The 57,489-nt window shown below is 42.9% G+C and overlaps 1 long non-coding RNA gene across 1 annotated transcript; it reads left to right on the forward strand.

Moving 5' to 3' along the window:
• Positions 1–39,135: 39,135 nt before the first annotated feature.
• Positions 39,136–40,865, forward strand: LOC140694826 (uncharacterized). The gene is made up of 3 exons (XR_012070468.1): positions 39,136–39,398; positions 39,886–40,040; positions 40,677–40,865. It is a non-coding gene; the product is annotated as an uncharacterized lncRNA (long non-coding RNA).
• Positions 40,866–57,489: the final 16,624 nt, after the last annotated feature.

A 57,489-nucleotide genomic window follows, 5' to 3' on the forward strand; every position in this document is an offset into this window, starting at 1 on the left:
ATGTCACTTTTTTAATAGAGAGAATAAAGCTCATGCTGTTTTAATATGTAAATAAATGTTTTTGTATTTCAATACCCTTCTATGATTTCCTGGCTCTTTGAGAAGTATTTTGCAAGATACTTAGATTACCTACTGTTGGAAAAATACAGACGTGACTTTTATGAATATAGGCGTAGTACAGTTCTGTTGGTTTTTACTACAGTGCAAGACATGAGACCTAGGAGAGCTTTGCTGCTGATTGCCAGGAGGACAGATCTCAGGTCTCAGTCTCCCCTCGTGTAAAATGAAGTGGCTGGACTGGATTCTTTCCTCTTCTAAGATGAGCTTCCATGAGCCTATGTCTTTTGTTTATATTTAGGAGTATTAGCAATATCAGATTAAATACTGAATACCCCTCCATCCCCACGAAGCAAAGTGCAGTATATGCTACATAAGCTTCTAGTTATCTGATTCTCGTTTCTCATCTTACAGTCAATTTTTGTGTTGCATGTTTCCCGGCAACCTGGAAGGTCTTTTTAGCCATAGGTGGCGCTGTTGCAACTTTTTACAGTCTTAATTTTTCTGTTTGTAAAATAAGGCTTAAACAATGTGATTTTATTTTGATTCCTTTGCTTAATGCTTCAGAATAGCACAACGTCCATTATGTCTTTCTACCTGGAAAATTTTTTCTGCTTATATCATAGTTTTATTCTTTTATCTCGCTGTGAACATTTCAGACTTGCTGTGCAAACAATGGCAAAATCGGGCTTTTCTTCTAGTGTTAGAAACCAGTGAGCCGGGATATTATAAAACAGCTAGAAGCTGCCTCTGGAGCACCATAAAGCTGAAAGGTGTGTTGAGTTCCCTGAGTATTGACCCCGCCGCTGTGTGTTAATTGGTGGGAGTTGATTTGGTACATATATGATGGGGTGTAGTTTCTTGACTTGGGTTTGCCTGCACGTGCTGACACTGAACCATGTGATCCTGAGTCAGCTCGTTCTGAGTTTTCCCCTCGTCTGTGAGAAGGGGACACTCATATCTGCTTTGTAGAATTGTGAGAATTAGTAATTATGTAACATGTTTACCACAGTGGGTATGTCAAGAGAGCTCATAAACTTTAGCTGCTGTTTTGTGTGCAGCCATCATTTTATAGTCTTTGGTAATTACAAAGAAACAAGAAAATAAGAAAAGCTGATTTTATGATGAAAGATATTTGAGGACGTTCCATAATTCCTACACCCATAATTTAGCATCAGCAGAGTCAGAACTGTTACACAGTCGCCCTGGACCAACGTTAAGCCACAGAAATTTTTGTTACTTCATATATGTTGGGGCCTAAGGGGAACCAATACTTATACACATGTTGTCTCCAGCAGCCAACTGAGAGATGACACAAAAGAGTAGGCAGGCGATAAATGTCTTCTTTGTTACTGATGAAGCCACGTTCTCCATGAACTTCAGGGCTGTGGATAAATGAGTGTCATGATACTGTGTCCCAGAAGTAGAGACTCACCCTGTCCCAGGTATCTCTGGGCCACAGCAAGCCTTCCCTTGAGAGAATGAGCCCCATCATGCACAGGGCTGTTCTGCAATGGAGCTGAGCATCCAGGGTGCTTCCCTAGGGTAGTCAACACTGGAGGGAAAGGAAGGGTTTCACATGCCCTGCTTGTCTCCCCGGAATCACAACTCAATCTGTTAATGTGAGGAGGGCTAGCTGTGGGCCAGGGGTCAGGGCTGTGAAGGGAGTAGCACTCTGCATGGCCCAGAGGAGTGGGGAGGAGGTATCCCTTCCATCAGTTTAAACAGGTGGTGGGATGGAACAGAAGGGTTCATCCCATGAGTTTATAAAAGGAGAAATAAGAATTTCCTTTGGGTATTAGTCTAGCCAGGAAACACAGAAGATGATTAGGAAGGAGACTTGTAAACCACTGTAATATTAATTTGACATTTGTTGAGCACCCAAAATGTGCTACATTCTTTTCTGAGCGTTTTACAGAAATGAATCCTTCAATCTTCTCAACAAGCGAGTAAGGAAGGTTTGATTGTTATCCCAGTTTCACAGTGTGGAAATTGAGGCACACAGAGGGTAAGTTGACCAAGGTCACAGAACTAGTAAGTGGCAGAGCAAGTATTTTAACCCTGGCTGTATGGTATTGTGGCTCCCAGAATGGGCTTTGGGTGTTTAGATGTATCTGCATCCCTCGATTTCTGTACGTCTGTGCATCAATTAGCCCAGAAAGGACAGGGAAAGGAGAGTTACACAGGTGCTCACAGTCGTGTCTCGGCAACTGTCCACGAAGAGTGCACCGTGATTAGAATTAATTGTTTTCCAGGCAGCAGATCTGTTGGTATAACAGAAATTTAGTCCATTGAATTCATCTAGAAATCCTTCCTGCTCTGCTTCTGTCCACACTTGCCATGTGACTGCCTGCCCGTGTTTGGGCCGTGGAGGAGAACATATACTCATGGTTGAACTCTGATATTGCAGTCTGGTTCATAGTTTCACATCTTCTGTTACATTAATAAGTTAAATTTCTGGTTTTCTTGCATCAGTGTCTCATGAGTTTGGTTAATGTGAAACCAGTCCATGGGAGCCCAGGGGTTATGATGGTATAAATTTTTAGCACGTTGTGGCACTTCTAGCCATGCAGACATGACTGGGGGATGTACGCCTTTCTCACTGATTTCTCCCAACAGCAGGGTCCTCTCACGGATGTGAGGCTGGGAGCTCTCTGAGTAGCTCAGTCAGAGGCCAAGTCCACCAATCCGAAAATGATGAAGTACCTGGAAGTGGGTTTAATAAAAGTAAAGGGCTTCCAGGTAGTCCGATGGGCTGTTCAAGAAATTTGGTGAAAAGCTGTCCACTGTCTGTGGTTTAGCTGCTTCTTTGCTATTGAAAAGTCTGGAGTAGATGAAGGGATTTTAAAAAGCAGAAAGGAGTGATTTCAGGTGGTACATCCACACCGGTGAGAAGTGATGGATGACCGCCTGTGTGAGGCACAGACAGAGTCTTACAAACTTCATAAAACAGCTTCAAATGCTCTGCCATCTGAGTGCGCTTCATATGGGGTCCAGTTCATCACTGGTCACGCTGTGAGGGCAAGTAACTGACGATGGCAGAAAGGACACGGAGGCATCAAAAAGGTCTCACTCATGTTCCCTGTTTAAAGAATGTGGCACAGTGTATTATATTTGAGCTGGTTTTTCACTGAACAGTTTTTAGTGTTTTCTGGGACTCCCCAGTGCCCCAAGGTTCCATGCAGCTGGGTGTCCCCTCATTGCAGCTCCGTCAGCGCTTGCCCTGGGCTGATGTGGTGTCACGGGAAGCAGGACGGTCAGCGTCCCCGGCTCCTCTGAGCTCCGTCTCCTCATCTGCAGAGCCTGGTTTCCCATCCGTGTCTACTTAGTAGGGTTGCTGAGAATCACACGTGATGGTTATCAGGTGTGATTTCTGGTTGTCTCTGCGATTGGCAAATAGCCAATAATTGATAGAAACTCTTGTTTTTTTTTATTGTAATTGTGTCTCCTAGATTGCAGTGGTTTTTAGTCTGCATTTTTTTATAACTTTACTCATTTTTAAATATGCCCTTATTTTATTTATTTTTTTTTTGAGGTACTGGGGACTGAAGCCAGGACATTGTGCATGCTATGCAGGTGCTCTACAACTGAGTAATACCCACCCTCCTTTTCTGCACTTAAAAATAAATATTGCAATACACAAAATAGCTCTTAAACTCCATCATGGGACCTGGTCTCTGTATAGGCAAATGAACACGTATACTATTTCAATAAGAATAAATGCTGTTGAGACATAAGTTTCTGAATCTGTTAATGTGCTTAAAAACGATCATAGCTAGTGATAAACACGAGACTTAGATCCAGGACTTTTTAGGGTATGTTTTGCCATCATGGGAAATTACATTCTACCGAGAAGGCTAATTGGGTCTCTTTGATATTTGGATGGTTTAGCAGGTGATCAAGGCTTTCCAAAGCTGACAGTTTTGTATTTTAAACTAACTACAAAGTTATCTTCTAGAAGATGGAAATCCTAAGTTTGTGAATTTCCCAGTAATCCAGGGGGTATGTGTCTGTGTCTGTGTCTGTGTGAACGTTTGTGTGTGTGATTTCAGGAATGTAGAAATAAGTTCCATATAGACTTCTGATACCTTTCTCTTCCAGTTCAAGGTTTAAGCATATACTTACACAAATAAATTGATTTTCTTTTGTCATTTGGCATATTGGCGGGAATAAGAGGTTCTCATACTTGTTTCAGAAGGGTTGGGAAGCATGAGCTTAGAAAACGGGAGGAGAAAGAGGCAGGGAGACACTTCACACTTTGTGCAGTATATGAGAAACGGTAGCTTTTCTTTTCTCTTTTCTTCTAAAGCAAACTGGCTCTGAATTGTAACACACTATTACTCAGAATTGCTTTTCTAATCAGATACAAGTGCCTCAGATTTTTCAAGGCAACATGAATGATGAAATGTGTTTTAGCATTTATCTTTAAAAGTAGTTTTATTTCTCAAGTAAAAGACTATAGCCTGTTTCTTCCAGCGTCTCAAGAAATTCTCATTGATCTATGTACATGTTCTATGTGCTTATTTTCTTTTCTTTTTTTTTAAGTGCTTGTTTCATTGTGGTGTGAATCAATGTTTAAAATTTCTGGATTTTGATCTTTAGAAAATGCTGATATATCAGAACTGTTAAAAACCTGATTGTTCTTTGGTCCTTGTTTGGTGGGGCACCCTATTGATTACTCTTGTCTGTTAAAGAGAGAAATTCTTCCTCTAGCCTGCAGATCATTAAGTGTATGGTTTGCAGTATGCCTTTAAATTTCATTGAATGCATTGAACATGATTGTCCAGTGAATTTTGAGTTGACTCATAGTAATGACTTTGCTTTGATTCTGTGGCTTTTGCTCCTCTCCACAAGAGCTTGAATTCTCTGTTGCATTTTGTATACGTGTTCTTCACAGTGGAAGAAATTTTGCATTTTTTACAGAGGTGGTTTTTCCTAACACCTCTGAATGCCTTCTGTAATTGATACAACAAAAATCTGTTATTTCAATGCTTAATTATTTCATAAACTAGTTTTTGGCTTAATCAGAAACAATGACAGAGTGATAATAAAAAATAGGAAAACTTTCCTTCCTTTGAAGAATAGAAATCAGGTGGTCAGGCTCACCCATGCTTTGGGCCTGACACACTTAATCTCATGTCATTGTGTATCATGATTCGGAGATGGAGTTGCTTCAGGTTTATTGATTTTTGTTTTAACATTTGTGTTGAATTCTTTCTCCAGGCTTATGTATCCTGTTGGGTTTGTTGAAACTGTAGAAGGGAAACAAAAGCTTTTTTTGGTTTCCGGAGGCCTGAGTTGCTGATGATAAGGGTTGAGGGTGGGCTGAGGAACAGAGTGACACTCCCTCTGCTCCCAGCTGAAATTGATGAACAATGAAATCAATTAAGTGTATCGGTATTTGACCAATAGAAGTTAGCGAGCCCAAACTGGCTAGTTATGCCCAAAGAAAGTACTGAATTCACCTGCAGAATTAGGTGCTTTACCAAGAAGAAGCAGCTTAGAGCAATCAGAAAAATCAGTCCTATGATGAGATATAAAGTAAATATAATATCTTTTATTTCTGAAACTTTTCTACGTTAAGTTGTGTAGAGCTAAAATTAAGTTTCAAGCACCAGGAGTTAACAGTGTGGGTGGTTCTGTATGATCATTATTCAGGAATGTGCCTAGACTCTGCTAGAGTGGCTGAAGCTGGCAGGAAAAGACCCAGAGCCAGGATTTGTCACCTTAGGGTGTCCTCCATAATGGTTCCATGTGGGAGCCCATGATTGGGTTAACAAATTGTAACAGACCCCAGCCGCCTGTCAAATTTAAGAAGAAAACGTATGCTTAGTAACTGCTTTGCAAGCAAGTGCCTGTGCATCCTCACTCCTGTCTCCTTGCCTTAAAAAGCAGAGATAATGCTTTGCTTGCGTAGATGATGTTTTAGATAGCACTCTGCTCATCGCAAAGCAATGACCCAGGCCCACAGCTATAAAGGCTGGGCTTGTGTGCAGTTAGATACTCTATTATCCCCCAAGCAAGGACCTAGCTGGTCTGGTGGTCTGCTTTGTAATTCACATGTCTAAAGAATGTATCTTATTCCCCTCACCCCATGACTTACCTAAAGATACACTAAGCCTTTGTACTCATGGTGGATTCTACAATCTCTGTCTCATCCTTCTTTCCCCAAGTTCCTGCTTACTATCACACAACTGTTAATGACGTTTTCCTTTGATTATACACAATAAATATGGGATCATTTGAGAGGCTCGTGGAGTTGGGTCCCTACGCCCTCTCTCTTTCGTGACTTTTTCCACAGAGTCTTGAGTATTCATTCCCTGTACGTAAGACTTCTGCCAGCCAGAACCCACAGTTCCAGGTGAGAAGGATGCAGGCTTTATCTCTCCTACCTCTAGGGAGAGAGAGTAGAAAATTGAGATCTGCTCTTCCGTGGTCCCTTCCTGCCCCAGGCCTGCTCCAGTTCACCTGCAGCCTTCTGGCCTCTGCTCACACTGCCTCTGTCCCAGGACTGACAGCAGCCTTTTCTTCCCTGGTAAACATTTCCTGTGCCTTTTAGAAGTTGGTCTCTTCTCTGCAATACAACCCTGGCAGATGTGATGGTGGTAAACGTGCTGGAGGGCAGTCACTTGGGGACTGCCAGGAGCCATGCTGATTCTCCTGAGTCTCTCATTCGGGGTTACAGAACTGTCGAGCAGCAGAGGAAGCCCTTTAACGTGAGGCCAGCTCAGCATTGCATCACTTTCATTTTATTTTTGAATTTTCAGTGGAGAAATTATTTGTAGCAAACTGTTCCAGATTTTTGGCTGCCTGCTTTCCTCACCACCATTTCCTTGTTGGCTCTGGTGCTTGTTGTAAGAACCAGGTTTCTTCTCTGGTTATTTCTAGCAGCTGGGCTTGCCGAATCCTTGATCTGCATTTGAAGCAGAATGCTTCTTCGTGATGTCAAGCTGATTTTCCTATTTCTGAATATTTCGTGTACACTCAGCAACTCTTTCAAGTGAAATGCTCTTGTCCAATTCTGTTAACCCATATTTGCCGATCTCCTGCTTTCATGCTGAGGGCAGTTTCTTCTTCCTGTAATAAAAGTTAGCAATTTGCATTTACTATTTGAAGGTTCCGGCCCTAGGTGCTTTTGTCCTTAACAGTTTTAATACAATTCACCCATTAAAATGTGCAGCGGTTTTTACTCAAAGCCCAGAATTGTGCATCGCAGTCAATCTTAGAATATTTTCATCCCCCAACAGGAAGCCCTGTATGCACAAGCAGTCATTCCCATCTTCCTCATCCTCCCCCAGCCCCAGGCAGCCATTGTTCTCTCTCTATGGATTTGCCTGTGCTGGACATTTCATGTAAAACAAGTTATTTCATGTAAATGGAACTGTCTATTGTGACTGACTTCTTTCACACTGAGTAACTTTTTCAATGTATTTCCAGGTTGTGGCCTGGGTCAGTACTCTATGCTTTGCTATTGCTGAATTATATTCTACTGTATATCTGGGCCCTACTGTTTACCCATTCATCAGGTGATAGTCGTTTGTGTTGTGTCTGCTTTTTGTTTGTGAAGAGTAATGGCGCCGTGAATACTCCTGTAGGAATTTTTATGTGGACATTTGTTTTCAGTTCTCTTACTTGTGTGACCAGAGAGCAGAAATGCTGGGTCATTCATAAACCAAATGTTCAACTCTCTGAGGACCTGCCAGGCTGTTTTCTAAAGTGGCCACCCTGTGTTACATCCTCAAAAGCAAGGGCTGCGCGCTCCGCTTCCTCTGTGTCTTCATTAGTGCTTGTTACACATTTTTTTTATTATAACCTATTGTAGTAAGTGTGAAGCGGTTTCTCCTAGTGGTTTTGACTTGATTTCTTTTACAGCTAATGATATTGAACATCGTTTGATTGTGCTTATTGGCCATTTGTATATTTTCTTTGAAAAATACATTTTCAGATACTTTATACACATTTTAATTGAGTTCTCTTTTTCTTGTTGAGTTGTAGGAGTTTTTTCTTTTATTTGAAGATACAAATACTTAATCAGATAAATAATTTGAAAAAATTTTCTCCTCTCTGATGTTTTTTCACCTTCTGGATGGTGTCCTTTGAAGCAAATTTTTAACATTTGATGAACTCCAATTTATCACTGTTTTCTTTGTTCCTTGAGCTTTTGGGGTAATATTTAAAATCTGAGGTATTTTATTTAAACTTTTATATAAAAAATAACTTAATTCTTAAGACTGTTCTAGGAGATGGGTGCTGTGGCTGTCCCCAGTCTATGGATAGGAGACTGAGGTGCAGAAAATTTCACTGAAATATCAGTGTCACAGCTACCCAGTGCTGTGGGATTTCAGACCCTCATGTTTGTCCCCAGCATTTGTGATCTTCACCACCATGCTCCACTACTGCCTGGAATCATTAATGAAAAAGTTTTCCTTTTTTGATTTCTTGATTGTTTGTTTTCTCATTGGGGAACTCACCTCTTCATTTTCCTTGCAGAGATCTGTGTAGGTTTATTTTAGATCTCATGTACTTATTTATTACACAGGCTCCAGCGATGATTGTGCCTAGTTGATCTAATCAATTCATACTCAAGTCTTTCCTGCTCATGACACTAAAAAGAGAGTCATGATTTACATAATGCTCAAAGAAGAATGTACTTGAGTGATTTTATTTTTCTAACCAATCAAACAAATCAAATAAAAACCCGGTGTTGGAACAGATTATAAGCCCTGCAGAATAGGGTCACTGTCTTCCTTGTGTTTCATTTGATTTGTCACAGTGTCTGGATAGTGCCTTGCTGTCCAGCAGTTTTGTGAGTATACGGTGCTCGTGAATCATTGTAAGGAAAGAATTTTGACAACAGACTGTGTTGTTCATTTCACAAGGGAAAAGATCATATAGAAATACTGCTCAGATTTATTTTAAAATTAAGCTTGGTGTTTTGAGAAGGGTTCAAGAAACCATACAAAAATCTTTTTCACTAATTTTAAATCTATCTTAGACACATTATGCATACATAGCAGAGTAACTTATCAACTAGTTTTGACAAGAGGAGTGTATTATTGATTATCTATTTTAGTTGAAATATTCTACCTGGGATAAAGTAATCAGTGCCCATAAATGAACAAATATGTTTGTATTTCTATGCAACATGGGGGCAGACTTCATATGTTTTTATATAATATATATGACTGTGTGTTTTAATCTGTCTGTCAGTGTTTTTATAGTTTTTCATCAATGTTGTAACTTTAGAATTCTTCTATGGAAATCACCCCCAATTCTAGTGCAGTTTGTACTGTGTATCCTGTCTTATGCATGGGATTCCACTGTCCCCTCACTGAGGAATTTCCTCTCCTATTGAGTTAGTAGCAGAGTTAAAGGAACTGTGATTTCTAGGCCTTTGCTCTCCATGTGTTTGCAGTTGGCTGTCAATCAAGATTTTCTCTTTCTTGAGTTTTCATTGTTCAATTAGAATTTTGGAAATAACAATTAATATGTTGCAACACTCTCCCTAGAAACTTGATGTGTTTGTGCTTTCCAGTTTCCAATTTACAAAAAATGTAAATGCACTCTTGTTTTTAAATAGTCCTTTTTCACTAGATATTTGTTTACTTCTTTATAGTCAAAATATTTTTTCCCAATGAATGAATAGGTTTGCATGTTTTAAAAGATACCTTACTTTTTAAATTTCTTATTCTAACAGGTATATTCGTTGTACAGAATTTAGAAAATAAGGATAAACACAATTATAACTTAAAAATGGCCTCTAATCTCACCTGGAGATACAGTTGTAAGGTTTGAAATTGAGAATTACAAGTCCTCTCAAACTGTTCTTCTATTTCAAGTACGGTTTGGTTACTGAGATCCTCGAATTCCCATATGAATTGTAGCAGCAGATAGTCAGTTTCTGCAGAGGAACCCACTGGGATTGTGATCGAGTCCACGTTGAATATATGGATCGCTCTGGGGAGCACTGCCATCCCAAGAATGCTGTCATTTGATTCAGGAATGTGCGTGGTGTGTCTGTCCAGGTATTTAGGTATTCTTTAATTTTTTTCAGCATTGCATAGAGTTTACATTGGATTATTTTACTATATATTTTGCCTTTATACTGAGGACAAGTGTGCAAGGTACCGGGATCAGAAGTGTATTGGAGCTCCGCAGCTTGCTGCCACCATGGACGCTGTGCTCTTGCTTCGCCCACTGTACAATGTTGCACAAAATAGGACCTAAGTAACTCTCTCTTGAAAGAATGATTATATGATTGCTGGATGATGCTTGAGAGTCCTTGTGATGATGTCTTTTTCCCAGAATTTCCCCTCTTCTTTACTATGCCCTTTCCCTTCCTTTCCTCCAGCCTGTGTTTCAGCCTGCCTGTGGCATTGATTTTCCTTGTCTGTGGACTCTTCCTTTCACTAGTTCGTGACAATGTTACATGTGAGATGTGGAAACTTGCTAGATGTCAAGAAAGAGGAAATCCATTGCATTCTAGTTTTTTTAGAGTGTGCTATTGTATTATCGATTGAAATGAAATCAGGCTGACCCATTGAGCCATCCCCTGAGCTCTTTTTGCCTTCCTACAGGTGATACTGCTCTCGTTGCTGCATGTGCCCTTCCCCCAGACTTGGTTTTGGGGTTGAGTAAGTCACCGTCACTGGAGCCCTCTCTTTAAATGATGAAGAGAACATTTGCTCTTTCTCCCTGTTTGGGGACTTGGATGAGATGAGGCAACAGATAAAGAATGGAGCCCCACCTCATTCTGACCCCCGCTCTTTCCGTTCCTTTCTCCAGGGGAAGAGTACAATTCAAAAATATAAAGATTGTGAACTAATGAGATAGACAAGACAACCGATCATTTATTAAATACCCTTTCATGCCAGAAACAAATGTATTATACACACAAAAAGCACATAAAATACGGTAGTACTGTGGTTACAAACGTGGGTCCGAGTTCGAGTCCTGGTCTGGAGTGACAAGTCCTGTGAGATGGAGAATTGGTAGGTCGGCTTAGCCTCTCTTGGACTTGTTTTCTGTCCTGCAGAGATGGGGCTCGCTAGGCGTCCCTCCCCCGTAGAGGTGCTGAGGGGTGTAAAAGACACGTGTAGGCAGACCGAGCACAGCTGCTCTTTCCTCGTAAGTGCAGGATAGCATCGCTTTTGCGGTGATGGCTTTATGACTGCACCGTGTAGACTCTCAGTGCTCCAAAGGGATGCCTTGCAGATTGGAGATGGGATTCTCACTTCTGTATATACCCAAGGATTGTGTTATTGGGCCTTGCTAATTTGACTCTATTCTTTAGAAAGTACATAATGTAGATATATTTTTCAAACATGCATGATTTTTTCTTTTATTATTTATAGTTCTACCCTCTCATCTCTTGGTGTGACTTTTCATGGAATCCAGGAAACAGTCCTAAGCAACCTGCCTCTTCACACTTCTCCGTGGTGGTTTCCTTCCCTGACTAGAAGAGGGTTTTGCATAGGTAATTTTGATTGCTCCCCTTCTCTTGGAGACTCTCTGTTTTTCTGCCCATCTCTCACCTGTCCATCTGTCCATTTCTCTACCCACTCATTCTTCTGACTTGTTTCAATAAGCATTTCAGGCAGCTTACAGAAGAACAGGTACCAAATAAACAGGTGAGAAAATGGGGCCAAGTTCATACAGTGAGGCTAGGAGTTGAGCCTGTGTGAGAGTTGCCAGCGTGAGACACACGCCTCTGCCTTGTGACTTATAAGATAGACAACATCAATGTGCCTGAAGCTCCCAGCAGACACAGGGAAACAGGGTTTGTGGGAGATGCTCATTGGCTGTGAAATAAATAAGTGGCTTAGTAGAAGCCCAGCCTTTCCAAGTACTAAGGCTTAGGAGAATATTTTAGTGTCTTCCAAAATCAGATTATTGCATCTTTTCTTTTTCAGAGTTTTATGTATAGTTGGTTTACATTCTATACCTGGAAATTTCTCCAGAACTTCTGCCCACGTGAGTCCCATGACTCGGGAATGGGGTGGTTCTGCTCATTGACGGGTGTTGGCCAGAAACGGAAAATGACAGCCTCAAAGGAGCCTGGGATTTATCAGTTATGTTTTGTCAGTGCTGTAGATTGCAGAAAATGCTTTCACCTTTTCTTTCCATCTGAGGCAGCAGCGCGCTCTCTTACCAGCATCAGGAGCTCAGGGCCACGGGATGGTGGGGGCTGACTGCACTGCCGTCAAGACAGCTGAGCTAGTCACTGCAGGTGTGGTTCTTTTACATACTGCAGTTCATGCTCTTTACTAGAATGTTTCAACAGGGAGTTAATTAACTGAGTTAATTAACATTTTATAAATATGATGCTTTGTTGAAAAGACAGTCATAGGCAGAATATAAGTTGTGATCACTTTAAAAATGGTTTCATTACTGAAATTTCAGTAGGAAAGATCCAGTTTATCTTATTTCCGCCTCTCTTTAAAAGTAACAAGGAAACAAGACAGAAAAAGCAGAGGATGATTTCTGTTCTTCCTCTCGGCTTGCAGGTGCCCTCACCTCCAGTGGCATCCATCCAGACACCAGCACTGACACTGGCCGTGCTCAGAACTGCCTCAGCCCTGAAGACACATCTGACAAATGGAAGGGGGCCGCGCCCTGTTACAGCAGGTGCTCTCACTTTGTGGGTCCTTATGTAACTGCGCGGTGTTATTCAGGATCGCCCTTTCTACACTTTGTGACGCTGCTGCGGTGTCTCCTAGTTATTTGTTTCTGTAAGTACTCGTGTAATTTTCCAATGTGTGGTACTAGACATCTAAAAATGCATTTTTCAGATGAAACATAGTGTGTATTTAATATAAATGTATAAAAAAGGGTCAAATGGATCTATCCTGGTGCCAGTACTCAGAGATAATAATTAACACATTAACATCTATTTTCTGTTCTTTTCATCAGTGTGTATTACCTCTGTCATAAAAACCAGCGAGCAATGTGTGCCTGTATACTGTGTGGAGACCTCCATTTTCCATTCGGCTTATTACACATTTTTCTACAATATTCTATCTCCCCTGGCATGATTTTTAATGACTAGTATAGCATTCTGTCTTGTGGAGTCCTCGTCCATTTTACTTTGGACTTAAATAAACTTTTAAATTCCAAGTATACTTAACTGAAATTCTGAAAAGAGATCTGTTGTGGTACCGAAAGTCCCCTACATCCCTTCCCCTTTTTTCCTGAGAGTAAAAACTGCTGACAATGTGGAGTATATATTTCATGACCTTTATGCCTATGTCATATAAATAAACACATACATACACGTATATGAGAAATCTATGTCTATGTGTGTGTATATATGCTTTATTGAAAAATAAGGCCATACTATATGTTTTCTGCAGCTCGGTTTATTCACTCAGGTATATATCACAGACGTCCTCTCTCTCCAGACTCACCCGGTCCTTTCAGATAGAGTAGAGGGTTTTCCTGATATGCAGGTTTGGTCTCTTGTGTAAGGACACCTTTCGTGGGAGCGTACTGTGGACAAGGCCTTGGACCACGCCGAAACACCGGAACTTTAGTGCCCACAGCTCACCGTGATTTACCGCATCATTGTCTTGATGGTGGACACTTAAGTTTTCTCCATTTTCCACTGTCAGAAAGGGTGTTTGACTGGCATACTTCTTATACAAACATTCCTGTGATCTTGTATGAGTATTATTTTCGTTAAGTTTTCTGGAAATTTAGTCCTTGGATGTGACAACTACATAAATCACAGGCTCCTTTCAAGTGAATCAAGAAATTCCTTCTCCTGTGGGGCATGAAAAGATGTAGAATAACTTATGTAACCAATTCTCTATCGCTGGATATGATTTCACTTCAGCTTTTCTTCTCACCATTGTAAACAGTGCTGTGTAAATGCTCTGATAAGTACATCTTTTTGAACTGAATTTTTCTAAATGAAACGATTCCAAAATGTGGAGTTCAGCCTGTGTGTACACACGTTTTTCAGAGTTTACATATCCATTGACATGTCATCCTCCAAAAGATCGCTCACAGTTTGTTCTCTCAAAGATGGACACTAGCTAGAATATCTTTTAAAAATATGTGCCAATATGATGAGCAAAAGTACTTTTTCATTGTTTTAATTTGCACTTGATGACCAGTGAGGTATTGAGCATTTTTCACTCATTAGCCATCTGAATTTTAAAAAGTGAATGATCTCTTTTGTCCTTTGCACACATTTAAGTGAGGCAGCTTCTTGTTGCTTTGTGACAGCTCTATGTATATTATGAACATTAACCCCTTGTCTTCATCAACATGTATCAGAGAGCTTTTCCTTGTCATATTTTGCCTTTCATTTTGTTCAGTAGGTTCATTTTTGTTGTGGCCCAAAATAATCTTAAGATTGTAAATGTCTTCTTTTTGGGTTTTATTCCTGATATTATTCTTAGAAGTACTTTCTTATAATGGTATAAATTTCTTCTGTAGGTTTTTTTAATCTCTAAGATGGAGATGATGATGGTACTTGTTATAGTGAAGAGAAGTTGAATTAATATGAGCAAAGAATTATATTCGCTGTTATTAGTACTTTCTAATATTCACATCACATTCTGTAATTTTTCTTGCGGTCATTATGACTGGAATAGAATTTGTTTTTTCCAGGGGATTCTCTGATTGTCCCAAGACAATTATTGAATTCCTACTTTGCTTTTTAACTTGAAATCCCACCTGTAAAGAATACTTATGTACACTAGAGTCTCTTTTTGAGCTCATGGTTTATTTTATCAATCTTACTTTCTTACACTAGCACTATATCTTACATATTGTAAACATTTATTTAATATCTGACAGTGCGATTTTTTGATTCTCTTTTCGATCCCAAATTTTCTTGGTTAGTATTATGACTTTATTATTCCTGAAGAATTCTAATATAATTTTTCAAGTTAAAAAAAAAAAGAAGTGCTGTCGTGGGATTTTTTAGTACTTTTGAATTATCTTTAGGAGAACGTACATTTTTACAAAACTGCTTTCCTCCATACAAAATGTTGATGTCTCTACTTTCACACCTCTTACTTTACCCCACAGTACAGTCCTGTACTTCCACCATGTACAACATGGGCATTATTTTTGAGTTTATTCCAGATTATTGTTGATGTTTTTGTTAATTATTTGTCAGAATTTTTTGCTATTGCATATTTTAACTGTTAAAACTGACACCTAGGAAGGCAGATTCGGTTTGTAAATACTCACTTTGTAACTTCTCATTTAAAATTGTAAGTATTAAGTACTTGTTACAGAATCCTTTCTTTTCTGTTTTTAAAAATTTGTTTCCAAGATTCTCAAAATGGTCATAGCAAAGTAGTATAGGTGGGGACAGAGATGGAGAGAGGTAGTGTGGCTCATGTACAAACTGTGAGCACTTTCATGGCTGTGTTTACGCTGGAAAAGCCACTGAAGAGTCCAGGATAAAACAGGGGTGGCTTTGTATGCAGTTGAAAGCCAGCTTTCTTGCCTGGTGAAGCCTGGTGGGCGTGACAGGTAGATGATCAAGGTCGAATGGAGGTTATTGGCTGCACAGAGCGCTGTGTCTGAGAACTGGAGAATATCGCCATGGGAAATGCTTGGTGCCAGGAACAAAGCAGAGGAGCTGGGGACCCTGTGTGTTAAGGAATTTCCAGCCCTCGGAGTGGGAAGATCAGACTCTGCATTCAGATCTGAGTTTGAATTCATCCTCTTTAGTTTACTTGTCCTCTGACTTTTGTCAAGCTATATACCCTATTTCACTTCCTGTTTTCTTATCTCTCAAAATAGGAGAATTACAGCCTGCTGCCAGATTGTTTGATCAGGTTAAATAATTAGTGTCTATAAGATGCCACGTACAGTCACAAGCTCAGTGAGAAATGGGCTGTCACCTGTTCTTCTGCAACTCAGTGCTTGACAAGACATGTGGGAAAGCCAGTCCCTAATTTGTGTGTGATGCAAGTAGGAACAAAATTAATGTCTTGCCTTTCCCTAGCAGTATACTTACAGCTTTGCTTCATTTACTTCTTTCCTCCTTTCCTTTCCCCTTTCCCATCCTCCACCAAAAGATCCTGAGACTCTCTCAGAATAGTAGATTCAAATTACTTTAAAGGTTGGCTCATCCTCATGAAATGAGAGTAACATAAAAAAAATCTGTGCACATCCCACAATACATTGTATTTGATTTACACACACACGTGTGCACACATACACACACACAATCAGGCTACCTTCCACTTGCAGAGGGATAAGGACCACTTTTTCTGAGTTTTCACTCACTGAGCTTGAGAACAATGTCTCTTACACAGACTTTCACCAGGCTTCGTGCATGGTGTTTTTAATTGAATTTCGGCTTTGTGGCCATAGATATAGTCTCCTAATAGAAGAGAGAAAGTGGAGACATAGACATTCCGCTGAGATATTGGTGTCATCATATTTTAGTTGGAAAGGACTTAAGACAGCATAGAGTCGTAATATTATATGGGTGAGAATCCATGATGTTGTAACTTGGACAAGAACATGGACCTTCTGCCGTCTTGTCCACAAAGGTGAAGAGGCAACTGGGCAGGGGATGGTAGGGATCCTTCTTGCTTGAGTTCCATGTTCTTGCTAGTTTTCATTGCTCAGTTGCCTTTAGTTTATGTCCATGAGGCCTCTCATGGGAAGGTCACTCTGTCCTGATAGATTGAGTTTCTTATCAGCAAAAAGCTCTGGACCCACTCATATTTCCCAGAGTTTTCTGCTGACCTGCTGACACTTTATATAATTGAGACCTAAGAAACTACTGAATATAAAATCCTTATTGTTATTGTTTGCCCTCGAGTTCCATAGGAAGGGGTGCTGTCTCAGGCTGTCTAAAGCCAGATCTGAACAAAGATAGGGTGACAGGCTGTGCTGCTGGTCCTCCACAGTTGAAGGGGATTTCCAACTTAGCTTTATATTCAAGGCAGATGAGTTCAAATCTTGCCTTTACCAGTTATTATCTTTGTGAATTTGGGGAGAAACTGTACTTTTTTGTGTCCAAATTTGTTTATCTGTAAGTAAGTTCAGTATTTATTTTAAGGTTTCTGTTTTAGAATTGAATGAGCTAATACTCTCATTTATACCTAAAATAGTGATCTCATGGTTCTATGCTGGTGCCTTGGTAGTTGATTACTAAGGGACTCCGCAGTGAGATTGGGGGTGGGGGACCCTGGATAATAGAGCTTATATTCCAGGATATGCTTGTAAAAGACTGTATGTGCAGTGGATTTTTAGTAAATATCTACTCCTTTCCTAATCTGCATTGATTGTGTATATATCTTTATACTAATATATGAACAATTTTTATTGCAATTTAAATATCTTTGTAGTATTTACAATATCTAGTTATAAAAATACGTGAAATAAAAAGATTTGAATTTATTTTCTTTTCAATAAGCAAAACAAAATAAAATAGAAAAGAAAAAAGTTTTGAAGGAGTAGAAATAATTTTATTTCTGTGGAATCAATTCCTTGTAATAGGTTTTTTGTTCATGTTGTTAAAAAGCATATAAAATTGATAGGTGGTGAAATACTGGAAATGAGGAAACAGTGGAGACATACTACCTTTAAGGCAGTCAATTTGTTACCAAGTCCAAACTCGTTCTGCTTGCTGCATGACAGGCCGATTAATCGGGAGATGAGATGTTGGAGTAAGGAAAAGAGACTTTATTTGTAAAGCTGGCAGACCCAGAAAATGGCATATTGTTATCCAGTAGAACTCTCTTCCCCAGGGCAGAATTCAGTCTCCTTTTATACTAAAAAGCGGCGGGGATGTGGATGGTTGTTGCAAACTTCTTGCTGTATGAATTGTTTGTCCTTGAAATCCTTTGTTCCTGCAGCTGTCCATGTGGGTCAAATTATGGTGCCCCTGTAAAACCTCCAAAAAAAAAGAAAGGTTATTCACTATTTTACAACTTGCCATCTATACATAAGTGTAGAAGAGCAAATATCCTTAAAGATCAGAGCCCGGAGAATAGGCCCTCCTGGATATTTCAGGCTAAAGGCAACTTTCTTTTACAAAAGGTGCAGAGATAGCAAGTCTGAGCCTAGAAAACAAGGTACAGGATTAAAGCCAAATGAACACATCTAACATGGAGTGAAATTTGTTCTTTCTATTACAATTTCTTTTTCTCCCTCATAAATAATTTTAGTAAGAAACATGAGCAATTTTTTTATTTTTGCTTCTTAATAAAGGACTACAACTACAATTTAGTGAGCAGGGATGCTGTGCGTGCCTTGGTGTCACAGCAAACTCTTGTTGGTGGTGGTCGACCCTGCAACATGCCTGATGCCCCATGAGTGTTGGTGAGGGTCCCCCTAACCAGGGGCTCTATTCAGGAACCACCATATGCGCGTTGACCTCTGGCACCTCTTTTTCAGCTGCAGGAAATTTTTTCAGATTCTATGATAGAAAAATCACTCCAGCTAGGGATAATCAGGGAGTAAAGGAAGAGGAAAAGGGCTTGAAGTAGAGTAGAAGAGAAAGACAGAAGCTCAGGGAGCCTGGGGGCTTGGCAGTGCTGCCTCGGGAGAGAGAGGAGCAGAGGTGTGGATGGGACCGGCTACAGAACCAGCTCCTGCAGCTTTCCCTGCACCCAAGCCACACAGCTTTTAATAGGGCCCAGGACTCTCTCCTGGCTGGATGTCACCCTGGGCAGAACCTTGAGAATCGAAGGTAAGGGGTGGGCAGCACTCACCTAGGGGGTCACTGAGGACTTTGGTCAAGTCCACATTGACTTTTCCAGTCATGTGCCTTCACCTGTTCTTTATCTCAGGATCTGAGAAGCAGGAGCAAGGAACTCAGGGAGAGATGCAGGAAGATATCTGACTGTGTTAAGAGACGACAGTCACAGTGACACTGGGAGCGAAGACACTTGCAGCAAAGTAAAATAACTTCACAACCATTGCATCAGAGCTGCATGTGTGAGAGAGCCTAAGCCTGTCTCAGAGTGCAGGGGACAAGCGGAATGGAATGGTAAAATTAACACTGACAATTGAAATTTTGTTAAATAGCCTGCTACTTTTAATTTTATCACTTCAATGTATGCAGGTGTATTTCTATGAGCATTTATAGGTTCACACAACCCCACCAGCCCCTCTTGCCCCCATGGGGGATGGGATTTCTCAAGCACAGTGCCCCTCCTGCTTACTTGGGCCACGCTGCGGGTCCTCACCTGGGGCCGGACTGCTACAGTACACTGAGTCCCCGAGGTACGGCCTGGGATACATGACAGGAACAACTGTGCTCTTGGCTGAGGGCCTCCATTTCCCCCTGCAGTGTAAGAATGCCGGTGACTCAGTTAGAAGCATGCATCCAAGCCGTCCTTCCGTGTCATCACCATCTAGAAGCGGTGCCTGAATCTTCTGAATTTCTGCAGAATGTGGTTTACAATCACCTTGAACAAGTGAGTGTGTGTCGTCTTTCAAGTGGAGGAGTTACTGCCATTTTCCTGGAACTTACTCACCACTAGTCCATCTGATTTTTCTGTGCTAGGATTCAGTATGGCCTGCTAATAACTCTGCAGTCAGATCTAGAAACCCTGATGAAGAGGATTATTTATTTTCTTTCTTTATATGATAGTATTTTACTTTCAAATTTCTGAGTTTTCAGTTCTTGGAGGAATGTTTTGGGGGTTGGAGAAACAATTTTGCTCTTACCATCTTTGTGACCTGTTGCTATATGCGTCTCACCTGTCTTCTGTCACTTGTGAGGCGGTTCTATTTTTGACCCTGTCCGGGTTGTTCATATTTTAAAACATAAAATCTGTAAAAGTACAGTCCCTTTTACTCTGAAGACATTCCACAAATACTCCTTTAATCTGGGTATGGTTTTAAGAAGACACAATAATTGGAATATATACTTGCAGGTTGCCAGTGCAAAATCCCCAAATTAATAGTCGAGCTCAACATCTAAAATCTTTCTAATCTACCATGGATTTGTATGGATAAGTGAAGTAGTTTGCTAAGAACTCAATCCTCCCAAGCTGATGCTCTGCCAGATGGTGGAGCCGAGGGACGAGGGTGTGTCCTGCCCTTACTGAGCTGACAGTTTCATGGCAAGGACCTTCACCAGGTGAAGAAATTGAAGTTTCTTCTAAGAACAGTGGGTCTGAAATGAGTCCAAAAGCGTGGGAGAGACACAATCACATTTGTCTCAAGTAGGGGAGAGTGGCTGTGGGGCCACCTGGGAGACTCATGAGTCCAGGTGGGCAGTGTTGTTGGCTTCCAATTGAGCGGTGGGACGGTCAGTGGGTAAAACCGAACAGATTGAAGGCATGTTTAGATGGTAAAGAGGAAAGGATCAATGCTGTCTGTGAAGGTAGGATGGAGTAAGGCCCAGGTTTCTGGGTGGATTAATGAGTTAAATAATGGTCCTGCTGTGTTCTGAGGAGGGAAAGCAGCAGAGGGAGTTCTGGGGGAAAACTGATGAGTTCAGCTGTGGGTAAAGTGAAAGGCTGTTAGATGTGTGGTCTGGGAGCTCTGGTGAGAGCCAGTAGTGAGTAGGGGGCGGGGAGAGAGACTTTCAAATCATTTTGTCTTGTGAAAATACATACAAGAATGAGTAATGACACAACCCCTGTATATTCTGGATTTAAAACCCAGTAACATTTTGCTATATTGACTGCAGGGGTTCTTAATTTTTTAATAGAAATAAAATAAATAGAAACAAAATAGTGGAGTTAATGAATATCTTAGAGTTGATGTGTGTCCTTGTATGTATTTTCATACCTCATCTGTTTATAAACATAATCTACAAAAAGTTAACTTGCTTAGCATTAGAGTTAAACAGAGGGACGTGACACACTCTGTTGGTGGTTCAAGGTGATTTCTTGGGCACATTATGTAGCCTCTCTGTGCCTTAGTTGCATCTTCTGTGACTGCCCCCGTGCCCCTCATCACAGCTGATTTCCTAGACTTGAAGTTGGGAGGGAGGCTGCTGAAGGGAGTAAGAGGTGGCAACTGCTAGGATCACTGAAGAGAGAGACAAAAACAGATTAAAGCCGAGAAACTGAGTGCTAATAACCTCAAAGGAGAAAGAATCCCTTAGTTTTTTGAGCCACTTAGCCTAAGAGAACGAAAATCATGTGGATCCAAAGCTCTTGAGCATATGAGTATTGTGGGTGGGAGGGTTTCATCAGAAAAGGGTTGAGAAAAGGCCTTTTGGTTTCCTTTTACGTTTCCAGTAAGGATGAGGCGCAGAAGAAAAACCACCCGTTTCACTGTAGAAGGTGCTGTTTTGTGCGAAACTGTCCGAAGGTTGGAAACCATTCATCAGTGGTGCTGGCAAAAGAAGAGACTTCTGGATTGGGTGGGGCACTTGCTGTGACTTCCAGGTGACCTGCTGGCTGGGGGCTGTGAGGCGGGCAGTAGGTTTGCAGTGTGACCTGGGTATAATCCCTGGCATTGAGGCTGCTGATCTGACTAGCAGAGCTGGGCAGACACCGTCCTAACGGGGCTGCTCGGGATGAGGCCTGGGACACCTGCCATGCTGAGGGCGAGAGGAGAGCTCCCCTGAGGTTGTGTCCCTGTGAAGATTAGAAACGTCCTCCTGCAGGGGAGGAAGAGCCTCTGAGCAGCGGGCCGGATGCACAGGCAAGACCAGCCTGAGCACGGAGATTTCAGGAAGCCGGAATTCATACAGGCCCGAACAGCCTTGTTCCTGAGAAACTGGAGGGAAAAGATGCTGCAAATGCAGGCTAAGTTCAGACACTATTGTGTGTCATGAGTGATAGGAAAAGACTGTTCAGGCAGCCACGAGAGAACCCTGTGGTTGTCCCAGTTGGGCGTCACACAGGAGGGAGGAGCAGAGTTATATACTTTGCCACTTATTAGCTGTGTGACTTTGAGCAATATCACCCCACTTCTCTCTATATATATCTACATCTGTAAAGAGACACAGTGACAAGCTCGTGTCATCAGAATGCTTTGTTTAACTCTGATCCCCTTTGTCCAGTCCTGTCAGTGCTGCCCTGCAAGGTTCTGCAGCGGCTGCTCTTGCCCTGTGATGGGAGGGCATAAAAGGGCATTGTAGCACCCGAGGGCAGAAAGGGGTTGCTTTAAAAGCAGACATGTAGCCTCCTGCAGCTGCACACCTGCAGGCAGTTTGGTTCATGGTCGTGGAGAGGACTTTGGAGGCCTTAGCGTCGTCTTAAGACTTGTTTTCCCTTGGGGACCTGATTTGCCTTTGCAGATTAATGTTGAAGATTTGGGCTTCTGGCAAAGCTGTTTTCAGAGATGGGTATATACGTAAAATATCATATAAAATAAAATGATTTATTTAACGTGTGCGACTTTGCAGCTGTTGGGAAGAGCTGTGTTGGCCTGGTCTCCACGGGGGACACCAAGGGTCAGCAGAGCGTGCGGGAGGGAAGGCAGCCTGCAGTGCTTCTGCGGGGTGTTCTCCCCAGCAGGGCGCTCTGCTGAGTTGTCTCTTCTCTGAGTTTGGTTGCCAGAGGAGCAGACAGCAAAGTAATGAGTTCTGGAGGGATTGTATAATGACAGGAAGAAATAGGAACCTGGAGATTTTCTGGACTAAAACACGCTTTTGGTTCCTGATTCAGTGTGTTCCATTACAGAATTGATGAGTTGTGTCTATTCTGGAACGTCATTGAAATAAACGTTCAGCCTAAATGTTAAGGGCTTTGATTTATTTGGCTGGAGGACTCGAGCCGGGATGACAGCCTCTCAGATCACTCTGAGGGACTGCTCCCAAGAGGTAGTGGAGGAGCTAGGATAAATAGAATCTTTACAACAAATATCAGGTAATTGGAACAATAAAATATTGCTTGTTATCTAAAGAAAACCAGATATCTCAAGTTCAAGTATTTAGTGGTTTTCTATGTATGGTGGGAAGCAAACATTTGGGTCATTGAATTCATTCCTTTGGCAAGCACCTGGCTATCTAGGGCCAGTATCCTGTCCTTTCTTGCACTGAGTCTGCTCAGAGGGCACCACTGTGAGTGGCTGAGAGGCCGGGCTGTAGGCATGAACTCGCTGGGGGTTGGCAGCAGCCGCTGATGATTTGGATTCAGCATTCTTTGTTTACTGACATGGTTGCAGTATTTTCATGCACATTGTAGTATTTTCATTCACAGTGTTCCCCCTTGGTCCTAAAATCGACCAATATTTTGAGAGACATTTCATGACCAATTTTGTCCCACGGTGCTAGGATGGCTCATTCCTAGTTCAGGTGAAGAATCTTCTGAGTTGCCATTCAAGGTGTTAGTTTTTTTATCAGGCCCTGTTGATACTAAAAGTTCTCTGGATCACCTGTCTTACTACTCTATTATGATCCAGGAAGTGTTTACCCATCTTTGCTCATTCCCATACCTAGAATCACACTATTATATTTATTTTATTCAGGGTTATAAATTTTATCTGTTTCTTCAAGATGTTTAGCCATCATCCATCTTGTGGGCCTAGTTACACATTGGGAAATGTAACAGACAACAATTTTATAAAATAGACAGGATATAAGTAATACAGCTAGTAACGTTAATAAAGTCACGAGTAAGAATTTAATAGTCGAGAAGTTGTATTTTTGGGTTAAAATTTTGCTTGTGTTTCTGAGTTTGATCCTATGAGAAAGTTCATATTTATGGTCAGGGTCAGAGCAGGTATTAATTGGCCAGTTGAAATCTCCCACCTTGTAAGATCAACAGTGGCCTAAACAGAACTATAAATTCTTTTTAGAATAACGTTTCTGAGGGCTATCTAGTTAGAGCCTTGGAGTAGGGAAACCCACCAAGGTAACACAGAAGTACTAGACATAGGTAATTTATCATAAACTTAACAATTGGAGTAGTTCATAATCAAAGGTTGGAGAAATTATCAAAGTAATTGGTATACAGTCCTGGTCCGGTGTCTTGGGTCAGCAGTCTAGCTCAGATGTCGTCTTCTTCTCATCCTGGTATGGAAGCTTTTTCTCCATTTGGGCATTGTTTTAAGGTGAGCAGCGCTCTATAGGCCAGTGCACTGCAGGGGCTGTTTCAGATAGGAAATGAATCCGAGACTCCGTTTCCTTCAGCTTTGGTGTGTATGGTCTAGTTAAGAGTATCTGAAAAAGGGTCTTTCCATTCAGGTTGGAGACAGTTCTTTAAGTCATGCCTGTTGCAGTATGTATAATCCCCTGGCTGCAGGTCATGGGGCATTGGAATTTTACCCAAGGATAGATTACTGAGCTTCAGAATCAAACCTAGATTATTCTTTTCATAATTCAATTAAACTGTAGAGCAGTGTGACATAACAGCAAGGAATGATCTGGGAAGTGTCTTAGTAAATATGGACCTCAATTAACAAAACTAGAATTTAATATCGACTAAAATATAATTTTTTTCTCTCTAAAGTTACCCTCAGTTTTCTCAAATATAGCCAAATCAAGATTAATTTCTTTACAAATTAAATCTGATTATTTGATCATATAGGCTTTTTAAATTGACTGTGTTGGAAGTTTTAATACGGAGTCTCAGGGTAGAATGTTAATAAGGTTTTCTAAGGCCAAGAAAGCCACGTCAAGGCTTTTCATGGATTTTTGCCTTACAGATTTAGGTAAATTCTTTTCTCTTTAAAATCCTTAAAATACCTTTATACTCCTATATCTCTTAGGAGATGATCTCCCTAATTTGTCTGATAGAGCCACTGGGGACCTAAGTATTTTTAGTCTTTTGAGGGATCAGATAGAGAGAAAAGATAACTGTTCCAAGTCTGTATACATAGTTATAATTTATCAAATTGCTGTGAACCATAACTAGCTTAAGGAGAAGAGATTCTTTATGTCTGGGAAACAGGTTAAAAGGCAGTAGTATTTCAAACAATATCAAAAATTATAACCATATTCAGCTGGTTAATCAGTCCCATGTAACTAATTCTTTTAATGAGAGTTTTCATTAGAACTTTAAAATGTCTTACCCAGTTTAGTTCAGTGCTGTAGTTTGAAATTTATTAGAAATCAGTAAATCTCCTTGAAGAGAAAGCATTTTGCAAAACCATCAGAAGAAAACAATTAACTGTCTATAAATGACAAAAGATTTAAAAGCATGGTTAAACACCGTTACACTATAATCAATAAAGAAACCTGTTCACTATACCCATAATTATCACTGGTAACATTTCAGATAAACCAGAATTTTAGGGAGTCCATATAATTTCTACAATACCTATATTAATAATATTTCTCATTCAATATAACCTTAGAAGTTTTATGATTCATTTGACAATTCCATGTTATTTAAAATGCCAAATGAAACTTTATAGTTAAAAATCTCTCTTTGGGATGTTTCAGGGGCCTTCTGTAGCATCCCAAACTTAACTGGAGATTAAAAGAATTTTAATTAATTAAATTAATTTTTATTTAATTAATTAGAATTTTATATTTGGGGAGCTTTTTGAAAGATTTCAGAACACTTGATCAGATAAACATATAGATCACTGTAAAGTAGTACTAATTCATTAACAAGAAAATATGTCAAATGTAAAGGCAGAACAGATCAGCTAAGTGGTATAAGAAGTTTTACAATCTGTTACTGAAGGTGGATTAATATTTTAAGAAAATTTTTTCCTCTTAACAGAGAGAAAACCAAATCTAATCTTGTTCCAGCTAACTTCTAAGATTCATTTACGTTGCCCAATTTGATTCTAAACTTAGCCAATTCTGACCACGTACAAAACTTTCCTCAGGGTTCCTTTTCCACAAGCCTTCCACAGCTTTCTATACTTATATTAGTGTGTCCCTTATTTTGTCTTCCATTCAGAGGTAACCAGCTTCAGGAGAAAGTCACTATTTTTCATTAACAAAGTATTATTCCATTCTTACATCTTCCTTTACGCATTTATATTACTTTCCTAGGATACTGAGATCATTCCCTTACTAATAGAGACTATTTCTGTGTGACACCAACCATTTATTGATATTTCTAAACACCTTTAGTTTCACTGTAAGAGGAAGTTAAATGTTAAGTAATTCATAATTCAATCTTATTTTATCTGAAAATGGCATAGATATTTAATAAAATCTTGTCATTTAACTTAATTTAGCACAACTCTAGAATTTAAAGATATCAAACATTTAGAGATTATTTTAAGCATACATTTTAAAAATATATTTTAAATATTTACCCAAAGCTCTCATCTCATTTGCATTTAATTTACTTAAAATTTTACCACAGCACATTACTGTTATTTTTTTTTTGACAAATCTGCAACAGATATAACAGGATCTTATTTGACTTTCATTAAACCTAGGTACAGTAAAGGTATTATAGTTAAGATGGATGATTTTAAAGATGTCTATATTTATTAGAACATACTTAAACTAAACAATATCAAATATTACCTTAATATTGAATATTTTCCAATTCACATGACACTGAAAGTCAATTTGTTAAGTTTTTATTTTAAAAATACTTAATTTTTAAGCTCTTATATTTTTACATCAATTAAGCAGAGCTCTTTGACTTCGAAATTTTTTTTTTTTAGCAGTAGAAATATCTCACTTCTATAATCTGTATGCAGGCTTATAAACAGACAAAAGCTAGAGATCTCATAGCTTCACTTTAAAACTTACTTATATTTATAATAATAGTTGGAGTAAGCTGAATTTGCTTGCTCAAATCACTAAGGCTTACTATTTATGAAACAGATAATTAAGATTTCCTCACAAAGTCTGAAGGACCCGTCAGAGTTCTGAGTTCTAAAATGCCAAAAATTTCATGGCCTCAAGTTTTATTTCGTTGAGCTAATTAGGCTCAGTCCTAGGTCACTGTTTGTTGTATTTATATTTCTGATCTGCAAGACAAAGACACTCCCTTCCAGGTCCCCAGATAAATGCTCTGTCACCCAGACCCAATTTTATCTCCTTAATTGGCATTTTTGTATCAGTGAGAAGAGCTGTAAACAAAGAATTCCATGTTTTAAAACTAAGGTTTTCTTTATTTTGTCTTCCAAAGCTTGCATAAGACATTTATTAAGGTCTCTTTTCCTTGAGTTATAAGTTAAACCCAGGGTAAACCTATATTTTTTTTTTTAGCTACTCAAATTACTTTTTAGATTTACGTTATATTGGACGTCTCAAGTAACTATATTGGTTTCCTTTAATTTGTTCAATTAATATTTTCAGAGGGATAGACATGTGCCCAGCCTTATAATATCAAGAAGGGGAAGCGTTTTTCCACTGAAACATATCTATCCCACAACATAAGCAAAAGGTTTATATAAAGACCATCTAAATATACCAATTTCACAAACTTTTATCTCAATTTTATTAAATCTTATACCTTTAATTTTTATATTTATTAAGTTTAATCAATAATTCTTATTTCTAGAAGGAGTGACAGAAACCTTTTTTTTGTGGGTGTACATTGTATATAATTTTATAGAAGTCTCTAGGTTGCCCAAGTTTCAGCCAAAGAGCTTAGGCCCTTCTCGATTTTTAATTTCATTAATTGGTCTGTTGTCCCAATCCTTGATCAAGTATTTCAGTCTACATATAAATATATTTTAAACTGTGGTAAATAAAACGGACTTGTTTGAACTTTAATGTTGGGATGGAGTAGGTGAACTCTTTGGCCCTTTTTTTTTAACTTTACGTAGTGTAGTATCAAAACCCTGTATGTAAATCCAAAAATGTCCATTTTATTTATCTCATTCAAAATAACCATATAAAAATATTTATCCTTTTGGGATAAGCCACTTATCAGTTTTTTTGACATTTTTACAATCCTTTTTCCAGTTATTCAACCTAATTAACATTAATTATACTAAGTTTTTATTAGCATCTCTAGAAACATTTATCAGAAAGGAAAAACAAAAATGTAGCTTTTCAAACCAGTTATATTTTTATATCTGAGTTCTTAGGTTAACCATTAGATATATTTTTCTGCATTTAAACTTTATTTTAATAGGTACCAATAAAACAGCCGTTTATAATGAGATCTCTTTAAACTTTCACCAATTAAAAAGTTTTTCCAAATTAAAAAATCCATCATATGGCCATCAATTTATATATATATAAATATATATATATATATATATATATATATATATATATATATAGTGATTTTAAACCAATAAGATGAAGAGGCCCTTCCACATGAGAGTCGGGGTGTTGCCTAAATAAAATTCAAAGGTTTACTCTCCAAAAGCTTAAAGCCTTCGTGGTCCAGGCTGATGCAACAAAGTTTAAGATGGCAAAATATCTGAAAATTGGTACAATCAAAGAATTGCTTTGAATCCCAATTTATTTGCGTGGCCACCGTATGTACACAATACTTGAACTTTTGTATGGCAGAGTCCAAGGTTTCCTTTAAAAACTAAACTAAACATATATATACTTACATGCACACACTTAAAACATCCAGAGAAAGATAAAACGTTTACATTTCAAGGACACAGGAAGAGAAATCCAACTTCCCACTAAAGGGGATTTTGTTTTTATAAGTTCAGAATGCCAAAAAATGTTTTTATCAGGCCTGGTTATTTCCAGAGTGAGTTTTTTTTTTTCTTATTCCCGATTAATGTTGTAAGTTTTGTATGTACATAAATCTGGCTGGGGTTTTACTTGGAGACTGGCAATCTGTCATTTCTTTTTCTTTTCTTTTCTGTTCTTTATTTTTTTTTGAAAGTTCTATTCCCCATTGTAAAGTCGGGTTCTCAGAATAAATTTGCTAGTAAGATTTCCCACAGGGACAACTCTGTGGCATGAAGTCTTTGTGTCTACCACTCCTGGAAGATTCCCTGTCACCCGAGAATGCTGTTACCAGCCAGGAGGATGGTCCAAAATTTGGAGTTGAATGTTTCCTCATAAGAGTTTTACTTTTATCCTGAAAAATTCAATGGAGGTAACCAAATTGAGGAAAACATTAGACCAGCCTCTTACCTAACCACTCAGTCCTGAACCCAGTGTCTTTCAACTTGGACCCACTCGGGATGTCTCCACTGGGTGGGTAATTCACCTCAGTTTCTTTCAACTGGAGGGCCACGTACCTGGATACACCGCCAGATAAAACTTAGGATCATCAACCAATATGTGAGATCTGAGAACCAGGAGAGACTCAGCCAAATTCATCTGGACCCCCCGAGGAGGCGGATGAGCACAAAGGGCCACTGCTGGTACCAAGGCTCTGGTTACTTGGAGAGTTCAGGTGGAGAGAAATCTGCTGTGGTGCTTCATGGTGTCCAAAACTGTTGACTGAAATAAACGTGCAGCCTAAAAGTTAAGAGTTATGTTTCATTTGGCGGGAGGACTCGAGCCAGGATGACCGTCTCTCAGAACTCTCTGAGGGACTGCTCCCAAGAGGTTGAGGAAGAGCTAGGATATATAGGAGCTTTACAACAAAGACCAGGTTGTTGGAACAATAAAAGATTACTTGTTATCTAAAGAAAGCCAGGTATCTCAAGTTCAAGAATTTAGTGATTTTGTATGAATGGGAGGAAGCAAATATTAGGACTCACTGAATTCATTTTTTAGACAAGCACCTAGCTATCTCGGGCCAGTAGCCCGTCCTTTCTTATTCTGAGTCTGCTCAGAGGGCACCATTGTGAGTTGCTGCAGTGGCTGGGCTGCAGGCCTGTCCTCGCCGGGGAGTGGCGGAAGCCTTTAATGACTTGGTATCAGTATTCTTTGTTTACTGACATGGTTGCAGTATTCTCATTCACATTGTAGTATTTTCGTTCACAGACCGAATATGGATAATCTGCAAACTTGGAAAGCAACCGAGATGGAATTACTGCAGATACCTTCTGCTTTAATAAGCCGTGTGCAAACATAAACACGGAGGAAGCATACACTTGGATTTGGAGGTGTAGGAAAGGGATCCTGCACATTGCAGGAGAACGCAATGCAGAATTCCTTAAGTCCAACTTTCTTTACTGTAGTGGTTTCTGAGAACAGTTTATGGTAATTAAACAACATTGACAAACGGTGGCACACATTGCTTTTAAGAGATGGCCGGCTGCAAACTTTTATATTGGACAGGTGGAATTCATAGGCAAGTGGTCAGGTGGATGGGAGAGAGATGGAGCCAAGGCCTGGGCCCAGATTCCGGTTTAAATTGCCATTTCTTCACCATAGGACCTTGGAATAGAATGCATACTCTCAAACTGTTGGTGAATCTGTGAAATGGGCATGATAATATTCATTTCTTCCTGGGATTGTTGTAAGATCTAAAGAGTATTATAGCACACATGAAGCATTTAACACCCTGGCACTTAGCAGTGTTCACTGTGTGGGGCCGCCCCGCTTAGCGTGCGTCAGAGCCGTAAAGGCAGCATTTGTCTGTTGAGGATGCACTTGTAGCCCCTTGGCTAGGTTGTGAATTTGTTGATTTCCTTTAATACTTGTAACTCTGTGTGACATGGGCAGTTATTTTCATGGACAGATGAGGAATCTCAGGGTAAAGAAGACTGTGTAATTTGCCCAAGGTCAGACCATAATTTTGGGTGCAGGGGCCTCAGTTCAGCATGGGCCCCTGGGCCTTCTGCTCTCTCCGTTCAGCACCAGAGCCAGATATGGAGTTGGCTGTTTCCCTGCCCAGAATATCCGGCAGGACCCAAGACACACCTGGCCCTGTGCTGCTTGAGCAAAAACTCCGGAGGAGAGGGAGTTACAAAAGGGATAAACATAAAAACAGACGACAGCAAACTGTGATCAGCTCTGAGAAGGAAAGGAACACGTCTCGCTGTGCAGAGCTGGGAGCTTTCCCGTCTGGGCTGCTCTGGGGTTGTTCATCTCAGCTAAACAAGTTCTGCTGTTGCAGCAAGGCAGGAAGGCAGGGCGCATGTGGCAGGTAGACAGGGCCTCATTGATCGTACTCATTCCCCATTAAGCGGCAGCTTTCACGGGCACTTACCTAGTAAACATTGGCCATAATCTTCACGCAATTTGCTTGGTAGTTTTATTGACCCCAGCTTTGAGATGAGGTCATTGAAGCTGGGGAGTTTGTTGCATGCCCGTGATTACCTTGCAAATACCCCCACTGGTCTTTCAACCTAGACTGGTGTGGCTGTCATGCCCCATCCCTGTGAATGGCATCGTGTAGCTTCTCCCAAGTGGCCCAAGTGACTGACATTGATATGCTTAATTCGTAGGAAATGGTATGTGGCAATAAGAGAAAAAGATAGTAAGAAATTGTTTGGAAAACAAGAAAAAAACCTATTCTTCCCCAGCTGGGGGAGCGTAACCTGTATCACCCACCCTAATCACTGCCTGTCACCTCCTCCCTGAGGATTCTGTGTTCAGAAGCCACTCTGAGCCTTGGGAGAACATTTTTCCTCATGACACTTTTGACTAGGACCCGCGACATCTCTGTCCCTGGTTAACACTCTCTTCAAAGCCGTTTAAATTTTTTGCAGGTTCCTCCACTCTGATGTAAGAATACCCTGTATAACTTCTTGATGCAGCTCCTTAATGAAGATCTTGTGATGGAAACCTAGCCAAAACTGGGATGTATGCACATAGTGACTGCAACTTCAGCACATTGTGAGTTCATAATCAGAGGGGTGGGTGACTCAGGAAAGGCTTTTTTAAGGTAACAAGGGGAAAGTGAAAGGACGCTTGCTGTGTGAGAAAGAAACATCTCGGTCACAGCCAGCAAGACACCTGTGTTCATGATGGGGTGTGGCGAGTGCAGAGTTCTCACAAAGAAAGAAGTGATGTGATGGGAGGGAGGACAGTTGGGTAATTTATTGGGGAGGAAAAAAGTGGGCTGAACATTTCCTGGTTGAACAAGAGGATTGTGACATGACGTGCTTGTATTTTGGAGAGAAGGGTTTTGTGGGGACAGGCCTAGGAGTACGCTGTATGGCTGGGGAGTCAGCACAACAGAGAAACACAGAGAACCGGGCAGACCCCAAGGCCCAAGCTGGGGGAGAGGCTGCCCGCAAATTGGAACCCTGGAAGCTGGTTCTGTCCCTTAGCTGGGGCCTCAGACGTCACTTCACAGCCCAGTCCTGTTGATACAAGAATAAAAAACGTTGGGCATGAGAAGGGCTGTGTCCCAGGCTTTCGTTGAGCCCCTGGGATGTGCCCCACCAGATTTTGTTCTTTGACTTCATGCAGTAAAGAATTCAAGAGCAAGCCAGTGTTGAGTAAAGGTATATATATTCAGACAGATACATTGAAATGCAAGAGAAACGTCACGAGGTGTGGGGGTTTCATGCACAGATTAGAAGTAGGTACACACCCCACAGACAGAAGGTCTGTCTTCTCCAAAGAGGGACAGAGAGTGGTGACCGCGAGGTGGCGCTGTGTTGCTTGTTTTCTTGGGCTTGGTGGTTTCATATGCTAATAAGTAGAAGGACCAGCCTTAGGGCAAGGGGCTAGGATTCCCAGGGAGTTGGCCATTTCCCACCCTTTGACCTTTTGTGGCTATCATTGGGACTGCCATGGTGCCTGGGGCATGTTATTCACCAGGTTACTATTACAATGGATGTTTACTGAATCTCAAGATCTGCTAGAAGTTAAATCTCTTCATCCTGAGCCTCAAGGCCTATTGGGGGTTGAATCCTTCACCATTTTGATGTCAATTGCTGCGGCCTTCCTTGAATGGCTGTGCTCTTCCCCCTTCCATCCTGTATCACTGTGATGACACAAAGACAGCAAAGGCCGGGCCCTAACCGTGCTCCTGCATTTAACGGCAGGAGGTGTGGTGTGGGCTTATGATGACTCTGAGTGGTGAGAAGGATGTTTCAGATTTTCCCACGTGAGACATGGCGACTTACCAGCAGCCTCCCCAGATTTATCTCACGGGCATTATCGCTTGTGTTGTTATGGAAACAAAAGGCCAGCCAAGAAATAAGAATCACACAGAGGGTTGGAGTACTGAGATTTATTACGCTGGCGGGCTCAGAGGGGTTTCTTTTCCAAAGCTCTGAGCACCTCCAAGACGTGCACATGAGGTTTTATAGGGTTAATTACAAGTATGGGGCTAATACCCAATAAGGCTCAAACAACAAAAAGCAAGGAATCAGTACACTGAAGCTTATCAATTTGGAACAGATCACGTTACTGACAACTGTTGACCTTGGATTTTCGGGTTAGCTTATTAGCCCAGTAAACTGACACTAAACTTCAGATATACCAGGTAGCCCAGCAAAACTTAGATCAGGAAACCGACACTTATCACACTTTGATTTGTGACTTAGCTTGTTAGGCCAGCTGTGGTTTTCCTTCAGTGTCACTTATCTTTTGAATTTTTCTTTTTTTCTTTTTTTTAATATTTAATCCAAATTTAATATCAGGGTTCTTTGGGAAAGAAATTTCTCTTTTTCTTTTCTTTGGTGATCTTTTAGGGGGGCAGTTAATTAGATGTATTTACCTGTTAGTGGAAGCCCTGGGGCTTCAACCCAGGACCCCGTGCATGCTAAGCACACGCTCTACCACCCGCCCCATCATCTTTTCTTTTTGGTTTCGCTGCCAAGAATCCTACAGCTGAATTTCTAGTCAGCCTTAACACTTGCCCTGACTTCATGGAATCCATTTTTATGAGTTTACTTCCCCCTGGTTTCATTTAAGTATTGAATCTCCATTTTCTCTTCACTCTCCGTTTTGCCTTTTGTTGTTATGGTTGTTAAGCTGTGTTTAACAGAATTGTTTAAATTCTCTTTTAGCAAGAGGCTGAATGTAAATAAATATGTAAGCAAACAGCACAATTAAATGCTTTTATACATTCTGAGCTGTTTAGTAGTAACTTAAAAACCGAATTGAATATTAAAGTGATAGCATTTTAAAAATATTTTTTAATTTTTCATAAAAATATAGCTGATTTAAAATATGATATTAGTTTCAGGTGTACAATAGATGCTCCATTTATAGTTACTGTAAAACATTGTCTGTATTCCCTGTGTTGTAAGATACATCCCTCTAGCGTGTTTACATTACATGTTGCAGTTTGTATAAGAAAGTTGGGTAACGCAGAGTCTGGAACGTGGCTGTGTACGACTCAGGTTCACGCTCACCCTGCCTGTCAGAGCTCAGGCCTTCACTCCTTTCTGCAGGGGAGCGAGTGGAGGCAGCTCTCATCAGCGCTGTCACCACCCTCTGAGTGGCAGTGACAGCAGTGACTGTGTGTGGACGTGCAAATTGTTTTTCCAAGAGCTTTATATGCGTTTCTGCATTTAATAATCAAAGCCCTCCTGTGAGGAAGCGTTTTAAGTTTTTAATGCATAATACATTTTATTTTGATATTGATAGATTTCAAACCTCTGGAAAATTTACAGGAGTAGTACAATAAACGCTTAGATACAGTTCACTTTAAAGGGCACTATTTGGCTTTCTGTGTCTGGCTTATTTTAGCATAAAGTTTCAAGGTTCATCCATAATTGTAGCCTGAATCAGTACTTTATTCTTTTTGCTTGATAATATCCTTTTCCTTTGTTTTCGTTTTTGGTCTATTTAAAAATATTTTCATTGAAGTCTTGTTAGTTTATAATTTTGTGTTAGTTTCTTGTGTACAGCACAACACTTCAGCTAAATAGGAACCTACCTGTATTCATTTTCATCCTCTTTTTAAACATAAGTTACTATAAGATATTAAATATATTCTCCTGTGCTATACAGTATAAACTTGCTGTTTATTCTTTACATACTCAGTATCTGCAAATCTTGAACTCCCAGTTTATTCCTTCCCACACCCTCTCCCCACTGGTAACCATAGTTTGGTTTCTATGTCTCTGTGTCTGTTTCCGTTCTGTAGATAAGTTTATTTTTTTGTTTCTTTCTATTTTTTTTTTTAGAGTCCACATGTGAGCAATCTCATGTGGTATTTTCCTTTCTCTTTCTGGCTTACTTCACTTAGAATGACATTCTCCAGGTCCATTGATGTTGCTGCCAATGTCATTATTTTATTATTATTTTATGGCTGAATAGTAGTCTATTGGACAAATATGCTACAACCTCTTTAACCAGTCATCTCTCAGTGGACATTTCGGTTGCTTCCATGTCTTGATATTGTAAATAGTGCTGCTGTGTACATTGGGGTGTAGGTGTCTTTTTCAATTAGGGTTCCTTCTGGATATATGCCCAGGAGTGGGATTGCTGGGTCATCTGGGAGGTCAATTTTATGTCTTTAGAGGAACATCTATACACTTTTCCACAATGGCTCCACCAAACTGTATCCCCACCACAGTGTAGGTGTGTTCCCAATTCTCCGCAGACTTTCCAGTATTTATTGTCAGTGAACTTCTGAATGATGGCTATTCTGACTGGTGAGAGGTGATACTTGATTGCAGTTTTGATTTGCATTTCTCTGATAATGATATTGAATATTTTTTTATGTGGCTACTGGCCATTTGTACGTCTTCATTGGAGAAATGTTTCTTTAGGACTTCTGCCAATTTTTGAATTGAATTGTTTGTTTTTCTTTCTTATTAAGTGTAAAAGCTGTTTACATATTCTGGGAATTAAGCCCCTAGCAGTTTCATTTATTGTAAATATTTTCTCCCATTCCATAGGTTGGTTGTCTTTTTGTTTTGCTTACTGTTTCCATAGCTGTGCAAAAGCTTGTAAGTTTAATTAGATCCCTCTTGTATATTTTTGGTTGTTTTTCTATTGCTTGAGTAGACTGCTCTAGGAAAACATTGCTGAGATGTATGTCAGATGTTTTGCCTATGGTTGCTTCTAAGAGGTTTATAGTGTCTTGTCTACATGTTTAAGTCTTTAACACATTTTGTATTCATTTCTGTATATTCTGTGAGGGAGTAGTCTAACTTCAATGATTTACATGCAGCTGTTAAGTTTTCCCTACACCATTTGCTGAAGAGGCTGTCTTTACTCCATTGTATGTTCTCACCTCCTTTGTCAAAGTTTCAATGACCAAAAGTTTGTGGGCCTATTCTTGGTAATTTTGTTTATCCGTTCATTGATGGATGGATATTGTTAGTAACTTTTGGCTACTCTGAATGATACTGCTATGAATATTGATGTGAAATTTTTTATGAGAATATGTTTTCATTCTGTTGGCTGTACATTTGCCCCGCCATATCTGTAGTTTCCACTACATGAATCCAGATGGTTGATTGTAAAGGGACTCGAACATCCTTGGATTATGGTATCCAGGGTGTGGGGTTCCTGAAACCAACCCCCCAAGGATATTGAGAGATGACTCTATATGTAGGAGTGGAATTGCTGAGACATATAACTCTAAGCTTTTGAGGAAATACCAGACTTCTCCAAAGAAGCTGCAACATTGTTCCTTTCCCCTGGCCGCATATGAGGTTTCTCTGCCTCCTGAACGACATTTGTTATTGTCCATGTTTTGGTTATAACCATCCTAGTGGGTGTAAAATGAGATCTCATTTTGTTTTTGACTTCCCTAGTGATGCTGAGCATCTTTTCATATGATTATTGGCCATTTGTATATCTATTTAAATTCGTGGTAAATTTAAAAATTGGGTGTATTTTTTTGTATTGTTCAGTTGTAAGCATTCGTTATATATCCTGGATACTACTCTCTTATTAGATACATGCTTTGCAAAATTTTTCTTCTATTCTGCACATTGTCCTTTAACTATATTTTTTTAAACATTAAAACAATTTCTTTACAAGGGAGGTAGTTTGATGTAAAGATTTATTTTATTTTTTTGCAAAGCACGCACTCTCTGACTTGAGATACCCTTTTCCCCTGTCATTTCACTTTCTTGATGATGTCCTTTGTAAGAAAAAGGTTTTAGTTTTGATGAAGTCCAGTTTATCTGCTTTTTCCTTCTATCACTTGTGCTCTTGGTTTTGTATCTAGGAAACCAAAGCCTATCCTAGGCCCACAAAGATTTATACTGTGTCTTCTTTTAGAAAGTTTATAGGTTTAATTTTTACATTTCTGTCTGTGATCTATTTTCAATTAATTTTATTTGTTATATAAAATATGGGTGTTCAGATTCCAGATTGATTCTTTTGCCTGCAGATACCCAGCTGTCCCTGAACCATTAGTTGAATAGACTATTCTTTCAATGGAGTGTTTTTGGCCCCCTAGTGGAAAAGTGTCTGTAAAGGTAAGATTTTCCCCGTGGGTTTTTATTGTGTCTCTTAGACTTATTTATCCAAACTTATGCCAGTATCATACTGACTTAGTACTATAGCATTTTAGTACACTTTAAAGTGAGTCCTCCAACTTTACTCTTCTTTTTCAAGGTTGTTTTTGCTGTCCTGGGCCCCTTGCACGTCCATGTGAATTTTGGGATCAGTTTTTCAATTTTGCATAGAAGTCAGCTGGAATTTTGATAGGGATTCCACTGAATATATAGTTCACTTTGAGGATTCTTAACATTTTTAATAATATTGTCAATCATTCCATGAAAATGGGATGTCTTCCATATATGTAGATCTTTTAAAATTTATTCTGGTGATACTTCAAAAAGTTCAATGTACAAATCTTGTAAATTTTTGTTAAATGTATCTCTCACTTTATTTTTAATGCTGTTGTAAATGGAAAGGCTGAATTTCTTATGGGTGGGACTATGTATCAATCTTCTTATTTGTAGAATTCCTTCACAACAAATACCCTTGGTATATATTTGCTACATAAATCTATCCACAACTATTCCCCGCCCCGTGTTATAAGAAACCAAGACCCAAGGTAAGCTACTTGAAAACACCTATGTGGAAGTGAGAAATGAGACCCTTGGGTGGGTCTTTGTGCAGATGATACTGAGAGCTTATTCTGAATGGCTTCTTCTTAATTACTTTTAAACAACCCTTTCAGTGTATTTAGTCAGATACATTAAGATTATGCCCTTTTGATGTGCGGAGTAGCTAAGACTATAATTTTCAAATAAATTCTAGTGAGAGTGTTGTACTTGAAACCTAATTTGCATCAATCTTTGAAGATTTATGTTTCAGGAGCTTTGACTAAAGAACAACTGTCTTTATTCTATAATGAGAACTAAATGCTCAAGCAAAATGTAAGAGTTTGAGCAAACTGCCCCCGCCCCGTAGTGCTGGGTGGCTGCAGCTGTAACTGGAGTCAGCACTTACCTCTCCCAGTATGCTTGTGCTGATCTGCTCAAAGTGGTTCGTCCAACAGTTTGTCAGTAGTCTGTTGGACAAAGTCATAAAACATTGATTGAAGGTTGCTAGAATGCAATATATTCTTATTAATATTAAGTAAGCACATATTGAATGCTTACTGTATGATGGAATTGACCCTCAGCCTCACATGAATATTATTTCTCTTGAAACCTCACATATTTCCTTGTTATTCTCACTTTACAGATAAGGAGACTGAGAATTAGGTCTTCTCTCTTTTGGGAGGAGCTCATTATTAATGATGGGCAGTTGTAAGGAAAAAGATATTGATTCATTATGAGAAAACATTTTTGTGAGAGTCAGCAATGAAGAAGATGAACACTGAAGAAGGTGATCATTGTTCGAGTGAGACAAGCCCTGGGTTGTGCGGAGTCAGCATCCCTGTCCTAGACACGGCACGTGTAGAGCTGCGTGGTGGGTGAGGCGGCGCGGCCGTGCAGGGAAAGCGGATGCTGGGGCCTTAGGCTGTGCTCAGGCCTGGTTGGGCTTTCTCCTAAGGGGAGTGAACCATCATTGACAGATTTTAAGTAGGAGAGTGGGGTGCTCTCATAGTTCATATTTGTCTTCTAGAATGTTTGGAAACATTTAGAAGGCTTGGCAGGAGATGATGTGATGAGTCAGAGTAGGGTGGCTGCGAGGTGTAGCAGTGTCCAATTTTCAAGTGGTTTTCAGGCCCAGGCTTGTGGCTTAGTAGCCGTGTCAGTTTGAATGACGCACGCAAGGAAGTGAAACAATTTATCTAATCAATTGAAGCAGTGATGTACCCAATTCCCAGGACTGTTGTGGAGATCCAGTGAGATACACTGTGCAGTGTGCAGTGTGGTCTCCAGCAGAGAGTCAGTGCTGAGTGAGTGCCAGTGAGTATCTGGTAGGTCAGTTGAGGGTAGTGGGACTCGGAGTCTGAGGATATCTGGTCCCTGAAGGAGGGGTCCATTCACATCTGTGAGTGATGGGCCTGAGTTGGGAGACGCAGGGAGACCTTACCCCCCGACCAGGGGCCCTGGTAAGGACGGCTATGGGAGGAACACCGTGAAGTCAACTCTTTGCATGTGGAGTTGGAGCTGCCTTTGAGACAACTAACTGCAGTGTCACGAGCTTAAAGAGGAGATCTGGGCCCAGGTTGTGCATTTTCCTAAAATCTCAACTCCTAAGGACGCTGAAGTATTGATCACTGAACGTGAAGTCATACTTTAAAGGACAAACGAATAGTAGTATTATCCCTGTCATCAAAGCTCACGTCTATTTATTCATCACTCACTTTGCTAATTGTGTACTTACAGAGCTCACTTCACCGTCCTCCCGTGGGCTCAGGCTCCACAGAAAAGAGCTGGTGAGACTCCCTCTTTTCTAGAATAAGACACATTTAGCTTGTAGCCTTCTGTACCTCGCCAGACTTAGGATATTAGTTTGTTGGTTTAATTGTATTTTCTGTTGGCCATGTCCTGACAGGAGAGAAATTTTACCTCATGGTCATGTTTCAATTAGCTGTTACTGAGAATTGCTGATCTGATACATAGTGTATGTATTATATTAACTTTGTAGAGTAGTTATCATTTTTCTGTCTTTGCCCGTTAATTTGTTTGCCCCTTCAGTGTTCTATTCTTTTTGGGGCCTTATTTTTTTTTTAATTAAAAAATGTCTGTTAGCAGTTAAAAAAAAAGCAAAGAAAAAATGCACATGAGAACTAAATTTAGAAAATGTCTAGTGTGTTTTCTGTCTCGGCAATGGAGGGTTCTAGAAACTCCTGAAAACCTTCATTACACAAGTTCCTTAAAACGCTGATTGAGAAATAAAACCTTCCTTCCTCATCTTTCAAGCTGCACAACTCATTGTCAAGAAAGTGAGGGAAAATTCTCAGAAGCCAAGACAAACGGGAAAGCAGGGTTTCTGAGAGATACGTGAGCGTTAGAAGCCGTGGTGTGCTGGTTGGCTCCTGAACTGATTTTCAGTTGCCTTGACAGGAGGGAAGCAGGTGAGCCCCAGACCTCTCACACTAGGTGTTGGATGGGTGATCATAAAATGGGCCAAGCCCATCCTGAGAATCTTGCTTTACTAAAGGGTGAAATAGGAAAAAAAAATTCCTCAAGACAAGAAAGTAAGAAAAGTCAATTTTGGTGGAAGAGGGGAAAAATAACAAATCCAAAGTAAGGATATAGTTTAAAGCTGTTCTGGCATGAGAGTGACCACAAACTCCTGGCAGAAAAGCACAGCTACTCCTTGATTGATAAGTTGTGTTTTGAATGAATCAGTGAACAGCTATTCCGAAAAAGGCCTCCAGAGTCTTGTGGATCAAGATACTGGACAGCAAACACCTCTCTTCCAAGGTCTCATTCAAATAACCAGAAAGGTTTTAAAGGAAACTAACAATAATCTGAGTTGTATTTATTGACATTACTATATGCTAAGATTTCAGAGGTGACTATGGAGTTGTCTCCTCTTTTATGGACCTTATTTTCTCTTTGGGGAGAAAAATGACATAGTTGGGTATCTTGGTGGAGGGAGGTGTTAGTCTGTTGCAATTAGCCAGGAGAGGAGATTAAGAAAACAGTGAAGGGTGGGTGAACTTTTTAGCTGAGGACAGTCTTGTTCACTTGGCTTTTAATTGCAGGCTCAATGAGCTGTCACTGGAGGGAATAGATCTTACGGAAGATGGACATAGCTCAAGCCTCTTTGGAATGGACAAGTGAACCTGGAAAAAGACAGTCAAATCTGTGCAGACATTAAAGTTCACTTGAACGTGCTCCATCCCTGAGCCAAAGATAGGACAAATATGCAGCAATTCTTGAGGACAGAAGAGTGGTTTTTAAGGTTCTCCAAGAATGAATCCCATGGAACCGAGATGGCCAGTTGTCAAACTGAGATTTTGTTCTTTGGACGGTGTACCCAGCAAGGGTATTGGCCTTTTATATGTTTCCATTTGTCTTTAATACATGTCTGTTGATGAGGGCATGGGCACAAATGTTTGACACCTTGTCGAGGCGATTTTGGATACCTGCCTAGAAGCACGGGCACAGTTGCGGCTGCTTCATACATCTTGCAGCCCATCCCTTTCCCCGGCTCCGGGATCACGGCAGAGTGATTCCTTGTTGACCTGTCCGTTTCCTCTGTGACATCATAACCCATGAAAAGACCGGAGGATATTAACTTGGCTTTGTTAAATTCAAAGAAACAGATCAAATATGAAGTCAGATTTGTTCTTTCCTATTTCAGTAGTACCATGGAGACGGCAGTTTGGGCAGCTTTTTGTAGTGTCCTGGAGGCTTTCTCTCTCAGCTTCTGGGCGCCTCTGTTGAAAACACTTCATAGCTCTCTGGCCTGCTGGAAAAGCACTCTGCCTGTTTTACCCTGAAGATGTGTTCTGTTTATAAACTCATCTCTACTCCTTGGAAAACAACTCAAGAAAAACTCGGTTGGTTTTCCACCAGCCATGGGCAGGGGTGAGGTAAACCGTGTTATTATTTCATAAAATAATAGTAATAATAGTAATAGTAATATTAGTAGTAGTTGTAGTAATAGTAATAATAATAATAATAATAATAATATTAATAGAAGTCTTAAAACAGGACAGAGCACATTGGAGAGAGTCAAAAAATGCTTTCTGGCTTAAATCAAAAGTGATGACTAGTGATTCCATGGCTGCTGTATTTGCTAAGCTAATTAGTCCTTTGCTCCATTACACATTTCTTTTATCTGAAAAAGAAATACAAGGAAATGGTTTAAAAAAAACTCAGAGAACAAAAATACACAAGTGAAAGATGTTTTCCCTCATCCTCTGTTCTTTCAGCCCTCTCTGGAGATGCCTCTGTTTACTATCCTTTGGGTGCTTTTCCAGATATGCTTTGCACATTCCCACCTATGTATGTAAATTCCTTTAAAATTTTAGTTATTTTTAACTTAAAGGGGTTTAAATCCTCAAGTGGCATCTGGCCGGGTAATATAACAGAACAAATCTGACTCCATATTAGATTTGTTCCTTTGAATTTAACCCTATGCTCTGTCACCTAGGCTTCATCTTGCTTGTAAAACAATGTTGCCTAGAGCCTGAAATAAACAGGAGACCCTATTCTGAAGGCTCTGACCTTTAAGGATATTTAACACTTTTTCATTCATTAAAAGATAGCAAATTGCAGAATAGAAAATTACGTTTCTTTTGTTGGAGGTTTACAGGGATCTGACCCACGCAGATAGCTGCAAGAAGAAAGGATTCTAACAAGAAGGAATTCCTACACTAAGAAGTTTGCACTAACCAAGCACATAGGAAAGGAGCCTGAATTGTGACTTGGGGAGATGGTTTTCCAGGACATTAGTTTGCCATCTAGGTCTACAGAAACTTGCTATTCCATGCCCCAACATCTGGTCTCCCAAATTATTGGCCTGTCCTGCACTGAGGAGAATGAATTTGGACTTGGTAACACTCCTATCTACCTAGAAAGCTGGGCACTGGAGCTGAGTGTTATGGAAACAGGCCAGCCAAGACAAAAGCACCAATCGGAGTGTTGGAGTACTCAGAATTATTATGCCGGTGGGCTCAGAGGGGCTTCGGCTCCGAAGTTTTGAGTACCTCCAAGACGTGCACATGAGGTTTTAAAGGCTTAGTTACAAGTAAGGGGGCTTAGCCAATAAGGCTCAAAGAACAAAAAGCAAGGAATAAGTACACTGGAGCTTATCAATTTGTAACAGATCACATTACTGACACTTGTTGAGCTTGGAATTACGAGTTAGGTTGTTAGGCCAATAAACTGACACTAAACTTCAGATTTACGAGATAGCCCAGCATAATTTAGATCAGTAAACTGACACTTATCACACTTAGATTTGTGACTTAGCTTGTTAGCCCAGCTGGACTTTTCCTTCACATGAGGACAGCTCTCCCACACCCAGGGAACTACTGTGAGCCCTTGATGTTTCCACTAGGGTGGGGTATGGTTTACCCAGGAGGGATGGGGACTATGCACCAACACTCAGGCAGTCTGCTCTGTCTGGGGCTCTGATCTTGTACCACACCTCTCCCCGCCAGCCCAACACCTGGGACAGTGGAGCTAAGGCAGAGATCCTGCCTGCCTGTTTCCCAGCGTGTAAAAGGGGAATATGTGCTCTTCCCAAGGTAGTTCTGAGCGACAACACCTGCGGGTGCTTGGTTCTCAGAGCAACAGAAAACCCAGCTCCGCGTGGGGGCAACGGGTGTGATCTCCCTAGGGTTTCTGCAGAAGCATCGGACGGAGGGTTGGATCACGGTGGTAAAATTGAGCTGCGGGGCTTGAAGGGTAACAGAAGGGTACAGAGGCAGGTCTGCCGCCTAGGGGTGCCCCCGAGGTAAAGCTTTTTTTCTCCAACTCCTCTAAGACCCTCCCTTCTCCAGATCCCTTCCTTCTCTCTGCTCATCCTGTCCATCTGTATCCCTCCAATTTTCCCGTCCTCTCCACCCGCTCCCATCTTCTCCCTCCCTCGCTGTCCCACCTTCTCTCACAGAACCCAGAGAGGATCGCTGGCCCTCCTGCGCATGCGCAGTCAGTGCCAAGTGGTCCGCTGGTTGGGAGCTCCATATCCGAGCCGGGGATCGGGCCCAAAGGCTTCTCAACTACGTCGCCCGGTAGGCCTTTGGTTCCTGCCTGGGGTCGGGGCCTCTGACTGTGGAAGTGCAAGGTGGGGGGCTCCTGGGAAAGGGGTCAGGCGGCTGCGGGAGGGCGGTCCGCCTGTCACAGACCCCAAGGGCGCTAGTCAGCCCGTGTTCAGATGAATTGCTCAGGCCAGACCCCTCTGCCAGCGCCACCTGCCCCGGCGTCCCGGCCACAGTGTCCAGGGCCTGGTGTGCACCTGCCATCTCTCACCCAGCCGGGATCCCCTCAGTCCGCGGCTGGCGTCCCCTTCCCCTCTCCCTCCCGCTAGTCCTCTCCTCCCGGGCTTCCTCTTCTCGTCCGGCGGCCCGTCCCCGCCCCTGGGCGGGCTGTGTCCCGGGCGGGCGGGGTCTGCGGACCCGGACGGGGGCGGGCGCCTGGGACTGTGGCTGGGGCTGTCCTCCGAGCGAGGCTGCAGCCCGCGTCCCCCTCCCCGCTTTCCCTGCCCCGCGACCCCGGGGCTGCCCTGCTCTCCCTTTCCCGCTCCCTGAGGACCAGCTCTGTGGCGTGGGCGCTGCTACCTGGGCTGAAAGCCTCCGGCTCTAACGCCCAGCTTCTCCTGGTGGAGTCGGGAAAAGGGAGCGTCACTGCTAAGCGAGGTTCTGTCTCCCCCCTCCATGTTTCTGCCTCAGGTAAGTACCTTGAACACTTACAGGTGTTATGATGGCGGTGCTTGTTGATGTCACGTGTTTTTATAGTGAGAGGGATTGCAGTGGTGAAAGCAGGGCTTGGTTCTGTTAAAAATGTGCTGAAGGCATGAGGCTGTGACATCCTCCTTCCTTCCCTCTCCCAGGGTGAAAGGAGTGATCCTCGATTTTCAAAAGATAGTTACAGTCCTAACTAGCCCAGCCCAGCTATTGTGTGTTAACAGGAACAGCACCACCAGAGGCCTTGGAGACCCAGGGATATTGCAGTCCTAAAGTGCTCCTGGCATAGTTTGGCTTGTTTAGGTTTTTTGTTTTTCTTAAATTGTGGGACAGACTAGTGTATAAACTGAAAAATAATTGTCAAGAAATAATTTTCATAGGACAGTTTTATTGTGATATAGTTCACACACCATGAATTCCATCCATTTAAATGGTACAATTCAGCAGCTTTTTGCATATTCACAGTGGTGCATCCATTATTATTCCAGAACGTTTTCATCACTTCAGAAAGAGCAGTGGAAATGAATGACCTATCCACCCCTCCCAAGTGGTGGTTCTAAAGAAATTTCTTGGCTATTCCTGACCATAAATTAACTTGTTATATTCCAAGAAAAATCTGGTAGGAATTCTAACCAGAATTGAAATGAATCTGTCTATCAAAACAGGAAGAATTTATACCTTTATGGCATAAACTTCTTCTACCCATGAATATATCTGGGACCCTATCTTTTCATCTGACCAGAGCCTGGCCCATGTGAAGTTCTCACTACTTTTTGGGCTTGTGAATGATGAGATTCTATACATCGTTAGTTGCAACTGTAGCCTTTCACAGAAGAGAAAAGTAACCTCAGTGAAGCAAGTGACTCTCTGATGGTCAGAAAGAGTGACAGCCAGTGCTGGAGTGATCCAGTGGACTTGGTGTTTGCAGCTAGATTTCTCGACCACCTACAGTTAAGGGGATTAGAGAGTTCTTTTATTTTTTCTTAATGGCGTTGCATTTATTTTTACTTATTTTTTAAAATTATTTTTTATTTAAGTGTAGTCAATTTACAATGTTATTTTCAAGTGTGCAGCAGAGATTCAGTTATAAACATATGCATATGTATATATATATGTTTTAGATTGTTTTTAGTATAAATCACTACAAGAAATTGAATATAGTTCCCTGTGTTATATAGCAGGCCCTTGTCATTTATTTTATATTTACTAATTTGTATCTGTTAATCCCCCCTTTCCTGCCTGCTAAACACAGTTTGCATTCTATGTCCATGTGTCCATTACTAGGAGCACCGTTTTTCCTAGTAATATATGCTCTTTTGCTGCTTTCAGTTTCAGTAATTCCATCTTATCTGTGGGCGCTTTTCTTCTGGTGGCCTTAATCTGGTTTGCACACGTGGTAATAGAGATCTGTATTTGGGAGAACCCCAGGCCTCGTGTAGTCCCTGGTACAGAGTGCCCACTGAATTGATGCTTGAACTGGGAAAAAAGCACAGTAAATGTTGGAATTTCCAATATGGTTGAGAATTCTATAACCTCTTTTGACAAACTTAATATTGGCTGCACCCATTCTGGGTAATTTGGTGGAAATTCATGTTATGGTGGTGAAGAGACGGGGCCTTGTATGCTTCTTCTCTTTCTGTTTTCTAACACTCATTCTCCTGGGCCTTCCAGATCCTCCCCTAGAAGTGCCAGGTCTGGCTTGGTGCTGCACTGAGGCAATATTTGTTAATAAGGCCCTTTCCTCATCTCTTCTGAGCCTCCGGTTTTTTCTCTGCACAATGAGGGCTTAGACTAGATAACTACTTTTCAGTTTCTTTTAAAGCCATGTTTCCTTTGAGAAACAGAAAATGCAAATCTCTCCTCTCAAACCAACCCTTTAGATTTTGAAAAGTCCTCCAAGGAGTGACATAGCTCTTTGTGGAAAATGAATGTGATTGTGATTCCAGGTGACACAGAAAAGACTCTTCAGAGATTGATTGCAGGGAGAGGGCAGGAAAGGGGCAGTATGTCACACTTTCTAGTGTGAGCACTGGAGCAGGGGCTTGGATTTAAATATGGTGTCTGACGTGGCCTCTCTCTAATCTTGTAGAATGTGATAAACTTCTCTACCTCAGTTTCTTGATGTGTCAAGTTGGGGTGATAATATTTTAAGGCTTTTGTGAAACATTATGCACATAAGCCATTTGTGTATGGGTAGAAACAAGACCTGCTAGGGATTCAGGGATTTGTTTAAAAAAAAAAAATCTTGTCCATAGCACTCTGTCTGTGTGTATTTAGTAGTTCCTGAAGGGTGAGGGTGAGTCTAAAGTCCATCGTGGGACAGGTGGCCCATGGTTCTCTGTGCCCCTGAATGCCCCCTCCTCCCCAGTCCTCTTCCTCAGTCCAGGATGAAGTTCCCTAGTAGATTTACTCAGAGGTCTTGTGAAAATGGCTATTCATTTTATTGTTTCACCAAGAAGGGCTGCCATCATGACCTCAGCCCTCCCCGGCCGCCACACCAACCCGGATCCCACCCCGGTCCATGTCCACTGGCCCCGCCAACGGCGCTGCCGTACGTTTACCGTCTGTGAGACGCCGCCCCAGAAAGGAGGTCGGCCGCCGACTGACGCGGCCAGAACTAGTGGCCCGGCCAAGCAAGCCGCCATCCCCAGCAGCAAACACCGCCATGGCCCCGGGCAGCTGCACACTTCCGGAGCCCGCTGCCTGCCCCAGAAGCGCACGCCAGCCCGCGAGGAGCGCGGCGTCTTTATCCATGGCAACGCCGCGGGGCCCTCCCCTAGCGCTTGCGTCTGCGTCCTCCCGAGGCTAGACGTGCAAGGGCAGAACTTTCGGAGCCAATGGGAGCAAGGGCGCGGCCAGGACGGGGGTGGGGGGAGGCTTATGGGGCAGCTGGGCGGGGCCGGGGCGGGCGGGGCTGCGCGGAGGTCCTCAGCTGCAGGTGGCACCGGCCGGAGGCTGGGGCAATGCTGCCAACAGTGGGCGCGGCGGCGGGGCAGCGGGGCGGGGGCACCCTCACCTGTCTGTGTGCGGGGCTCAGCCTGGGCTCCGCGGCCTCCGCTTGCACCGGAAGTGGACCCAGGCTACCGGTGGGCAAGATAGAGGACTGAGCCCAGGCAGGCACGGCTGGCCAGGTAGGGCACCTGAAGTGCAGATCCGCCAGGCCGGCTGCCGGCCTTGAATACGCGCTGCTAGGCAGTTTCCAAGAAGACGGGATCTGTCCCAAGAGGGGAGGTAGGGCAGGGTGCCAGATGCCTGGTTGGGTGCGGTCTTACAGGAGAGCCACGTTGAGAGGGTGCAGAGCAGCCCCTGTGTTGGCGGGGCTAGGAATTTGGGGTATAGGGTGGGGATGATGTGTGCCATTCCCTGTGGTCTCCCAAAGAACTCGCACCCCCAAGCAAAGGACCCTGCTCCCTCCACCCTTCACTGCATCCCCTGCCTTCCCCAGCACCACCGCCCCTGCCCCCGGAGGGTCCCATGACCTCTCCCCACACCAGGCACCGTCCCTGTTACAGGTACTTATCTCCTGGTGGTTCCAGCCCAAGGGTGGGGGCTGTATCTGACCAGTTAGGATGCCTGGAGCCTTTGTATGAAACCTCAGACTATAATGCAGGCGTGCACAGAGGCCCCTCAAACAGGATTCCCTGCATTCCCTCCCCACCAAGCACCCACAGCGCAGCTGCCACACCAGGCCAAGCCTGCTGGAGGACCGCTGTTCCCTCTCCACCTGTCCCTGATCAAGAGTGCACCGCCCACACTGCTGGGTATTTAGTGGGCCTTAGAAGAGCAGCTGGTATTTTCATGGACAAATATTTGCTCTTTTGGGAAGAGTTGAGTGCAAAGGGATGTAGGGTATGCCTTTTCTGTTGTCCTGGAACTGGTGACTAGGATGCAAACTTAAGTCAAAGCAGTTTTTAGAGAGAGCCGCAATATATCTTACCCAAAGATCACTGTTCCCCTACAAAGGCAACACCACCTGGCGGGTGGGGTCCTGGTCCCTCTTTCTGGAGGTTGGGCTTTGCACCCTCCAGCTGGGACAGAGCCCGAAACAGCTCTGAACACGCTCCAACAGGCTTTCCCAGCACAAACTGCCTTTATTTTGAATCTGGCTGAAGGAAGCAGCTGAGAAATCTGGGTAAATCTTCCTGGGTGTAACCATGCCTTTTGTGCTGAAAGAAAGAGCGGCTCTCCACATGCTAACAGCTTAGAACTGAATGTGTGTCGAAGCCTTCATGCATGTAGCATGTTGGGAACAGCGTTTCATGGTGAGGGGAACTCTATAACTTACATGTGTATGGGGAAGCCCTCACTCCAACAGGGTTTTCCTGCACAAACTGCCTTTATTTCGAAATTGGCTCTTGCTGAGAAATCTTGGTAAGTGTTCTTAAGTGTAGCCATGCCCATTATGCAGGATGAAAGAGCGGCTCTACACTTTTTCACATCTCAGAGATGAATGTGTGTTGAAGCCGTCATTCATGTAGCGTGTTGGGAACACAGAATTTAGTGGTGAGAACTATGTAAATTACATGTCTATGATGAAGCACTCTCTCGAGCCGGGTATTCCAGTGCATACTGCCTTTATTTCGAAACTGGCTTCTCAGAAGCCTGTGGTCTCCACTGCAGGTCTGTCTCCAAACCCAGGGCCAGCATGGTAACTCTGCTCCCCCTGTCTATTCTGGAAGTTCTAGGTGTCCTCCATGGCCCTTCCACCATTATGTTTTTGGAAAACCCCGCAGATGGAATGGGCCTGAGAACAGGAGAGCTGGATGCCAGAAGCCACTGCCCAGTGTGAGGCTCCTGGGAGGGGCATCTCCTCTCCGTGGGCTCTGATCTAACCTCCCCTCTCCCCCACCCCCACCCCTCTCCTCCTGCATTTCCTGATTGATCCCTGGATAATGGTCCATACCAGGAATGACCTGGGAGAGGTTTTATGAGTCTTTAAGTGGAAAAAAAAAAGAAATCTTTAGACAAGTTACTGAAAGTAACTTCCAGCTTTACCGGGAAAGACCTCATTCCAATGTTTAAGGCTAGTTGACAGGGTGTCAAATTGCTTAACCACTCACATCTGAGCAAGTGCTACCTCTCTCTCCAGCTCCCCGCAGCATCCACCTGTGGCAACTTGGCCAAAAGAAGGCAAGAAAGCTCTTTCCCCTCGCCAGCACCAGCGTGGCTTTGGAGTCAGTGGAGGCTGAGAGAAAGAGCCCCGCCCTGAGGTTTGAGGGGCCTCCAGCCACAGCCAGAGGAGCGGGGGTTTTCAGAGTGGCCCAGCAGGGAAACCAGGCAAGGCCACCTGGCCCAAGTCTTCCCTGCCCAGAGAGCCCCATGAACTGCTTTGGGCCACACTCCCCGTTTGGGCCCCCTGCAAAAAGTTACCACGGGAGCCACACCTGAGAATGCAGAAGGACAGCCCTTTAGCCTGGGGTCCCAGCAGGTGTGTCCTGTGAGACCTGTGGCCACATAAGTTACTTGTCTCTCCAGGTCACTGAAGGGACTGTGCTGGGCATCTTGGTGGTCAGGGACATGGGAACACCTCTAAACTCTGAAGAAGGACAGAGAGACTCTTCCTGGAAGCAAGGATTCCAGGGAGACACCTTGCCCAGAACTGGGGGACTGTGTCCTGAGTAGACCCCTGGGAGGCAATGTGGGGCTGTGGGGTCCTCTTCTGAGAAGGGAGCAGGTGAGTTTTCCGGGGGTGGGGTCCTGCTTTTTCCAGACATGTCCTTGTGTAAGACTCATTTACAAACACCTCCAAGTCCACCTAGGGGTGGCCCCAGAGGTGGGGGTAGAGGAGGAGAGTGAAGGGTGCAGACTTAGGGCCCCCTGAGCCACCCAGGGAGCCAAGGGTCAGTGGGAACATCTTGGGAGTCTAGTGCAGGGGTGGAGGACGAGCACTAAGAACATGCCAAGTCATGCAATAAAGTGACCCATGACCACGAGACACAGGTGGCCGTACACCAAAAGAGGCAGATAGAAATTTAGACCCAGGATCTGAGAACCTTGAGAGGGGCTGGAGGGTCCCAGGAACCCTCAGGAACAGCTCTTCTAGGGGCACAGACATCCCAATACACACATTTCTCATGGAAGCTTTTTGGGGTGCAGAGTGAGTTACCAGGATCCTGAACTTAGTATGGAATCCCACCCCCTTGTTCATCACGGTACCTGGCAATAAATTGCTGTCATTTGTCCCTGGACATGCACAGGGGAGCTGACTGCTGTGGGGGTCACTGCAGGACTAGAATCTTCTGGTGTCTGCTCTGTGACCACAGAAACCCAGGGGGATTTCTCAACGGGAGAACCTGGAGACCATGCCTGCAAGGACCACCCTCATGGGATGGCCAAGGAGCTCGTGGTACCCAGGTCACCAAGTGACGAAGTTGTGAGGTTGCCTGGGGTATCCTGGGGGCATGTAGATTTCTGAGGTCAGCACGTGGGCCCAGCACTGCTGGATGGTCTGCACAAAGAGGGGCCTGCCCTCCTGATGATGGCTCTTAACACCTGCAGGGAAACTGCTCCCAGGGCTCCTGGAGGTCCATATTGAGAGTGTCCTGCCAGCCTTGTGGGGTCACCTTCCCCTGATGCAGAAGCAGACCTCTCTCCCTTGAGGCCCAGGGGACACCTGGCTCAGGTGCCACCTGTGTGCCCTGGACACGCAGAGCCCCAGAGCTCTGGCACAGCCTGGGGTGTGGTGGTGTCCGGGCAAGAAAGGCCCTGGGAAGGGGGTCATTCAAGGGCAGAGGCCACTCTGCAGGGATGCTGGACCTGGCAGCAATGCACTGCTTCAGTACTCCCTTGGGTTGGGTCTCCAACCTGTGGGATGGAAGGGCCACTCCTTCCTGTGTTGCAGTCGGGGGAACTAGATCCATCGTCAAGGTCAGCCCTGAAAATGGAGGCTGCGCTACCTCCATTCCTGGAAAGAAAATCAGTCCCCTCCAGTCCAGGTGATTCAGAAAGTCATTCAGCAATGTTAGGGGCCCCCACTTTAGGCTTTGAATTAGAGCTGAGCGGCTTAGGAGGCCAGATCCCTGTCCGTGGCTCCAGGAGCAGGTTTTCTGCTGGGGGACAGGATCCTCACAAACACCTGTGTCTTTGTGGGACACTCCCCTCTGACAAGCTGGGAGGCAGGGTGCAGTTGTGGGAAATCGTGTTTACATGAGCAGAGGGCCACCATGTGGTGGGGGCACAGGAGACTGTGAGAATGAGTCCCACAACCTTTCTGGAATCAAAAAACTGGCAAATGTGAAAAAGTGCATAATTTGTTTTATTGAACAGGCTGCTTATGTACGTTTGGAGGACCAGGTTCAATGACTCAGCATCCCTCCAGGACAATAGCCTCAAGAGAAGAACAGACAGAGCAGGAGGAGATCTGGGGTTTCTCCCAGGAATGAGGTGGAACAGGGATTTCTGCAGATTTGCAAGGAGTCCCCGACCACTGAGCATGGGGTTACAGCCCCACGAGACCCCTGTCATGTTTGGCTTAGGCTCTGGTTCTGGCCTGCTCATGTATTCTTCCAGCAGAGTTCCAGAAACTCAGAGGGTGGACTTAGAGGGGCTGCGTTTGGAACCTAGTGAGGAGTTGGAGGGTCCTTTATATTGAGTCCCTTCATCCTAATCACCGTAGCTGAAGCCCAACACCCCCCAGGCCCCCATGGTTGCCGTGGAGGGAGAACAAGCCTGGCAGGCGACCTAGGGGTCCCACTACTGTGTCCTTCCCTTGTCTTCGTTCCCTTTCACCCCAGAAGGTGTGATTGTCTCGTGTCATGGTGGCCTCCACAATGTCCCTCCCAGTAATCTCTCTTCTCCATCAGGTGGGGTTCCCAACCCCGCTCAGCCTTCTCTGCATGGATGCTGAAGGACCAGGCCCACCTGAAGTTCTGAGCTCGAGCAGTAAGGTGGAAACAAAGAAACCAATGGAAAAAAGAAGCAAGTGATTGTGGCAAAGCTCCCCACCACAGAGAAGCTGCCCTGAGTGGAAGGGAGAGTGTGGGCATGCCCGTTTGTTTCCTATCTCCCAGTGCTCTTAGCTTTCTTATTGCCTACCTGCATGGTTACAACAAAATGATCTGCAAAACTGAAAATATTTACTCTCTTGCTTTTACAGAAAAGGCTGGCCAGCCTCTGGTCCGGTACCAGGCAAGAGATTGGAGTTCCTTTCCAGTTTGGAAACATCTTGGCAGGCCCAGGTTTGCAAAGGTCTTTAAGAGTAGTTACGGAGTTTTGCTTTTAAACTTTTTTACGGCTGTATATACTTGTGAGATGTGGTTGTGATGTGTAATTCTGAGCCGGGATTTTCTCAAACTGTTTCTCACTTCTTATACCAGACATTCCTAAATTCCAAGTGGAACTGCATATTAAGGAAGCCATGGAATTTAGCAAAAGGATACAGATCTCATTTCCTTTTAAGCATCGGTGTACCTCCATCATGGCAGTATTTGTTATGTGTTATTGATAGGGGAACTAAGTAGTAAACAGATTAATAGAAAATAGGGGATTTTAGGTACACAGGTTCATCTTTTCAACATTGTTTGCAATATTTGCAGTTTAAGATGACCATTCCTGAGAAACAGGCAGCCTCTTAGAATGAAATAGCATTTCCTCTGAACCATAATTAATTTTTATTTTGTAGACAGCAGGAAGGGTAATAACACGTCACACATTTGGGGACGTCAAAGAGAAAATGTAACTTTCTGGGAGCGCACTCCCCCGCCTCCCCCTGCCCTTTTTACTGTCCCATTCTCCCTGGAAGGCTCTTTCTTATCTTCTGCTCATGGCTCCAGTAACTCTTTCTTCCTCCTTGTTCCTCAGCTGGTAAGGTTAGTTTTCTACTTTGAACAAGCAAACAAGCCAACAGAAGAGAAATTTCACAAGCAACTCCCAGCACATCCGCTCGCCTTCTGATGTCTGTGACCTCACTCTCGGTGCCCCACCGCTTATTAAAAGTGGCATCGAAAGCCAGTTCCTCCAAAAGTCCCCGAGGCCCCATCCCTCCCATCTTCTCTGGGTTGTCACTCCCAAAACCATCCTCTCTTTCACTGCCTCATCTATTTTGTTCTCCTGCTAGTTGGCACCATCAGTATATAAACGTCCATCCTCTTAAACCAACAGCACTCCTTGACCCTAATTCACCCCCACCAATTGCCACCCTGTGTCTTTGCAGCAAATCTTTAAGGAGTTGTTTAAACTCACTGTCTGCATCTTCTCTTGAGCCATCCCCTTTTACACCCATTCTGGCTTTTCGCCTGATCCCTCGCTCTATGGAAACTGCCCTGTCAAGGCCATCAGTGACCCCATGTTGCTAAATATAGTGGTCAATTTTGACTCCTCATCATGCTTGGCCCCTCGGCAGCATTTGACCCAGCTCTTCCATCCCTCCTACCCCGTGTTCCTGCTTCACTCAACCTCCAGCCCATCTCTCTGTCTGTTTCTGCTTTTGGCCTGCTGGCTGGTCCTTTGCCAATGTCTCCTGTTTTTTCCAAACATATACTGTGGGTGTTCCCCAGGGTGGGTTCCTGGGCCTCTCCTCTCTCTCTATGCTATTCCTTTGGTGGAAGCAACCCAGCCTTGGAAATTGGCATGCCATCAATTTCTCGATTTCTCCAAAATTCCCTGATTTCCCCTTTCCATCTGAGCCTTTATCCCTGAGACTCACATCACATTCTTTTCCTTTCATTCATCTTGCTTTCACATTCATACATATGTTCTACTATGAAATTACTTTTCCAAATTTTGAATCAGTACATATATATCATGTAAAATGCTCAAATATGTATTATTTCCACTAAGATGCTAATTCTACCTTAGAACATTTCTGCACTTCTGTATTTATGTGAATAAAGCGAATAGTATTTCTACAAGCCTCATAGTTAAACACTGTTAGTTTGGGGCTATTATGTAACATGAAATAATGGTACATCAACATAGTCGTTTTTCATTTATTTTTATGTAACACCGAGATGAGGTTTTTGCCCTGAAGACTGGTTTTATTGAAATTTTACCTACGTTACGGACAGTCAGTTTATGTGAAAGCCCTCATTTCTCCCCTTTTTGATATATGCTCCATTTGGCTATATATAACATATAACTTGGCATGAAACAAAATTCCCAAATCATTCACATAATACAATTAATATGTTTAATTATATTTTTTAAATGTTAAAAAGAAAAAGAAAACAGATTCCTCTACCTATTAGGCACTTCTGTGGCAATATGTAACACACCCCTTAACCATGACATTGAAGAACTGAGCTGATACCAGCCCCTTTCCACCTGCTCAGCCCCACCTTTTCCCATCCCCTTTCCCATCCGGAGAGGACATCCCTCCCATTGTCCAGGCCCAGATGTTGGAACCATGTCCTTTCTCTCTCTTTCTTTTACACTCACAGACAGCAAATCCAGCTTGTTAGAAAATTCTGGATATTCTGTCTTAATTAAATACCTGCTCTCTGCTCCCCGCCCTCCTAAGAGCCACCTTCAGCCTTTCCTGGATACCAATAGCCTTCTGTTTCCATCTTTGCTTTCCTACAATCTCTCATCCACACAGAGTCAGAGGGAGGCTGTAAAAACATACATTGGGGGTGGTGGGTGTTGCTCAGTGGTAGGGCGCATGCTTAGCATGCTTGAGATCCTGGGTTCAATCACCAGCACATTCATTAAAATAAATAAATTACTTCCCCCAAAAAACACAAACACAAAAGCATAAGTTGGACTACATCACCCCTCCCCTCAAAACTCACTAAACGGGTCACCATGTCATTAGGAGCCAAAGTCGTCACAAAGGCCTCAGGACCCGGCGTGCTCTGCCTCTCTGCCCACACTCTCCCCCTCACTCTGGGGGCCTCTGGCTCCGGCTCTTCCTTCTTCCTCCGGATCTATTCTGCTTCAAGTTCATTACTCCGTGAGATCTGCCAGGATTGCCTTATTCTCTCCTGCCTGCCTCCCACCCCACCGCCATCACCCGAGTTTGCTCATATCACTCTTTTTTAAAAATTTTTCCAAACTCTTGCTACCCCAACATGCTGCCTGTTTCCTCTGCTAAAATTCTGAGCCCCCAGTGATGGGGAGTCATGTCTATTTTGTTGACTGATAAAGCCCGAGAGCCTTGGGAACGGTCTAGTTAGGAGATTCCCGTATGTAGTAGGAGCTTATACACATTTGCTGAATGAATGTAGATGCCCTGGTCCAATCCGGTGGAGCACTTCTGTGACGTGCTCAAAGAATAACTCTCCTTTCCACCTGAGAGGGGGTGACAACTTCCCTGCTGATTAAAGGCAAGAACTTTTTGCTTTATGCTGTTAACCTTAGGCGGGGAGACTGGGGGATCTTCATATATATTTTTAAATTTGGTTCACTCTGCAGTTGGTCTTTGGTCTCTGTATAATTTTGAGAAACTCTTTATAAGTGATCATTCTTTGATCAGATTGAACAGGTTCCAGGGGGAAGGACCAAGCCTGTCCCATCAGCCATCCTATGTGTCTTGTCCTGGGACCCAGTGGATGCTCAGCATGTAAGTGAACCGACAGGAGTGAGTGAAGAGATGGGAGCATCTCATTATTGTGGCGGATCTCTGTCCAATGCCTTGAGATTTGGGGAAGGGTTTACGAGTGCAGAAGGGAGAGCTCAGGTCCTCTGTGCTTTTCCTGAGTGCCCTGGCCTTACCCATTCCCCCAGCCCCCTCTGGGCAGCCAAGCCAAGGAGCTGGGCCACCAGGGGTTGTGCTGATCAATAATCCACCTTCACCCCAATTCCGGGGGTAGGTACACATGGTTGTAGACACTGGAGTCAGGTCCTTGGAGGAATTCCTCACCGAACTATGTTTTGGACCTTTTATTTTTCTCTAGAACCTCCAGCTGAAGAAGATTGTCTTAGACACATGAAAGTTGAGGACACCTTCTGTCCCCTCGCAACCCAGGTGGGCCTGGGAGTCTGCTTTTTCTATAGCCGATGGGCTCGTGTTGATTTGGGCATCCCTGTGCCTGAATTCCTGCAGTACACTCGGTGGTAAGGATGGGGGTGCCTGGCAGGGAGGGAAGCGGGTTGGGAGACTGTACAGCTGGGCTGATGTTAACCTGGGGTGAGCGGGAGCTTGCTGATGCATGGCATCTCGGGGCAGGGAACTCTCCACACTCAAGAGGGGTTCCCACTCCCGCAGGGTCCCTTTGATCAGGGTGCTGGGCTGTCAGGGGACCACAGGGGTCCCAGTGAGGATTAGGGTGCCTTCAGGCAATGGGAAGTGTGGGGTCCAGTGGCAATTGAATTAACTGTGCACCCAAACCCAGCCCCCACCTCTTTCAGCCTGTTTCCTAATCTGCAAAACTGGAATGTTATTAAACATCTCGCGGGGTCATTGATGGGCTGGGACAGACTACACAGTCAGGAGCTGGAATTCTTCTGTCCCCTGATTGTTTGCCTTCTTTCTGACTATTTGCTCTCACAAGCTCAGTCTCTCTGTCTCTCGCTCTTTCACTTCTAAGTGTCTCTCATGCTCTGGTTTCATTTGATTTCCAACCACCGCCCCTCCCCTCCGCCAAACTCCAGATGAGTGAACTTGATTTCTATGTGTCAGCTCCAAATTCCCAGGAAAGATGCTCTGTCACCCTCTGGATCTTCTGTCCAACCCATGAGTTGTGGCCAGATGAGCGAGTCCCTCTGGGACCAGCAGAGGGTCTCTGCCCAGCCCCCAGCCACCACTGTGGGAGCACATAGCTCTCCGTGGAGGAAGTACTGGCTGTGACCTTGTGTCACTAAGTGTGAATTTATGTCTTCTCTTGAACCACCTTCATCCTCCTAAACAAAGATGAAAATTAAACACTCCCGGGATTTGTGTCATGGAACACTCAGGGTGGGGGCTAATGGGGCTGGAACTTCTGCTGTATTTAAGGGGCTACAGTGAATCCCCAACGAGAGCCTGCAAAGGGAACAGCACCAGCCCCACCCGGCACTTAGGGCGCTGAGTCTGCGTGACGTTGAGCCAGGCTTCTGACCACAGCTCAGGGGTCTGGTCTGACCAGTTAGCCTTTGAAACCAACCAGCTTTGGATTCCTCAATCCCACCCTGAGGTTTTACCTGAACCATCAGCTTCTGTATCTCTGAAGACAGATGCTGAGGACCCTTCACGTAAGCCGTTCGCACAGCCCTGTTCAGGCCTTTGTGCTGCACGGTCTGCCCG

This window comes from Vicugna pacos, unplaced genomic scaffold (genome assembly GCF_048564905.1).
Source record: "Vicugna pacos unplaced genomic scaffold, VicPac4 scaffold_104, whole genome shotgun sequence".
Taxonomy (NCBI): Eukaryota; Metazoa; Chordata; class Mammalia; order Artiodactyla; family Camelidae; genus Vicugna; species Vicugna pacos.